A 72,089-nucleotide genomic window follows, 5' to 3' on the forward strand; every position below is an offset into this window, starting at 1 on the left:
TACCCCATTTGGGATATGGGGTTTGGCGCTCTACCATAGGGACTTGTGGGCTGTTCTCACAGTCCCTTCTGGTACTGTCTCCATTCGCTGCATCGGAACGAGGCCCCCTATTCCACCTCCGCAGATCGGGGAGGAACCTTTAAGGTGCTCCTCCCCTATCTGGTGCACGTTTGTACGTTATATTGGCCAGACGTAGGTGTTTCCTTTGGCCTCACGAACGTACACACGTGCTCTATGCGAGGACGTTGCACGTTCGTGTGTAACGTCGGTATCAACCGAACGCATCGTAGGAGACGTTGGTCGGGTAGATAAACGTCACTTCCGTCGATTGCGGATTGGCGTCACTACCGGGACGGATATAGATAAAAGGACACACGTGGCTGGTGTCCATGAACGGCGGCCATCTTCTACACACAAAAAACAATATGAGAGGGGTGAATGGGCCGATTAGTCTGCCTCTTTGATTCCCCCTTTACTTTCCTCCTTTACCCAGTGGGAATTTGATCCGTTTTTTGCAACTTGAGGTAATTGGTTTACACAACTTTATATATGCTTTTATTTGATATATTTTTTTCATCTCCTCTAAATCTATTATGGTGTAGGCACTATTAATAGCTTAGTTTTAGCACACACTGCACAATTCCTCCTTGCTGGCCCTCTTTCTCTCTTTGCTGTTTAAATAACTGATGTTTCACTTATATAGTGAGTTCATATATATATATTTTTTCTTATCCTTATGGATATATTTCTTTATATTCTTGGATATTATCTATATATTCTAAAAATCCCCACTTTTTTATGGTTCTTTTTTTTTTTTTTTTTTTATCTTCTAATTATACAGCTCAGGAGATACCAAAGAGTATCCATCACGGATTTATCTGTGTTCACTTACGCCTCAAGAATTTTTACTAAACACACTGAAGGTTTAATCTTTATGAGGTGAATACACCTTTATAGCGATTTCACTAAGTTCAAAAAATATATTTTTTTATTTAACTTTTGTTTATATACTTGCTCAACAATTGTTTTTCTTTTTTCTTCCTCTCCCCCTCTTCTCTCTTCTTTTTCTTGTTTCCCTCTGTGGAGAAAAGTTTTGTGTAATCAATCGTACCAATTTCCTCCTTTGGAAACGGTGATCTCCCTATTTAGGACACCCTTTTACGAAGGAATGTAAGTATCGAGTGGCTGATACTATATGGCATTAAATAGGAATGTTATACCCGCCCCCACATTGTGGTCTCAGGAAAAATCCCCCTCTCTTTCCCCCCCCCCTTTTTTTTTTTTTTTTTTTTTTTTTTTTTTTTTTTACACCTTAGTATTTTGATGGGTGATCTAACGAAATTTGTTGGATATATGTATGTTATTTATATGAATGTTTATAGATGTATGTTTTTTCTTTCTAGTATTTTATACATATATCTGTTTTCCTTTTACTCATTTATATTCTCTCCTTAGAATTCAGAACATTATTATCAGCTCCTGAAGAAGTGTCATTGTAGACACGAAACATGTAGAGCACCAAAAATATATGTAACCGTTGACTGTATGATTGATATCCTTGATCCCTCATTTGTATAGATATATACTTTGTTTTTTTCTTTTCCTTTTTTGGAAATTTGAAAAGGTTGTTATTATGCTTGATAGGATGTCAATTAGGTCTTAATTGTGCAATTTTAAGGAGGAAACTTTTTCCCTTTTTTTGTGTAAAAGGGAAATTGAACTTTTTCCTGTTCTTTTTAAATTGTCTTTTTTATTTTAAATAAATAGAAATAATTATTTTTCATACTGGTTGTGTTTACAACTTTCTTTATGCCTAAAAAGTCCAACTGAACCCACATTTTTTTGAGGTCTTTTTGTGTGAAGGTTCTTTCATTTCTTTTTTATTTTTTTCCCCTCATTTCCCCTTTTCCCTGTCAATATTTATATTCACAAAGTGATAATTAGGACGCGGCATTTTTTCTATCAGTGTATCCACAGACACCACCCTGTGATAGATACACAATTGTTCATTTTTCCAAAATCAATTGCTGGGCACAGTTAGCTGAATATGATGGGCACAGTTGGCTGCATATGATGGGCACAGTTGGCTGCATATGATGGGCACTGTTGGCTGCATATGATGGGCACAGTTGGCTGCATATGATGGGCATAGTTGGCTTCATTTGCTGGGCACAGTTAGCTGAATATGATGGGGACAGTTGGCTGCATATGAAAGGGACATTTGGCTGCATATGATGGGCACAGTTAGCTGCATATGATGGGCACAGTTGGCTACATATGATGGGCACAGTTGGCTGCATTTGCTGGGCACAGTTAGCTGAATATGATGGGGACAATTGGCTGCATATGATGGGCAGAGTGGCTGCATTTGCTGGGCACATTTAGCTGAATATGATGGGCACAATTGGCTGAATATGTTGGGCACAGTTGGCTACATATGATGGGCAGAGTTAGCTGAATATGATGGGCACAGTTGGCTGCATATGATGGGCACAGTGGCTGCATATGATGGGCAGAGTTAGCTGAATATGATGGGCACAGTGGCTGCATATGATGGGCACAGTGGCTGCATATGATGGGCACAGTTAGCTGAATAGGATGGGGACAATTGGCTGCATATGATGGGAAAGTGGCTGCATTTGATGGTCGCAGTTAGCTGAATATGATCGGCATAGTTGGCTGCATATGATGGGCACAGTGGCTGCATATGATGGGCACAGTCAGCTGCATATGATGGGCACAGTTACCTACATATGATGGGCACAGTTGGCTGCATTTGCTGGGGACAGTTTGCTGAATATGATGGGGACAGTTGGCTGCATATGATGGGCAGAGTGGCTGCATTTGCTGGGCACAGTTAGCTGAATGTAATGGGCACAGTTGGCTGCATATGATGGGCACAGTGGCTGCATTTACTGGGCACAGTTAGCTGAATATGATGAGCACAGTTGGCTGCATATGATGGGCACAGTTGGTTGAATATGATGGACACAGTGGCTGTAATTGCTGGGCACAGTTAGCTGAATATGATGGGCACAGTTGGCTGCATATGATGGGCACAGTTGGCTGCATATGATGGGCACTGTTGGCTGCATATGATGGGCACAGTTGGCTGCATATAATGGGCATAGTTGGCTTCATTTGCTGGGCACAGTTAGCTGAATATGATGGGGGCAGTTGGCTGCATATGAAAGGGACATTTGGCTGCATATGATGGGCACAGTTAGCTGCATATGATGGGCACAGTTGGCTACATATGATGGGCACAGTTGGCTGCATTTGCTGGGCACAGTTAGCTGAATATGATGGGAACAATTGGCTGCATATGATGGGCAGAGTGGCTGCATTTGCTGGGCACATTTAGCTGAATATGATGGGCACAATTGGCTGTATATGATGGGCACAGTTGGCTGAATATGTTGGGCACAGTTGGCTACATATGATGGGCAGAGTTAGCTGAATATGATGGGCACAGTTGGCTGCATATGATGGGCACAGTGGCTGCATATGATGGGCACAGTTGGCTACATATGATGGGCACAGTTAGCTGAATAGGATGGGGACAATTGGCTGCATATGATGGGCAAGTGGCTGCATTTGATGGGCACAGTTAGCTGAATATGATGGGCATAGTTGGCTGCATATGATGGGCACAGTGGCTGCATATGATGGGCACAGTGGCTGCATATGATAGGCACAGTCAGCTGCATATGATGGGCACAGTTGCCTACATATGATGGGCACAGTTGGCTGCATTTGCTTGGCACAGTTAGCTGAATATGATGGGGACAGTTGGCTGCATATGATGGGCAGAGTGGCTGCATTTTGCTGGGCACAGTTAGCTGAATGTGATGGGCACAGTTGGCTGCATATGATGGGCACAGTGGCTGCATTTGCTGGGCACAGTTAGCTGAATATGATGAGCACAGTTGGCTGCATATGATGGGCATTGGGCACAGTTGGTTGAATATGATGGACACAGTGGCTGTAATTGCTGGGCACAGTTAGCTGAATATGATGGGCACAGTTGGCTGCATATGATGGGCACTGTTGGCTGCATATGATGGGCATAGTTGGCTTCATTTGCTGGGCACAGTTAGCTGAATATGATGGGGACAGTTGGATGCATATGAAAGGGACATTTGGCTGCATATGATGGGCACAGTTAGCTGAATATGATGGGGACAATTGGCTGCATATGATGGGCAGAGTGACTGCATTTGCTGGGCACAGTTAGCTGTATATGATGGGCACAGTTAGCGGAATATGATGGGGACAATTGGCTGCATTTGATGGGCAGAGTGACTGCATTTGCTGGGCACAGTTAGCTGTATATGATGGGCACAGTTAGCTCAATATGATGGGCACAGTTGGCTGCATATGATGGGCACAGTTGGCTGCATATGATGGGCACAGTCGGCTGCATTTGCTGAGCACAGTGGCTGTATTTGCTGGGCACAGTTAACTGAATATGATGGGCACAGTTGGCTGCATATGATGGGCATAGTTGGCTTCATTTGCTGGGCACAGTTAGCTGAATATGATGGGGACAGTTGGCTGCATATGAAAGGGACATTTGGCTGCATATGATGGGCACAGTTAGCTGCATATGATGGGCACAGTTGGCTACATATGATGGGCACAGTTGGCTGCATTTGCTGGGCACAGTTAGCTGAATATGATGGGGACAATTGGCTGCATATGATGGGCAGAGTGGCTGCATTTGCTGGGCACATTTAGCTGAAAATGATGGGCACAATTGGCTGCATATGATGGGCACAGTTGGCTGAATATGTTGGGCACAGTTGGCTACATATGATGGGCAGAGTTAGCTGAATATGATGGGCACAGTTGGCTGCATATGATGGGCACAGTGGCTGCATATGATGGGCACAGTTGGCTACATATGATGGGCACAGTTAGCTGAATAGGATGGGGACAATTGGCTGCATATGATGGGCAAGTGGCTGCATTTGATGGGCACAGTTAGCTGAATATGATGGGCATAGTTGGCTGCATATGATGGGCACAGTGGCTGCATATGATGGGCACAGTGGCTGCATATGATGGGCACAGTCAGCTGCATATGATGGGCACAGTTGCCTACATATGATGGGCACAGTTGGCTGCATTTGCTTGGCACAGTTAGCTGAATATGATGGGGACAGTTGGCTGCATATGATGGGCAGAGTGGCTGCATTTGCTGGGCACAGTTAGCTGAATGTGATGGGCACAATTGGCTGCATATGATGGGCACAGTGGCTGCATTTGCTGGGCACAGTTAGCTGAATATGATGAGCACAGTTGGCTGCATATGATGGGCATTGGGCACAGTTGGTTGAATATGATGGACACAGTGGCTGTAATTTCTGGGCACAGTTAGCTGAATATGATGGGCACAGTTGGCTGCATATGATGGGCACAGTTGGCTGCATATAATGGGCACTGTTGGCTGCATATGATGGGCATAGTTGGCTTCATTTGCTGGGCACAGTTAGCTGAATATGATGGGGACAGTTGGCTGCATATGAAAGGGACATTTGGCTGCATATGATGGGCACAGTTAGCTGAATATGATGGGGACAATTGGCTGCATATGATGGGCAGAGTGACTGCATTTGCTGGGCACAGTTAGCTGTATATGATGGGCACAGTTAGCGGAATATGATGGGGACAATTGGCTGCATATGATGGGCAGAGTGACTGCATTTGCTGGGCACAGTTAGCTGTATATGATGGGCACAGTTAGCTCAATATGATGGGCACAGTTGGCTGCATATGATGGGCACAGTTGGCTGCATATGATGGGCACAGTCGGCTGCATTTGCTGAGCACAGTGGCTGTATTTGCTGGGCACAGTTAACTGAATATGATGGGCACAGTTAGCTGCATTCGTTGGGCACAGTTAGCTGAATATGATGGGTACAGTTGGCTGCATATAATGGGCACAGTGGCTGCAATCAATGTTTTTGTTTCAGTATTTTGCAGAATTATTTAGTTCATTTGTGCCCCCCAAACATTTTGCTCACCAGCCCCCACTGCTGCTGGGACTGAACCATGATTTGGTGATGTATGAAAGACAACAAAGATGACTGACGAAGACATTCGCCGTATTGTTCATTGAAGCACAGGAGCCTGCATTTTGCACGACGGTTCTCCAACGTCCATTTTACACCGATTGGACATTTCCTCGATCGTTTCGCCAATGTTGGAGCTTCTGACATATGGAATGTGGAAAGATTTTTAATAACTTCTTACACCAACTTTCCTCTTATCTTTGGTATAAATGAAAATATAAGAACGCATTTGGAGAAGAAAAGAGACTTTAATTGCAGGCTGTTCCCACTTACACATACAGAAGGTCATTTTTATTTCAACCAGAAAAAAATCTAAAACAAAGACTTAAAAGTGATTTAAAGATTTGTCTAAAATGATTCTTGATTATATTTATCATGCGTTACATCAAACGGTGACCACCCCCCATCCCCCGTGTCTCCTCGTTGGGTGGTGGGCCTCCACTGAGAAGGTCGGCTCTGTCCCTCCACTAGTGCCCTGTGTTCACATTGTTCACATTTATAACGTTGGTTGGTTGGGGTTGGTATGAGGGGACGGGGTACATGACGGTCTGCCCTGGCATCGTCACTGTGGTGGTCTGAGCCGTCATGATGGAAGCCGGTCGCTTGTATCTCTTGATCTCTCGAGCCATCTGGCACCAGGCACAGCACAAACACCAATACACCATACAGCAGTCATCGCAGATCGATCCCTGGGGGGAGAGAGAGAGAGCACAGGGGGAGAGGAGAGGGGGAGAGAGAGCACAGGGGGAGAGGAGAGGGGGGAGAAAGAGAGAGCACAGGGGGAGAGGTGAGGGGGAGAGAGAGAGCACAGGGGGATAGTAGAGGGGTGAGAGAGAGCACAGGGGGAAAGGAGAGGGGGTGAGAGAGAGCACAAGGGGAAAGGAGAGGGGGTGAGAGCGAGAGAGCACAGAGGGAAAGGAGAGGGGGGAGAGAGAGAGAGCACAGGGGGAGAGGAGAGGGGGAGAGAGAGCACAGGGGGAGAGGATAGGGGGGAGAAAGAGAGAGCACAGGGGGAGAGGTGAGGGGGAGAGAGAGAGCACAGGGGGATAGTAGAGGGGTGAGAGAGAGCACAGGGGGAAAGGAGAGGGGGTGAGAGAGAGCACAAGGGGAAAGGAGAGGGGGTGAGAGCGAGAGAGCACAGAGAGAAAGGAGAGGGGGGAGAGAGAGAGAGCACAGGGGGAGAGGAGAGGGGGGAGAGAGAAAGCACAGGGGGAAAGGAGAGGGGGTGAGAGAGAGCACAAGGGGAAAGGAGAGGGGTGAGAGAGAGAGAGCACAGGGGGAAAGGAGAGGGGGGAGAGGGAGAGAGCACAGGGGGAGAGGAGAGGGGGGAGAGAGAAAGCACAGGGGGAAAGGAGAGGGGGTGAGAGAGAGCACAAGGGGAAAGGAGAGGGGTGAGAGAGAGAGAGAGCACAGGGGGAAAGGAGAGGGATGAGAGAGAGAGAGCACAGGGGGGAAGGAGAGGGGGTGAGAGAGAGAGAGAGCACAGGGGGAAAGGAGAGGGGGGAGAGAGAAAGAGAGCACAAAGGGAAAGGAGAGGGGGCGAGAGAGAGCACAGGGGGAAAGGAGAGGGGGGAGAGAGAGCACAGGGGGAAAGGAGAGGGGGGAGAGAGAGAGCACAGGGGGAAAGGAGAGGAGGCAAGAAAGAGCACAGAGGGAAAGGAGAGGGGGTGAGAGAGAGAGCACAGGGGGAAATGAGAGGGGGGAGAGAGAAAGAGAGCACAAAGGGAAAGGAGAGGGGGCGTGAGAGAGCACAGGGGGAAAGGAGAGGGGGGCGTGAGAGAGCACAGGGGGAAAGGAGAGGGGGGAGAGAGAGAGCACAGGGGGAAAGGAGAGGGGGGAGAGAGAGAGCACAGGGGGAAAGGAGAGGAGGGAGAGAGAGAGCACAGGGGGAAAGGAGAGGAGGCAAGAAAGAGCACAGAGGGAAAGGAGAGGGGTGAGAGAGAGAGCACAGGGGGAAAGGAGAGGGGGGAGAGAGAAAGAGAGTACAAAGGGAAAGGAGAGGGGGCGAGAGAGAGCACAGGGGGAAAGGAGAAGGGGTAAGAGAGAGCACAGGGGGAAAGAAGAGGGGGGAGAGAGAACACAGGGTGAAGGGAGAGGGGGAGAGAAAGAGAGCGCAAGGGGAAAGAAGAGGGGGGTGAGAAAGAGCACAGGGGAAAAGAGAGGGGGAGTGAAAGAGAGCAGAGTGAGCGAGGTAGAGGAGAAGAGTTATTAGGTCTTTAGGCCTTCTTCTATTGAAGGACAATACAATATACATGTACCAGTGATAATAAATGAGTCTTTCCCTCCACTTCCAGAAGGGGGTGTATTTAGAAGAGGCGGAGTCTCTTGCGGAGCATACCATGTCATTTACCATTAGGTACAATCTGGCTATAGGATGACATTGACATGAACACAGTATAGCTATGTGGAGTCAGATGTAAAGGGAGCACTCTGTAGAGTCTGATGTAAATGGGAACTCTGCACAGTCTGATGTAAAGGGGAGCTATGTGGAGTCATATGTAAAGGGAGCACTCTGTGGAAACAGAGCTTCCCCTTTACATCAGATTCCACAGAGTGCTCCCTTTACATCTGACTCCACATAGCTCCCCTTTACATCAGACTGTGCAGAGTTCCCTTTTACATCAGACTCCACAGAGTTCCCCTATATATCAGACTCCACAGATTTCCCCTTTACATCAGATTCCACAGATTTTCCCTTTACATCATACTCTGCAGAGCTCCCCTTTACATCATACTCTGCAGAGTTCTCCTTTTACATAAGACTCCACAAAGTTCTCCCTTACATCAGACTCCACAGAGTTCCCCTTTACATCAGAGTTTCCCCTTTACATCAGATTCCACAGAGTCTGATGTAAAAGGGAACACTGGGGAGTCTGATGTAAAGGGGAACTCTGTGAACTCTGATGTAAGAGAGAACATTGTGGACTGCCATGTAAAGGGGAACTCTGTGGGCTCTGATGTAAGAGAGAACATTGTGGACTGTGGTGTAAAGGGAGAACTCTGTGGACTCTGATGTAAAACGGAACTCTGTGGAGTCTGATGTAAATGGGAACTCTGTGGAGTCTGATTTAAAGGGGGAACTCTGTGGAGTCTGATGTAAATGGGAACTCTGTGGAGTCTGATGTAAATGGGAACTCTGTGGAGTCTGATGTAAATGGGAACTCTGTGGAGTCTAGTGTAAAGGAAAACTCTGTGGAGTCTGATGTAAATGGGAACTCTGTGGAGTCTAGTGTAAAGGAAAACTCTGTGGAGTCTGATGTAAAAGGGAACTCTGGGGAGTCTGATGTAAGGGAGAACTCTGTGGAGTCTGATGTAAATTGGAACTCTGTGGAGTCTGATGTAAATTGGAACTCTGTGGAGTCTGATGTAAAGGAAAACTCTGTGGAGTCTGATGTAAAAGGGAACTCTGTGCAGTGTGATGTAGAGGAGAACTCTGTGGAGTCTGATGTAAAGGAGAACTCTGTGGAGTGTGATGTAGAGGAGAACTCTGTGGAGTCTGATGTAAAGGAGAACTCTGTGGAGTGTGATGTAAAGGAGAATTCTGTGGAGTGTGCTGTAAAGGAGAACTTTGGGGAGTCTGATGTAAAGAAGAACTCTCCGAAATCTTATGTAAGGGGGAACTCTGGGGACTGTTATTTAAATGGGGAGAGGGGGCTCTAGTGACCAAATACCCCCTTACATCAGACTTTCCCTTTACACCAGAATCCAACTTCTAATTTTATTGAAGCTCCTCTTGAAGGTTGGCTCAGTTAGTCAGTCTTTTTTGTCTGCATGAAGGCGTATGCACCGGAAATGTTTCATTTTTTAATACGATATTCTTTGTTCTGAGGTTTATTTGTGTCTGTGAGGCTGTCGGTTGTGGTACAGTAATTAGGAATAGTCTGTGGGTACAAGGACTGGTATATGTGTGCAGTGTGTGTATAGCAACTAGGCACAGATTCTGCTTAACGATACCCCTTTAAGCCCCTCCCACTCCCCTCCCAAATTCTGGCTATGCATAGTGATCACTTCATCCCGGGGGCTCCTCGGGTCTTTCATCATCCTCCTAGTCATACTTCATCCGCAGCCAGATACTTACAGGAATTTTGTACCGCTCCCGTACAGATGCCCGCATTGCCAGAGATATAGGGGGACAAGCTGGGGAAAAGCCTGCGCATCCTGTGTCCATCAGGGGGAGGCACAGACACTCGCCGTGCTCGCTGACCGTCGCGCACTGGAAGCAGGGGAAGAGCCAGTAGGCAAAACAACCTGAGAAGAGACGGGAGAAACTCTGTTATATCATGGAAAATCCTATCTAGCAGAGAATGAGATTTTAGTCAGTTGTACACAGGCTGCCTGCAAGCAGGCAGTCAGTGCTGGACTTTGTTATAGGAAAGCCGAGTATGTGTGCACACTGGGTATTGATGCCACTCGTTGTGATAAATATGTATCTGTAAGAGGTTCTATAAATTGATCAAACGGGCCATTATACTTCCTTTTAAAGTGCTTTTTGTATGCTAAGTCCCGCCCCTGAGGAACCAGAGACAAGTGTAGCATTGAGAATTAGGGCAAGATTTGCACCGCCTGCTCTGCCCAGGACTGGCGCAGCCTTACCCATCTACAGAGCTCCTCGCATGCTCTGCAATACAGTGCTTACTTGGCCACAAAGAATTATGGGATGGCTGTTATTCCCAAAACTTCAGTGGCCCTAGGCAGAGTGGTGAATACCGATTGCAGATCTGCTATGTGGTTCCGGGATGTTGCATGAAAGGTTTTCCTGAGCTCTCCACTTGCCTGGTGCTCCCCAGGAATGCTTCTTATTGCAAGTCATGCCTAGTTCAGTTTGAAACAGAGAAGTATAAAGAACTTGTTTTTTATGATAAGCCCCGCCCCTGCGGAACCAGAGACAATCAGGAACTAGGGGAAGGTTTGCATATCCCTCTATTTGAAAAGCCGTATGAACCCCACAGGTGGTGTGTGAATTCTCAGGGGAGAGTGACACTTACATGTGCCCATGTCTTCGCAGCAGTCGCAGATTCCGGAACTCCAGCCGTTTGGTGAGGCTTGTGTTATCGTTGTTGTGTGGGAGACCATCGAAGGTGGCTGTACTGCGATGGGATACATTGTCTGCAAGGGGACAACCAATAAAAAAAAAAACTTAATGACCCCATATGTCAATTGAATGAATTTTAAGGCACACAAACACAATACAATACCCGATTGTTTTTGTATAATATAAAAGATGATGTTATGCCGATTAAATAGATACCAAATATGTCATGTTTTAAAAAATGCGCATGCACGCTCGTGGAATGGTGACAGACTACTAAAAAAATACTCAACTTACTACTTAAAATTCTCCATAGGCTATGCTTTAAAAAAACCTTTACAGTTTACCAGTACAGAGCTACAAAGGAGGTCTAGTGCTAGAATTGCTGCTCTCACTCTGAGGTTCATGGTGATACTTTATATGTGTGGTGCGACCGCCGTTGACGTATGCCTTCTGCTCTCTCCCAAGCCCTGCCTTCCACTCTCTCCCGAGCGCTGCCTTCAGCTCTCTCCCGAGCGCTGCCTTCAGCTCTCTCCCAAGCCCTGCCTTCCGCACTCTCCCGAGCCCTGCCTTCCGCACTCTCCCGAGCCCTGCCTTCCGCACTCTCCCGAGCCCTGCCTTCCGCTCTCTCCCGAGCCCTGCCTTCCGCACTCTCCCGAGCCCTGCCTTCCGCTCTCTCCCGAGCGCTGCCTTCAGCTCTCTCCCGAGCGCTGCCTTCAGCTCTCTCCCGAGCGCTGCCTTCAGCTCTCTCCCGAGCGCTGCCTTCAGCTCTCTCCCGAGCGCTGCCTTCAGCTCTCTCCCGAGCGCTGCCTTCAGCTCTCTCCCGAGCCCTGCCTTCCGCACTCTCCCGAGCCCTGCCTTCCGTACTCTCCCGAGCGCTGCCTTCAGCTCTCTCCCGAGCGCTGCCTTCAGCTCTCTCCCGAGCGCTGCCTTCAGCTCTCTCCCGAGCGCTGCCTTCAGCTCTCTCCCGAGCCCTGCCTTCCGCACTCTCCCGAGCCCTGCCTTCCGCACTCTCCCGAGCCCAGCCTTCCGCACTCTCCCGAGCCCTGCCTTCCGCTCTCTCCCGAGCCCCGCCTTCTGCTCTCTCCCGAGCCCTGCCTTCAGCACTCTCCCGAGCCCTGCCTTCTGCTCTCTCCTGAGCCTAGCCTTCCGCACTCTCCCGAGCCCTGCCTTCCACTCTCTCCTGAGCCTTGCCTTCCTCACTCTCCCGAGCCCTGCCTTCCAATCTCTCCTGAGCCTTGCCTTCCTCACTCTCCCGAGCCCTGCCTTCCAATCTCTCCTGAGCCTTGCCTTCCTCACTCTCCCGAGCCCTGCCTTACACACTCTCCCGTGCCCCGCCTTCCGCTCTCTCCTGAGCCTTGCCTTCCGCACTCTACCGAGCCCTGCCTTCCTTACTCTCCCGAGCCCTGCCTTCCGCTCTCTCTCGAGCCCTGCCTTCCGCACTCTCCCGAGCCCTGCCTTCCTCACTCTCCCAAGCCCTGCCTTCTGCTCTCTCCCGAGCCCAGCCTTCCACACTCTCCCGAGCCCCGCCTTCCGCACTCTCCCGAGCCCCGCCTTCCGCACTCTCCCGAGCCCTGCCTTCCTCACTCTTGCGAGCCCTGCCTTCCGCTCTCTCCCGAGCCCCGCCTTCTGCTCTCTCCTGAGCCTTGCCTTCAGCACTCTCCCGAGCCCTGCCTTCTGCTCTCTCCTGAGCCTTGCCTTCAGCACTCTCCCGAGCCCTGCCTTCCGCTCTCTCCCGAGCCCTGCCTTCCACACTCTTGCGAGCCCTGCCTTCTGCTCTCTCCCGAGCCCAGCCTTCCACACTCTCCCGAGCCCCGCCTTCCGCACTCTCCCGAGCCCCGCCTTCCGCACTCTCCCGAGCCCTGCCTTCCTCACTCTTGCGAGCCCTGCCTTCCGCTCTCTCCCGAGCCCCGCCTTCTGCTCTCTCCTGAGCCTTGCCTTCAGCACTCTCCCGAGCCCTGCCTTCTGCTCTCTCCTGAGCCTTGCCTTCAGCACTCTCCCGAGCCCTGCCTTCCGCTCTCTCCCGAGCCCTGCCTTCCACACTCTTGCGAGCCCTGCCTTCTGCTCTCTCCCGAGCCCAGCCTTCCACACTCTCCCGAGCCCCGCCTTCCGCACTCTCCCGAGCCCCGCCTTCCGCACTCTCCCGAGCCCTGCCTTCCTCACTCTTGCGAGCCCTGCCTTCCGCTCTCTCCCGAGCCCCGCCTTCTGCTCTCTCCTGAGCCTTGCCTTCAGCACTCTCCCGAGCCCTGCCTTCTGCTCTCTCCTGAGCCTTGCCTTCAGCACTCTCCCGAGCCCTGCCTTCCGCTCTCTCCCGAGCCCTGCCTTCCGCTCTCTCCCGAGCCCTGCCTTCCACACTCTTGCGAGCCCTGCCTTCCGCTCTCTCCCGAGCCCCGCCTTCTGCTCTCTCCTGAGCCTTGCCTTCAGCACTCTCCCGAGCCCTGCCTTCCACACTCTCCCGGCCCCGCCTTCTGCTCTCTCCTGAGCCTTGCCTTCAGCACTCTCCCGAGCCCTGCCTTCCGCTCTCTCCCGAGCCCTGCCTTCCGCTCTCTCCCGAGCCCTGCCTTCCACACTCTCCCGAGCCCTGCCTTCTGCTCTCTCCTGAGCCTTGCCTTCCTCACTCTCCCGAGCCCTGCCTTACACACTCTCCCGAGCCCCGCCTTCCGCTATCTCCTGGGATGACAGCCATGGAGACCAATTTGATGCAGTGTGCTTCAAATATGGTCTGAGCACTGACAGGCTGACCCCCCCCCCCCCCCCACCCCTTCAACCACAGCACTCATACGTCTATTTCCCAAAGACAACCTCTGGATATGACGCTGAGCACGTGATCACAACTTCTTTGGTGGACCATGGTGAGGCCTGTTCTGAGTGGAACCAGTCCTGTTATACCGCTGTATGGTCTTGGCCACCATGCTGCAGCTCAGTTTCAGGGTCTTGGCAATCTTCTTATAGCCTAGGCCATCTTTGTGTAGAGCAACAATCCTTTTTTTTCAGATCCTCAGAGAGTTCTTTGCCATGAGGTGCCATGGTGAACATCCAGTGACCAGTATGAGAGAGTGAGAGCGATAACACCAAATTTAACACTCCTGCTCCCCATTCACACGTGAAACCTTGTAACACTAAAGAGTCACATGACACAGGGGAGGGAAAATGGCTAATTGTGCCCAATTTGGACATTTTCACTTAGGGGGTGTACTGACTTTTGTTGCCAGCGGTTTAGACATTAATGGCTGTGTGTTGAGTTATTTTGAGGGGACAGCAAATTGACACTGTTATACAAGCTGTACACTCACTACTTTACATTGTAGACAAGTGTCATTTCTTCAGTGTTGTCACATGAAAAGATTTTGTGAGATACTGTATATATATATATATATGTATATTTATATATTTTTTTTCAATTATTATAAATAAATATATATATATATTCTTCTTTTTTTTTCCTTTCTATCTCAATTGATATTTCTAGCTGAGTGGTCGGGCAGTTCTCGGCAGGCGGTTGGCTGTCATTGGCCGGGACGGTCAGAGTCTGGCACGCGGTAGTAAGAGGTGAATGCGCTGACACAGCATAGAGCGGTGACATCTGTCAATCACCGAGCGCCATTGTCTGTAGGTCACCTCTATACCGCCGTCTGAGCGGAGCCCGAGACCCACATCACCGGTCTATCTCCAGAGGAACAAACAATGGGGAATAATACACAGGGGGGGGAGGAGGACTCTTCTCCTTCCTCTGTAACTCTCCTCTCCTGAAATAGTCTGCAATGCTGGAGGACTCTTCTCCTTCCTCTATAACTCTCCTCTCCTGAAATATACTGCTCTGGTGGAGGACTCTGCTCCTTCCTCTATAACTCTCCTCTCCTGGAATACTCTGCACTGCTGGAGGACTCTGCTCCTCCCTCTATAACTCTCCTCTCCTGAAATACTCTGCACTGCTGGAGGACTCTGCTCTTTCCTCTATAACTTTCCTCTCCTGAAGTACTCTTCTCTGCTGGAGGACTCTGCTCCTTCCTCTATAACTCTCCTCTCCTGGAATACTCTGCACTGCTGGAGGACTCTGCTCTTTCCTCTATAACTCTCCTCTCCTGGAATACTCTGCACTGCTGGAGGACTCTGCTCTTTCCTCTATAACTCTCCTCTCCTGAAATACTCTGCTCTGCTGGAGAACTCTGCTCCTTCCTCTATAACTCTCCTCTCCTGGAATACTCTGCTCTGCTGGAGGACTCTGCTCCTCCCTCTATAACTCTCCTCTCCTGAAATACTCTGCTCTGCTGGAGGACTCTGCTCCTTCCTCTATAACTCTCCTCTCCTGAAATACTCTGCTCTGCTGGAGGACTCTGCTCCTTCCTCTATAACTCTCCTCTCCTGAAATACTCTGCACTGCTGGAGGACTCTGCTTCTTCCTCTATGACTCCCCTCTCCTGAAATACTCTGCACTGCTGGAGGACTCTGCTCCTCCCTCTACAACTTTCCTCTCCTATCTCCTCTCCTGAAATACTCTGCTCTGCTGGAGGACTCTGCTCCTTCCTCTATAACTCTCCTCTCCTGGAATACTCTGCTCTGCTGGAGGACTCTGCTCCTCCCTCTATAACTCTCCTCTCCTGAAATACTCTGCTCTGCTGGAGGACTCTGCTCCTTCCTCTATAACTCTCCTCTCCTGAAATACTCTGCTCTGCTGGAGGACTCTGCTCCTTCCTCTATAACTCTCCTCTCCTGAAATACTCTGCACTGCTGGAGGACTCTGCTTCTTCCTCTATGACTCCCCTCTCCTGAAATACTCTGCTCTGCTGGAGGACTCTGCTCTTTCCTCTATAACTCTCCTCTCCTATCTCCTCTCCTGAAATACTCTGCACTGCTAGAGGACTCTGCTCTTTCCTCTATAACTCTCCTCTCCTGAAATACTCTGCATTGCTGGAGGACTCTGCTCCTTCCTCTATAATTCTCCTCTCCTGAAATACTCTGCTCTGCTGGAGGACTCTGCTCCTTCTTATATAACTCTCCTCTCCTGAAATACTCTGCTCTGCTGGAGGACTCTGCTCCTTCCTCTATAACTCTCCTCTCCTATCTCCTCTCCTGAAATACTCTGCATTGCTGGAGGACTCTGCTCCTTCCTCTATAATTCTCCTCTCCTGAAATACTCTGCTCTGCTGGAGGACTCTGCTCCTTCTTATATAACTCTCCTCTCCTGAAATACTCTGCTCTGCTGGAGGACTCTGCTCCTCCCTCTATAACTCTCCTCTCCTGAAATACTCTGCAATGCTGGAGGACTCTTCTCCTTCCTCTATAACTCTCCTCTCCTGAAATATTCTGCACCGCTGGAGGAGTCTTCTCCTTCCTCTGTGACTCTCCTCTCCTGAAATACTCTGCATTGCTGGAGGACTCTGCTCCTTCCTCTATAATTCTCCTCTCCTGAAATACTCTGCTCTGCTGGAGGACTCTGCTCCTTCTTATATAACTCTCCTCTCCTGAAATACTCTGCACTGCTGGAGGACTCTGCTCCTCCCTCTATAACTCTCTTCTCCTGAAATACTCTGCACTGCTGGAGGACTCTGCTCCTTCCTCTATAACTCTCCTCTCCTGAAATACTCTGCACTGCTGGAGGACTCTGCTCCTTCCTCTATGACTCCCCTCTCCTGAAATACTCTGCTCTGCTGGAGGACTCTGCTCCTTCCTCTATGACTCCCCTCTCCTGAAATACTCTGCACTGCTGGAGGACTCTGCTCTTTCCTCTATAACTCTCCTCTCCTATCTCCTCTCCTGAAATACTCTGCATTGCTGGAGGACTCTGCTCCTTCCTCTATAATTCTCCTCTCCTGAAATACTCTGCTCTGCTGGAGGACTCTGCTCCTTCTTATATAACTCTCCTCTCCTGAAATACTCTGCTCTGCTGGAGGACTCTGCTCCTCCCTCTATAACTCTCCTCTCCTGAAATACTCTGCAATGCTGGAGGACTCTTCTCCTTCCTCTATAACTCTCCTCTCCTGAAATATTCTGCACCGCTGGAGGAGTCTTCTCCTTCCTCTGTGACTCTCCTCTCCTGAAATATTCTGCACCGCTGAAGGAGTCTTCTCCTTCCTCTATAAATCTCCTCTCCTGAAATATTCTGCACCGCTGGAGGAGTCTTCTCCTTCCTCTGTGACTCTCCTCTCCTGAAATACTCTGCACTGCTGGAGGACTCTGCTCCTCCCTCTACAACTTTCCTCTCCTGAAATACTCTGCACTGCCGGAGGACTCTGCTCCTTCCTCTATAACTCTCCTCTCCTGAAATACTCTGCACTGCTGGAGGACTCTGCTCTTTCCTCTATAACTCTCCTCTCCTGAAATACTCTGCTCTGCTGGAGGACTCTGCTCCTCCCTCTATAACTCTCCTCTCCTGAAATACTCTGCATTGCTGGAGGACTCTGCTCCTTCCTCTATAATTCTCCTCTCCTGAAATACTCTGCTCTGCTGGAGGACTCTGCTCCTTCTTATATAACTCTCCTCTCCTGAAATACTCTGCACTGCTGGAGGACTCTGCTCCTCCCTCTATAACTCTCTTCTCCTGAAATACTCTGCACTGCTGGAGGACTCTGCTCCTTCCTCTATAACTCTCCTCTCCTGAAATACTCTGCACTGCTGGAGGACTCTGCTCCTTCCTCTATGACTCCCCTCTCCTGAAATACTCTGCTCTGCTGGAGGACTCTGCTCCTTCCTCTATGACTCCCCTCTCCTGAAATACTCTGCACTGCTGGAGGACTCTGCTCTTTCCTCTATAACTCTCCTCTCCTATCTCCTCTCCTGAAATACTCTGCATTGCTGGAGGACTCTGCTCCTTCCTCTATAATTCTCCTCTCCTGAAATACTCTGCTCTGCTGGAGGACTCTGCTCCTTCTTATATAACTCTCCTCTCCTGAAATACTCTGCTCTGCTGGAGGACTCTGCTCCTCCCTCTATAACTCTCCTCTCCTGAAATACTCTGCAATGCTGGAGGACTCTTCTCCTTCCTCTATAACTCTCCTCTCCTGAAATATTCTGCACCGCTGGAGGAGTCTTCTCCTTCCTCTGTGACTCTCCTCTCCTGAAATATTCTGCACCGCTGAAGGAGTCTTCTCCTTCCTCTATAAATCTCCTCTCCTGAAATATTCTGCACCGCTGGAGGAGTCTTCTCCTTCCTCTGTGACTCTCCTCTCCTGAAATACTCTGCACTGCTGGAGGACTCTGCTCCTCCCTCTACAACTTTCCTCTCCTGAAATACTCTGCACTGCCGGAGGACTCTGCTCCTTCCTCTATAACTCTCCTCTCCTGAAATACTCTGCACTGCTGGAGGACTCTGCTCTTTCCTCTATAACTCTCCTCTCCTGAAATACTCTGCTCTGCTGGAGGACTCTGCTCCTTCCTCTATAACTCTCCTCTCCTGGAATACTCTGCACTGCTGGAGGACTCTGCTCCTCCCTCTACAACTTTCCTCTCCTGAAATACTCTGCACTGCCGGAGGACTCTGCTCCTTCCTCTATAACTCTCCTCTCCTGAAATACTCTGCACTGCTGGAGGACTCTGCTCTTTCCTCTATAACTCTCCTCTCCTGAAATACTCTGCACTGCTGGAGGACTCTGCTCCTCCCTCTACAACTTTCCTCTCCTGAAATACTCTGCACTGCCGGAGGACTCTGCTCCTTCCTCTATAACTCTCCTCTCCTGGAATACTCTGCACTGCTGGAGGACTCTGCTCCTCCCTCTACAACTTTCCTCTCCTGAAATACTCTGCACTGCCGGAGGACTCTGCTCCTTCCTCTATAACTCTCCTCTCCTGAAATACTCTGCACTGCTGGAGGACTCTGCTCTTTCCTCTATAACTCTCCTCTCCTGAAATACTCTGCACTGCTGGAGGACTCTGCTCCTCCCTCTACAACTTTCCTCTCCTGAAATACTCTGCACTGCCGGAGGACTCTGCTCCTTCCTCTATAACTCTCCTCTCCTGAAATACTCTGCTCTGCTGGAGGACTCTGCTCCTTCCTCTATAACTCTCCTCTCCTGGCAAAGCATGGCAATGAAGTAGGTGGCACTAATGTCGGGCTTTATAGTTATCTTTGGTATCTTCTTCTTCTCTGGGTCACTTCCTCTTCTCCTCCTAATCTATAAAGTGATCATATGAGAGATTGCAGTAAAAAAAAAAAAAAAGGGAACTCATCGCCAACAATCGGCCACTGTATTTTCCTTCATGCGTCACTGCTCACCGGCTCCGCAGACATCCAGTATAACCAGTTCTCCTCGCCCGCCCCGTATACCCCCCATTCACCTGAGCACAGTGTTTACCTTTCTGCTATGGGACTGTTTATTCAGAAATTATTTCTCAATTGTCTGAGATAAAAGAGTATTTCCTATATGACAAAAAACACGGCTTACTTGTCCAGAGATTGTCTCGCCATTATTTTTATTTTTTTATTTTTTTTATGCAATCTTTACATCAAAAACTAAAAAAAAAAAAAAAAAAAAAAACTAAAAAAAAAAAAAAAAAAAAAATTAAACTAAAAAATATATATATTTTTGTGGTTTTATTATTATTAGTTTAAGAAAAAATAAAAAGCACTGTAGAAATCATAATCAATTGCTATTTAAAAAAAAATGACACTAAAATCAAGATTCTGAAATTAAGTGTGTCAAAAAATTAAATAAAGTTTTTTTATTTTTTTTATTTTTTTATTTTTTAGTTTAGCCCCTTTTTTAATGAAACATAAAAAAAAAATAAAAAAAAATAAACGTGAAAAAAGTTTGATTACTAATGTTGAAAAATAGAAAAATAAATTAAAAAAAATCAGGGAAATAATAGGGAGAGGGGAAAGAAGGGGTTAATTAGGGCTTAGTAAGGTAAACCAATTAGAGGTTAAAAGGGAACACAATTTATTTTAAAAAAAAAGCAAGGAAAGAATTATTATTTTTTTTATTTTTTTTTATTTCCATGTCATTTTGCTTTAATTGACATCAACCCTTCCGTCTGCAGAGGACTTTCCTGTGAAATCAAAATCTTTTTATTATTTTTTTGGTCTTCAAAAATATGTTATCTTCAATTTCTTATATCGATATCAACAATAAAGATTTTTTCAGTGGTTTTTGTTATTTGGGTGGCCTCTCTCTTGTGGAGGACACAATGGAATGCTCAATGTTACTTTGTATCTCTCTATCTCCCGTCTGATCAATGTTTATAAACAATGTTACTTTGTATCTCTCTATCTCCCGTCTGATCGATGTTTATAAACAATGTTACTTTGTATCTCTCTATCTCCCGTCTGATTAATGTTTATAAACAATGTTACTTTGTATCTCTCTATCTCCCGTCTGATCAATGTTTATAAACAATGTTACTTTGTATCTCTCTATCTCCCGTCTGATCGATGTTTATAAACAATGTTATTCTGTATCTCTCTATCTCCGGTCTGATCAATGTTTATAAACGCTGTTACTTTGTATCTCTCTATCTCCCGTCTGATCGATGTTTATAAACAATGTTACTTTGTATCTCTCTATCTCCCGTCTGATCAATGTTTATAAACAATGTTACTTTGTATCTCTCTATCTCCCGTCTGATCGATGTTTATAAACAATGTTACTTTGTATCTCTCTATCTCCCGTCTGATTAATGTTTATAAACAATGTTACTTTGTATCTCTCTATCTCCCGTCTGATCAATGTTTATAAACAATGTTACTTTGTATCTCTCTATCTCCCGTCTGATCGATGTTTATAAACAATGTTATTCTGTATCTCTCTATCTCCGGTCTGATCAATGTTTATAAACGCTGTTACTTTGTATCTCTCTATCTCCCGTCTGATCGATGTTTATAAACAATGTTACTTTGTATCTCTCTATCTCCCGTCTGATCAATGTTTATAAACAATGTTACTTTGTATCTCTCTATCTCCCGTCTGATCAATGTTTATAAACAATGTTACTTTGTATCTCTCTATCTCCCGTCTGATCAATGTTTATAAACAATGTTACTTTGTATCTCTCTATCTCCCGTCTGATTAATGTTTATAAACAATGTTACTTTGTATCTCTCTATCTCCCGTCTGATCAATGTTTATAAACAATGTTACTTTGTATCTCTCTATCTCCCGTCTGATCGATGTTTATAAACAATGTTATTCTGTATCTCTCTATCTCCGGTCTGATCAATGTTTATAAACGCTGTTACTTTGTATCTCTCTATCTCCCGTCTGATCGATGTTTATAAACAATGTTACTTTGTATCTCTCTTTCTCCCGTCTGATTAATGTTTATAAACAATGTTACTTTGTATCTCTCTATCTCCCGTCTGATCAATGTTTATAAACAATGTTACTTTGTATCTCTCTATCTCCCGTCTGATCGATGTTTATAAACAATGTTATTCTGTATCTCTCTATCTCCGGTCTGATCAATGTTTATAAACGCTGTTACTTTGTATCTCTCTATCTCCCGTCTGATCGATGTTTATAAACAATGTTACTTTGTATCTCTCTATCTCCCGTCTGATCAATGTTTATAAACAATGTTACTTTGTATCTCTCTATCTCCCGTCTGATCAATGTTTATAAACAATGTTACTTTGTATCTCTCTATCTCCCGTCTGATCAATGTTTATAAACAATGTTACTTTGTATCTCTCTATCTCCCGTCTGATTAATGTTTATAAACAATGTTACTTTGTATCTCTCTATCTCCCGTCTGATCAATGTTTATAAACAATGTTACTTTGTATCTCTCTATCTCCCGTCTGATCGATGTTTATAAACAATGTTATTCTGTATCTCTCTATCCCCAGTCTGATCAATGTTTATAAACAATGTTACTTTGTATCTCTCTATCCCCAGTCTGATCGATGTTTATAAACACTGTTACTTTGTATCTCTCTATCTCCCGTCTGATCAATGTTTATAAACAATGTTATTCTGTATCTCTCTATCTCCCGTCTGATCAATGTTTATAAACAATGTTACTTTGTATCTCTCTATCCCCAGTTTGATCAATGTTTATAAACGATGTTACTTTGTATCTCTCTATCTCCCGTCTGATCAATGTTTATAAACTATGTTACTTTGTATCTCTCTATCTCCCGTCTGATCAATGTTTATAAATGATGTTACTTTGTATCTCTTTATCCCCAGTCTGATCAATGTTTATAAACAATGTTACTTTGTATCTCTCTATCCCCAGTCTGATCACTGTTTATAAACGATGTTACTTTGTATCTCTCTATCTCCCATCTGATCAATGTTTATAAACGATGTTACTTTGTATCGCTCTATCTCCCGTCTGATCAATGTTTATAAACGATGTTACTTTGTATCTCTTTATCCCCAGTCTGATCAATGTTTATAAACAATGTTACTTTGTATCTCTCTATCTCCCATCTGATCAATGTTTATAAACACTGTTACTTTGTATCTCTCTATCTCCCGTCTGATCAATGTATATAAACAATGTTACTTTGTATCTCTCTATCCCCAGTCTGATCAATGTTTATAAACAATGTTACTTTGTATCTATCTATCTCCCGTCTGATCGATGTTTATAAACAATGTTATTCTGTATCTCTCTATCTCCGGTCTGATCAATGTTTATAAACGCTGTTACTTTGTATCTCTCTATCTCCCGTCTGATCGATGTTTATAAACAATGTTACTTTGTATCTCTCTATCTCCCGTCTGATTAATGTTTATAAACAATGTTACTTTGTATCTCTCTATCCCCAGTCTGATCAATGTTTATAAACGCTGTTACTTTGTATCTCTCTATCTCCCGTCTGATCGATGTTTATAAACACTGTTACTTTGTATCTCTCTATCTCCCGTCTGATCAATGTTTATAAACAATGTTATTCTGTATCTCTTTATCTCCCGTCTGATCAATGTTTATAAACAATGTTACTTTGTATCTCTCTATCCCCAGTTTGATCAATGTTTATAAACAATGTTACTTTGTATCTCTCTATCTCCCGTCTGATCAATGTTTATAAACTATGTTACTTTGTATTGCTCTATCTCCCGTCTGATCAATGTTTATAAACGATGTTACTTTGTATCTCTTTATCCCCAGTCTGATCAATGTTTATAAACAATGTTACTTTGTATCTCTCTATCCCCAGTCTGATCAATGTTTATAAACACTGTTACTTTGTATCTCTCTATCTCCCGTCTGATCAATGTATATAAACAATGTTACTTTGTATCTCTCTATCCCCAGTCTGATCAATGTTTATAAACAATGTTACTTTGTATCTATCTATCTCCCGTCTGATCGATGTTTATAAACAATGTTATTCTGTATCTCTCTATCTCCGGTCTGATCAATGTTTATAAACGCTGTTACTTTGTATCTCTCTATCTCCCGTCTGATCGATGTTTATAAACAATGTTACTTTGTATCTCTCTATCTCCCGTCTGATTAATGTTTATAAACAATGTTACTTTGTATCTCTCTATCCCCAGTCTGATCAATGTTTATAAACGCTGTTACTTTGTATCTCTCTATCTCCCGTCTGATCGATGTTTATAAACACTGTTACTTTGTATCTCTCTATCTCCCGTCTGATCAATGTTTATAAACAATGTTATTCTGTATCTCTTTATCTCCCGTCTGATCAATGTTTATAAACAATGTTACTTTGTATCTCTCTATCCCCAGTTTGATCAATGTTTATAAACAATGTTACTTTGTATCTCTCTATCTCCCGTCTGATCGATGTTTATAAACAATGTTATTCTGTATCTCTCTATCTCCGGTCTGATCAATGTTTATAAACGCTGTTACTTTGTATCTCTCTATCTCCCGTCTGATCGATGTTTATAAACAATGTTACTTTGTATCTCTCTATCTCCCGTCTGATCAATGTTTATAAACAATGTTACTTTGTATCTCTCTATCTCCCGTCTGATCAATGTTTATAAACAATGTTACTTTGTATCTCTCTATCTCCCGTCTGATCAATGTTTATAAACAATGTTACTTTGTATCTCTCTATCTCCCGTCTGATTAATGTTTATAAACAATGTTACTTTGTATCTCTCTATCTCCCGTCTGATCAATGTTTATAAACAATGTTACTTTGTATCTCTCTATCTCCCGTCTGATCGATGTTTATAAACAATGTTATTCTGTATCTCTCTATCTCCGGTCTGATCAATGTTTATAAACGCTGTTACTTTGTATCTCTCTATCTCCCGTCTGATCGATGTTTATAAACAATGTTACTTTGTATCTCTCTTTCTCCCGTCTGATTAATGTTTATAAACAATGTTACTTTGTATCTCTCTATCTCCCGTCTGATCAATGTTTATAAACAATGTTACTTTGTATCTCTCTATCTCCCGTCTGATCGATGTTTATAAACAATGTTATTCTGTATCTCTCTATCTCCGGTCTGATCAATGTTTATAAACGCTGTTACTTTGTATCTCTCTATCTCCCGTCTGATCGATGTTTATAAACAATGTTACTTTGTATCTCTCTATCTCCCGTCTGATTAATCTTTATAAACAATGTTACTTTGTATCTCTCTATCTCCCGTCTGATCAATGTTTATAAACAATGTTACTTTGTATCTCTCTATCTCCCGTCTGATCGATGTTTATAAACAATGTTATTCTGTATCTCTCTATCTCCGGTCTGATCAATGTTTATAAACGCTGTTACTTTGTATCTCTCTATCTCCCGTCTGATCGATGTTTATAAACAATGTTACTTTGTATCTCTCTATCTCCCGTCTGATTAATGTTTATAAACAATGTTACTTTGTATCTCTCTATCCCCAGTCTGATCAATGTTTATAAACAATGTTACTTTGTATCTCTCTATCCCCAGTCTGATCGATGTTTATAAACACTGTTACTTTGTATCTCTCTATCTCCCGTCTGATCAATGTTTATAAACAATGTTATTCTGTATCTCTCTATCTCCCGTCTGATCAATGTTTATAAACAATGTTACTTTGTATCTCTCTATCCCCAGTTTGATCAATGTTTATAAACGATGTTACTTTGTATCTCTCTATCTCCCGTCTGATCAATGTTTATAAACTATGTTACTTTGTATTGCTCTATCTCCCGTCTGATCAATGTTTATAAATGATGTTACTTTGTATCTCTTTATCCCCAGTCTGATCAATGTTTATAAACAATGTTACTTTGTATCTCTCTATCCCCAGTCTGATCACTGTTTATAAACGATGTTACTTTGTATCTCTCTATCTCCCATCTGATCAATGTTTATAAACGATGTTACTTTGTATCGCTCTATCTCCCGTCTGATCAATGTTTATAAACGATGTTACTTTGTATCTCTTTATCCCCAGTCTGATCAATGTTTATAAACAATGTTACTTTGTATCTCTCTATCTCCCATCTGATCAATGTTTATAAACACTGTTACTTTGTATCTCTCTATCTCCCGTCTGATCAATGTATATAAACAATGTTACTTTGTATCTCTCTATCCCCAGTCTGATCAATGTTTATAAACAATGTTACTTTGTATCTATCTATCTCCCGTCTGATCGATGTTTATAAACAATGTTATTCTGTATCTCTCTATCTCCGGTCTGATCAATGTTTATAAACGCTGTTACTTTGTATCTCTCTATCTCCCGTCTGATCGATGTTTATAAACAATGTTACTTTGTATCTCTCTATCTCCCGTCTGATTAATGTTTATAAACAATGTTACTTTGTATCTCTCTATCCCCAGTCTGATCAATGTTTATAAACGCTGTTACTTTGTATCTCTCTATCTCCCGTCTGATCGATGTTTATAAACACTGTTACTTTGTATCTCTCTATCTCCCGTCTGATCAATGTTTATAAACAATGTTATTCTGTATCTCTTTATCTCCCGTCTGATCAATGTTTATAAACAATGTTACTTTGTATCTCTCTATCCCCAGTTTGATCAATGTTTATAAACAATGTTACTTTGTATCTCTCTATCTCCCGTCTGATCAATGTTTATAAACTATGTTACTTTGTATTGCTCTATCTCCCGTCTGATCAATGTTTATAAACGATGTTACTTTGTATCTCTTTATCCCCAGTCTGATCAATGTTTATAAACAATGTTACTTTGTATCTCTCTATCCCCAGTCTGATCAATGTTTATAAACACTGTTACTTTGTATCTCTCTATCTCCCGTCTGATCAATGTATATAAACAATGTTACTTTGTATCTCTCTATCCCCAGTCTGATCAATGTTTATAAACAATGTTACTTTGTATCTATCTATCTCCCGTCTGATCGATGTTTATAAACAATGTTATTCTGTATCTCTCTATCTCCGGTCTGATCAATGTTTATAAACGCTGTTACTTTGTATCTCTCTATCTCCCGTCTGATCGATGTTTATAAACAATGTTACTTTGTATCTCTCTATCTCCCGTCTGATTAATGTTTATAAACAATGTTACTTTGTATCTCTCTATCCCCAGTCTGATCAATGTTTATAAACGCTGTTACTTTGTATCTCTCTATCTCCCGTCTGATCGATGTTTATAAACACTGTTACTTTGTATCTCTCTATCTCCCGTCTGATCAATGTTTATAAACAATGTTATTCTGTATCTCTTTATCTCCCGTCTGATCAATGTTTATAAACAATGTTACTTTGTATCTCTCTATCCCCAGTTTGATCAATGTTTATAAACAATGTTACTTTGTATCTCTCTATCTCCCGTCTGATCAATGTTTATAAACTATGTTACTTTGTATTGCTCTATCTCCCGTCTGATCAATGTTTATAAACGATGTTACTTTGTATCTCTTTATCCCCAGTCTGATCAATGTTTATAAACAATGTTACTTTGTATCTCTCTATCCCCAGTCTGATCACTGTTTATAAACGATGTTACTTTGTATCTCTCTATCTCCCATCTGATCAATGTTTATAAACACTGTTACTTTGTATCTCTCTATCTCCCGTCTGATCAATGTATATAAACAATGTTACTTTGTATCTCTCTATCCCCAGTCTGATCAATGTTTATAAACAATGTTACTTTGTATCTCTCTATCTCCCATCTGATCAATGTTTATAAACAATGTTACTCTGTATCTCCCGTCTGATCAATGTTTATAAACAATGTTACTTTGTATCTCTCCATCTCCCATCTGATCAATGTTTATAAACAATGTTACTTTGTATCGCTCTATCTCCCGTCTGATCAATGTTTATAAACAATGTTACTTTGTATCTCTCCATCTCCCGTCTGATCAATGTTTATAAACAATGTTACTTTGTATCTCTCTATCCCCAGTCTGATCAATGTTTATAAACAATGTTACTTTGTATCTCTCTATCCCCAGTCTGATCAATGTTTATAAACAATGTTACTTTGTATCTCCTGTGTAAATAACATTTATAAACAATGTTTACAATGGGAGGGGCTGTCCGGGTGTTTATCATAGCTTCCTAAAAACATCTCTTCCCCAGAGCTCTGAGCCTTGATGTAAGCAGTGGGCCGGCTCTTGGGAGGAGTTATGCAAATATCTAAATATCTTGATGGGTGGAATGTGGGATTGGAGGAAAGGGCCTTCCTAAGCCTTCCATTTTGGGAGACATTTCAGGTTCAGCAACAATGCCCCATCCCTGAGGACAATATTCCTTTTCCGGAAATAATGCTCAATCCACAAGGGCAATATTCTATCCCAGGGAACATCGCTCCATCTCAGAAGACAACGCTCCATCCTAGGGGGCAATAATTCATCTCAGGGAGATTATTCCCAGGGCAGTAATCCATCTTTGGGGGTAATACTCAATCCTAAGGGCAATATTCAATACTCGTGGTGGACAATGCTCTTCCCCGGGAGATAATGTTCATTCCCAGGGAACAATGCTCTTTCTAATTCCGCGTACACACCACCGGACTTTTCCAGGGACTAGGTCCGACGGACTTTCGGTGGAGTTCCGACAGACTTTCCGAATGAATGGACTTGGCCACACACAATCACACCAAAGTCCGACGGATTCATCCCGGGGAGCAATGCTATATCCCAGAGGGCAATATTCCTCTTCAAGGGAGACGATGTTCCATTCCAGATGGCGATATTCCATCCTAGTGAACAATATTCCATTTCAGAGGACAATATTCCACCCAGGAGACAATTCTCCATTTCAGACGACAATATTCCACCCAGGAGACAATTCTCCATTTCAGAGGACAATATTCCACCCAGGAGACAATTCTCCATTTCAGAGGACAATATTCCACCCAGGAGACAATTCTCCATTTCAGAGGACAATATTCCACCCAGGAGACAATTCTCCATTTCAGACGACAATATTCCACCCAGGAGACAATTCTCCATTTCAGAGGACAATATTCCACCCAGGAGACAATTCTCCATTTCAGACGACAATATTCCACCCAGGAGACAATTCTCCATTTCAGAGGACAATATTCCACCCAGGAGACAATTCTCCATTTCAGAGGACAATATTCCACCCAGGAGACAATTCTCCATTTCAGAGGACAATATTCTATCCCCGGTAACAATGCTCCATTTCAAAGGGCAATATTCCATCCCGGGGAACAATGCTCTATCTCAGGTGGCAATATTCCACCCTATGGGAGAATACTCTGTCATTGAGGGCAATTATACATTTCAGAGAACCTATTTCCAGGGCAGTGATCAAACTTTGGGGGTAATACTCAATCTCAATTGAGTACTGCTCTACCCAGAGGGCAATATTCCACCCCAGGGGACACCGCTCCATCTCAGTAGTTAATAATGCATCCCGGGAGGCAATATTCTATCTCAGGAGACAACGTTTCATGATCGGGAATAAAACCTCATCAAAAGGGACAATAGTCTGTCCCAGGGAACAATTCTTTGTTTCAGGGAGCAATATTCCATCTCAGAGGACAACATTTTAAGCTTGGGGGCAATTCCTCACCCCAGGGAGCCATGCTATATCCCAGAGGGCAATATTCCACTTCAAGGGAGACAATGTTCCATTTCAGAGGACAATATTCCACCCAGGAGACAATTCTCCATTTCAAAGGGCAATATTCCATCCCGGGGGAACAACGTTCTACCCCAGGTGACAATATTCCACCCTATGGGAGAATACTCATAGAGGGAAATTATACATTTCAGAGAACCTGTTTCCAGGGCAGTAATCAAACTTCGGGGGTAATGCTCAATCTCATTGAGTACTGCTCTACCCAGAGGGCAATATTCCACCCCGGGGGACACCGCTGCAACTCAGTAGTTAATAATGCATCCCGGGAGGCAATATTCTATCTCAGGAGACAACGTTTCATGATCGGGAACAAAACCTCATCAAAAGGGACAATAGTCTGTCCCAGGGAACAATTCTTTGTTTCAGGGAGCAATATTCCATCTCAGAGGACAACATTTTAAGCTTGGGGACAATACCTCATCCCAGGGAGCAATGATATATCCCAGAGGGCAATATTCCACTTCAAGGGAGACAATGTTCCATTCCAGATGGGGATATTCCATCTTAGTGAACAATGTTCCATTTCAGAGGACAATATTCCACCCAGGAGACAATTCTCCATTTCAGAGGACAATATTCTATCCCCGGTAACAATGCTCCATTTCAAAGGACAATATTCTATCCCAGGGAACAATGCTCCATTTCAAAGGGCAATATTCCATCCCGGGGAACAATGCTCTATCTCAGGTGGCAATATTCCACCCTATGGGAGAATACTCTATCATTGAGGGCAATTATACATTTCAGAGAACCTATTTCCAGGGCAGTGATCAAACTTTGGGGGTAATTCTCAATCTCTGTGAGTAGTGCACTGCCCAAGAGGGCTATATACCACCCCAGGGGACACTGCTCCATCTTAGTGGTTAATAATCAACCCAGGAGGCAATATTCCATCTCAGGAGAAAACATTTCATGCTTGGGAACAATATCTCATCACAGGGACAATATCCTATCCCATGGAACAATGCTACATCCTAGAGGACTATATTCTATTACAGGGGACAATGTTCCATCTCAGTATTTAATAATGCATCCCAGAAAGCAATATCCCAACTCAGAGAACAACATTTCACAGTTGGGGACAATACCTCAACCCAGGGGACAATATTCCATCCTAGGAAGCTATGCTAAATCTCAAAGGACAATATTCAATCCCAGGAAGCTATGCTAAATCCCAAAGGGCAATAACCCATCCCAGGGGGTAATTCTTCATCCCAGGGCACAATATTCTATTCCAGGTGATAATTATCCATTCCAGAGGACAGTATTCCACCCCTTGAGACTAAAATCTATCCAAGGGGACAATAACCCATCTCAGATTACCTATTGCTAGGGTAGTAAACTCTCTTTAGGGGTAATGTTAAATCTGATTGAGTAATGTCCCACTCTAAAGGGCAATATGGTGTCCCCAGGAACAATGTTTCATCTCAGGAGACAACATTTCAAGATTGGCGACAATGCCTCATCCCAGGGGACAATATTCCATCTCAGGGAACAATGCTCCATCTCAGAGGACAACGTTCTCTCCTAGGAGGCAATAATTCATCTCAGATGACTTATTCCTAGGGTGGTAATCACTCTTTAGGGGTAATGTTCAATCCCATTGAGTAATGCTCCACCCTAAAGGGCAATATGGTGTCCCCAGGAACAATGTTTCACCTCAGAAGACAACACACTATCCTAGGGGGCAATAACCCATCTCAGATGACCTATTCCTAGGGTAGTAATCCCTCTTTAGGGGTAATGTTCAATCTTATTGAGTAATGCTCCACCCTAAAGGGCAATATGGTATCCCCAGGAACAATGTTTCATCTCAGGAGACAACATTTCGTGTTTGGCGACAATGCCTCATCCCAGGGGACAATATTCCATCTCAGGGAACAATGCTCCATCTCAGAGGACAACACTCTATCCTAGGGGGCAATATCCCATCTCAGATGACCTATTCCTAGGGTAGTAATCCCTCTTTAGAGGTAATGTTCAATCTCATTGAGTAATGCCCCACCCTAAAGGGCAATATCGTGTCCCCAGGAACAATGTTTCACCTCAGAAGACAACACACTATCCTAGGGGGCAATAACCCATCTCAGATGACCTATTCCTAGGGTAGTAATCCCTCTTTAGGGGTAATGTTCAATCTCATTGAGTAATGCTCCACCCTAAAGGGCAATATGATGTCCCCAGGAGCAATGTTTCATCTCAGGAGACAACATTTCAAGATTGGCGACAATGCCTCATCCCAGGGGATAATATTCCATCTCAGGGAACAATGCTCCATCTCAGAGGACAACACTCTATCCTAGGGGGCAATAACCCATCTCAGAAGACCTATTCCTAGGGTAGTAATCCCTCTTTAGGGTAAAATATTCAATCCCATTGAGTAATGCTCCACCCTAAAGGGCAATATGGTGTCCCCAGGAACAATGTTTCATCTCAGGAGACAACATTTCAAGTTTGGCAACAATGCCTCATCCCAGGGGACAATATTCCATGTCAGGGAACAATGCTCCATCTCAGAAGAAAACGCTCTATCCTAGGGGGCAATAATTCATCTCAGATGACCTATTCCTAGGGTAGTAATCCCTCTTTAGGGGTAATGTTCAATCTCATTGAGTAATGCCCCACCATAAAGGGCAATATGATGTCCCCAGGAACAATGTTTCATCTCAGGAGACAACATTTCAAGATTGGTGACAATGCCTCATCCCAGGGGACAATATTCCATCTCAGAGGACAACACTCTATCCTAGGGGGCAATAACCCATCTCAGATGACCTATTCCTAGGGTAGTAATCTCTCTTTAGGGGTAATGTTCAATCTCATTGAGTAATGCCCCACCATAAAGGGCAATATGGTGTCCCCAGGAACAATGTTTCATCTCAGGAGACAACATTTCAAGTTTGGCAACAATGCCTCATCCCAGGGGACAATATTCCATCTCAGGGAACAATGCTCCATCTCAGAGGACAACGCTCTATCCTAGGGGGCAATAATTCATCACCGAGAGCTTATTTCCAGGGCAGTAATCCATCTTTGAATATAATTCAATACCTGTGGGGAATGCTCTACCCCAGGAGATAATATTCAACCCCAGGGAACAATGCTTTTTTTTCTAAATGGTTGATCATCAATCCCAAAAGGCCATATTCCATCGTAGGGGACATTGCTCTATCCCGGTGGTCAGCGGTCTATGCGAAGAAGCAATACTTTATCCCAGGGGACAACACTTTATCCCAGGGGACAACACTTTATGCCTGGGGACAATGATCCACATCTGCACAGTTGTCTCAAATACACATACAATTTGACAAATCCCAGAGAAAAAAAAGTAGAAGATTGGAATGAAGAATTAGGATATCGCTGTCCCCAGTAACTGGTTCTAACATTGTCAGATCATCACTCACCTCTGTCTTTGCCGCTGTCCTCGCTGAATGTCACCTGCAGGAGTCAAATCTTCTGTGAACCTCACCCAACCAGTTCTGCCCAATATATACAGAATGTCCTTACACTCAATCCGAGAGCCTCCCCGGGAACACCCCTAACCTGTGTATAGACTTAACCGCAATTGATGCATTTTATTATTACATTTCTTTTATTCCGATATAGGCACCGACTGTGAAAGGCCACTTCTCTTGTTCTGTATGGTGGGTGTAATTCTCAGTATTTGTTCTTGTTCGTTTTATTCCAAAAGCATTATATTCACAATCTAATCATTACAAATATAGGTGTGCGCAGGCTGCTGCATTAGGGTGTGCACCCCAAAGCTCAAACACGCACGCCTTTCTCTGCAGCCTCAGCTACACTGGACAGGGAATGAATGGGAAGTGCTCTGTGCCGAGCGGCTTCCTGTTCATTCACAGACCGAAGCGTAGTAAACATGGTTTACTATGCTTCGGTTGTGATTGAACACAGTGAGTAAGTTTGTTAGCCAGTGGCGAACTGTTCATTAGGGGTGCACGGGTGCTGCCCCCCCTCCCATTCATGTGTCCGCCCCCCTTGTTCTACATATAGGGCACTGGACTATGGATTCCAATGGAGGAGGGGTGTTTTTCTGAAGCATGTGATTAGAGCCAGAGGCTCTAATAGGCTTCAAAAAAGGGTGGCCTTGGGGCGCAGAGCACCGTGCTCCAAGCCCATCCAGTTGTTCGACAATAGTGAATGAATATTCGCAATTTTCACACTAAACATCCTCCCCGGCAATCAGGAAGCGGGTCGTGAGACCCATTTCCCGAATGACCAAAATATTGGGTGAGCCTATTGGACGCCTAGCACCTAAGAGTAGGAGAGAGGAGATGCACGGCTGAAGGTGCCATGCTGGAGGAGAAGACACAGGAGCAACTGCCCCCAGCCCACCGCCCGCCTGAAGGAGAGGACACCAGAACCGCTTGCCACCACTCGCTATCTAGGTGGGGGTCCGCTGTGCTGGAGGAGAGGAAACTGGAGCCGCTGCCCGCCACCCACCACCTAGATGGGGTGTGTTGTGCTGAAGGAGAGGACACCAGAGCCGCTGCCCGCCACCTGCCACCTAGGTGGAGTCCGCCATGCTGGAGGAGAGGACAGCAGAGCTGCTGCCCAATACCTTCCACCTAGATGGGGTCCGCTGTGCTGGAGGAGAAGACACTGAAGACACTGCCCGCTACCTAGATGGGGTCTGCCGTACTGGAGCAGAGGACACAGGAGCCGCTGCCCGCCAGATGCCACCTAGATGGGATCTGCTGTGCTGGAGGGGAGGACAACGGAGTCACTGCCCGCCACTTAGATAGGTTCCACCTTGCTGGAGGAGAGGACACTGGAACCCCTGCCCACTAGTTGCCACCTATAATGGGGTCTGCCGTGCTGGAAGAGAGGACACCAGAGCCGCTGCCCACCACCCGCCACCTAGATGGGATCCGTTGTGCTGGAGGAGAGGACACCGGAGCCATTGCCCGCCACCTAGGTGGGGTCCACCATGCTGGAGGAGAGGGCACTGGAGCTGCTGCTTGCAACCCGCCACCTAGATGGGGTCCGCTGTGCTGGAGGAGAGGACACCAGAGCTGCTGCCTGCAGCCCGCCACCTAGATGAGGTCCACTGTGCCAGAGGAAAGGACACTGGAGCCGCCGCCTGCAGCCCGCCACCTAAATGGGGTCCATTGTGCTGGAGGAGAGGACACCCGGAGCCGCTGCCCGCTGCCCGCCACCCGCCACCTAGATGGGGTTCATTGTGCTGGAGGAGAGGACACCGGAGTCACTGCCCACCACCTAGATGGGGTCTGCTGTGCTGAAGGAGAGGACACCAGAGCCGCTGCCTGCCACTCACCCCCTAGGTGGGGTCCGTCTTGCTGGAGGATAGGACACCGGAGCTACTGCCTGCCAACCCAACACCTAGATTGGGTCCACTGTGCTGGAGGAGAGGACACTGAAGCCACTGCTGCCATCCGCCACCTAGATGGGGTCCATTGTGCTGGAGGAGAGGACACCTGGAGTTGCTGCCTGCCACCCACCACTTAGATGGGGTTCATTGTGCTGGAGCAGAGGACAACGGAGTCACTGCCCACCACCTAGATGGAATCCGTTGTGCTTGAGGAGAGGACACCGCAGCCATTGCCCGCCACCAAATGGGGTCCTTTGTGCTGGAGGAGAGGACACTGGAGCTGCTGCCCACCACCTGCCACCTAGATGGGGTCTGCCGTGCTGGGGGTGAGGAAACCGGAGCCGCTGGCTGCCACCTGCCACCTATATGGGGTCTGTCGTGCTGGAGGAGAGGAAACCGGAGCCACTGCCCGCCACCCGCCACCTAGATGGGATCCGTTGTGCTGGAGGAGAGGACACCACATCCATTGCCCGTCAAAAAATGGGGTCCGTTGTGCTGGAGGAGAAGACACTGGAGCTGCTGCCCACCACCTGCCACCTATATGGGGTCTGTCGTGCTGGAGGAGAGGAAACCGGAGCCGCTGCCCGCCACCCGGCACCTAGATGGGATCCGTTGTGCTGGAGGAGAGGACACCACAGCCATTGCCCGCCACCAAATGGGGTCCGTTGTGCTGGAGGAGAAGACACTGGAGCTGCTGCCCACCACCTGCCACCTAGATGGGGTCTGCCGTGCTGGAGGAGAGGAAACCAGAGCCGCTGGCTGCCACCCGCCACCTAGATGGGGTCCATTGTGCTGGAGGAGAGGACACCGGAGCCGCTGCCTGCAGCTAGCTGCCTAGATAGGGTCCACCCAGGGCCGCTGTTAGAAATCACGGGGCCCCCTACAACCTACCTGACAGGGCCCCGGGGAAATCAAATCGCTAAAATGCCATGGTCACAATGGTATGCTTTGCAGCCATTGCAGAAATAAGAGCCTTGCTACTGCTGCCTCATGACACCTGTTGTTTTTATTTTACATTTTACATTGTGAGACCGCATTGCAGCTGTAAGCCAAGTATTTGGCTTCAAGGTGCAGAGCAGCCCCATTGAACTCAATGGGAAGTTTGACAGGTGGTGCTGCCTGTCAAATTCTGCCGCCTGCAGTACAAATGCCTCAGCTCTGAAGTAAAGCATTGCAGCCATGGCATGTATACAGCCCGGTATGACAGCTGGCTTATGTCGAAGGGGCTTGATCAAAAAAGGGCTGCTGACCATCTCCCTGACCGGAGTGTTCTGGTGGGGCGTCCCCTTGTCAGAGCACAATAGAATAGCAGGGGAGATCACTGTACTAACAATAGATTGTTAGTACAGAGGCTCTGACCTGAGGTGTCAGGGTTTTTTTTTCGTTCAGCCTGTGGGGTTTAGCAAAAGTAAACTAGCAGTGTATATGAGACATTAGGTCACATTCACGTTGGAGGTTATCTGCATGTGTGACAAGTGCACAAGTAATGGGCAATTTGCAGTGCATTTTGGAAATGCGCTGCACATGCGCATAGAACTTGTGGTGCACAATAATTGTTAATGTCACCCCAAATGCAATGAGAAGACATGCGTTTTGTCATGTGGCAACGCTGCATGCCTTAAAAGTTTCTGAAGCCTCTATGCGTTTGTCACATATATGGCAGCCCATTCAAGTGAATGGGTTACCCTATGTGTGAAAAACAAGAAAAAAAGAAAATGTGAGCAGGAATGTTTGTTACTGCTATATGAAGTATAAAGGGACCTTAGGGATGGTATATAGAAATGGCTGGGCAGAGATGCCTGGCAGCTGGAGAGAGAGAGATGTGTCCACTGGCTTCTTGCTCAGCACTGCATTGACAGTTATCTGCAGTTCTAGGCTGGCTTCATATTCACCCTCTCTCCAAAATCCTAAAGTTTTGTGACTTTGTTCCAGCAGCAACCCCCCTACTCACCCCCCCCCCCCCCACTCACCCCCTCCAGCAGAAGCACTGCTCCATCCAAACCCTGGAGTTCAGTGAGCACAGAGCAGTGAGAGCAGATCTGGAGGGGGATGAGAGGTCAGCACTCAGGGAGGTGGTGAAGCAATTGTCCTGCTCATGCTGACCAGAGATAACATTGATGAGGGGGAGTTTCGGGACCCGGTGTCTTGTCTAATAACGTCCTCCATCGGATAGTGTCCGCTGTGTACTGCGCATGCGCAGTACACAGCAACACAGATTCCGAAAATAGCCGAGGATGAACGGCGCCTGCACACTGAGTCCAGGTTGGTTCTATCCCCACTATCCAAGTGGACATAGAGTAGGAATAAAAAAGAGCTGAGTGCAGCAAGGCCGAGCCCGAAGCGTGGCAAGCGAAGCTGGCCCGCGAGGGGCCCTTTAACCACTTGCCGCCCGCCCTATTACAAATTGACGGCGGCAAAGTGGTTTCATAATCCTAACCGGACGTCATATGACGTGATTAGGATTATGAGCCGCTGCGCGCCCCCGGGGGCCCGCATCGCGCCGATCGTTGTTGCGGGGTGTCAGTCTGACACCCGGCAACTACGATCTCGGTAAAGAGTCTCCGACGGAGACTCTTTACCATGTGATCAGCCGTGTCCAATCACGGCTGATCACAGTGTAAATGGGAAGAGCCGGTGATCGGCTTTCCCTCACTCGCGTCTGTCAGACGCGAGTAGAGGAGAGCCGATCGGCTGCTCCTCTGACAGGGGGGGTCTGTGCTGATCGATTATCAGCACAGCCCCCCCGAGGATGCCCACACTGGACCACCAAGGACACCACTAGACCACCAGGGAAAAGGTAATAAAAATGCATAATCCTCCCTAGACCACCAGGGTGCCAGTCAGCACAATGGGTGCCAATCAGTGCCCATAATGGATGCCAATCAGTGGCCACAATGGGCATCACTGATTGGCATGCATTATTGTTTGGCACTGATTGGCATCCATTACTATAACACCGATGCCGCCTATGAGTGCCCACCTGTGCCGCCTATGAATGCCCACCTGTGCCGCCTGAGTGCCCACCTGTGCCGCCTGAGTGCCCACCTGTGCCGCCTATGAGTGCCCACCTGTGCCGCCTATCCATGCCCACCTGTGCCGCCTATCTATGCCCACCTGTGCCGCCTATCCATGCCCACCTGTGCCGCCTATCCATGCCCATCCGTGCCGCCCATCCGTGCCGCCCATCTGTGCCAGCTATCAGTGCCAATTTGTGCCACCTATCAGTGTCCGTCCGTGTCGCCCATCCGTGTCGCCCATCAGTGCCGCCTATCAGTGCCACTTCATTGGTGCCACATTGGTGCCCATCAGTGCCACCTTATCAGTGCCCATCAGTGTAGCCCCATCAGTGCCCATCAGTGAAGGAGAAAACGTACTTATTTACAAAGTTTTGAAACTGAAACAAAAAAAAACATTTTTTTTTTTTTAATTTTCGGTATTTTTTTATTTGTAGCGCAAAAAATAAAAACCGTAGAGGTGATCAAATACCACCAAAAGAAAGCTCTATTTGTGGGAAAAAAATGATAAAAATTTCATTTGGGTACAGTGTAGCATGACTGCGCAATTGTCATTCAAAGTGCGACAGCGCTGAAAGCTCAAAATTGGTCTGGGCAGGAAGGTGTTTAAGTGCCCGGTATTGAAGTGGTTAATACTCACAACCCTATGTCCGCTTGGATGGTGGGGCTACCACCTCCACTCACGGCGCAGGCGCCGTTCAGCTTCGGAAATTTTCCGAAGCTTCGTCTGCTCCGTACTGCGCATGCGCAGTACGGGGCGGACACTATTTCATGGCCGGACACTATACGGCAGAACACCGGCAGAGACACAGGCAGACTGAGACTTCAGCTGTCTTCTGCTCCAGATCGGGACACTTTACCAATTGCCAGTATGAAGAACTGAGATGCCGGAGGGAGAAAGCTGGCAGTGCTGCAAGGAGATCCACAAATGTCAGAAGGCAGTTCGGCTAGCTCTCCTGCTCTGCAGGTTCCCAGGCTCCTCTTCTGAAGTGGCAGAGCTCAGGCCCCCTACAGGAAGGCTGGCTGTACTGCCCTATCAGTGGCCCTGGGTCCACCCATCTAGGATTAGCGAGTGACTGAGCGGGGAGGTTGTGCTTGTTTGCCTCCCCCCCCCCCAAAAAAAAATTCCAGCCGCACTTGTGTTCACTGTGTTCATTTAGAAAAGGAAGGGGCCTTGTAAATGATACATTGATTATCCCTTTCCCCACTCTCCATCCTGAAACATCCCCCCACAGCAGCCGGAGGGAGAGTAGGAAAGCCAGCGGCACTGCAGTGGAGGCACAATGCGGGGAGCTGGGGAAGCCCGGGCAGTAGGGGGCATCGGCACTGCACATGCACAGAGTGATTAGGGTGAGCCCAGGCACACCTGTCACACCCCCTGCCCACACCTATGATTACAAAGAATTTAAAATACAGGATTTCCAAGGCTTTTATGGGGTTGTACTGGGAGCAGCTCTGTGGGCAACTGGTAGGATACATGTTTTTGAACCGGCACACTTATAAATATTTAAAAAAAAAAACTTTCTTCGATTTCTGAGAAATCTCCTTGTCTTGTAGGACTTCCTGACATTATCTGTGCGTTGAGCTGACTCAGAATTTTCATTGTTTTTGTTGCGTGTCACCGAGAGAAGCAATTCGCAGATCCCGGTCCAGGGAGATGGAAAACATTGTATTGGGCCAACTACTGCATTATCTGTATGTGAGAATGGATCACTTAGGGGGGGTCTATCCAAAAAAAAAAAAAAGAATCTGTACAGCCTTTCATCGAGTGAATGTGAATGTCGACTCATTCTGTGCGAATATGGAAAAAAAAAACTGACTTTCATTGGCCGATGTATAAAGAATTAACAGCGAGAGACAGAAGAACAACCAAAATATCCAGAAAAATGCATTTCAAAAAAAGTTATAAAATGATTTGCATTTTAACGAATGGAATAAGTATTTGATCCCCTATCAATCGGCAAGATTTCTGGCTCCCAGGTGTCTTCTATGCAGGTAACGAGCTGAGATTAGGAGCACTCTCTTAAAAAGGAGTGCTCCTAATCTCAGCTTGTTACCTGTATAAAAGGCCCCCCTGTCCACAAAAGCAATCAGTCAAGTTTCCAATCTCTCCACCATGGTCAAGACCAAAGAGCTGCCCATGGATGTCGGGGACAAGATTGTAGACCTACACAAGGCTGGAATGGGCTACAAGACCAGCTTGGTGAGAGGGCGACTACAAATGGAAGAAACACAGTATAATGGTCAATCTCCCTCCTGGTCTGTGGGTTCCATGCAAGATCTCACCTGGTGGAGTTTCAATGATCATGAGAACGGTGAGGAACCAGCCCAAATCTACACGGGAGGATCTTGTCAATGATCTCAAGGAAGCTGGGACCATAGTCACCAAGGAAACAATTGGTAACACACTACACCATGAAATCCTTCAGTGCCTGCAAGGTCCCGCTGCTCAAGAAAGCCCATGTACAGGCCAAATGGAAGAAATGGTACAAATGGAAGTAACACAATATAACGGTCAATCTCCCTCGGTCGGGGGGTTCCATGGAAGATCTCACCTGGTGGAGTTTCAATGATCATGAGAAAGGTGAGGAACCAGCCCAGATCTACACGGGAGGATCTTGTCAATGATCTCAAGGCAGCTGGGACCATAGTCACCAAGAAAACAATTGGTAACACACTACGTCATGTAGGACTGAAATCCTGCAGAACCCGCAAGGTCCCCCTGCTCAAGAAAACCCATGTACAGGCCCGTCTGAGGTCTGCCAATGAATGATTCAGAGGAGGACTGGGTAAAAGTGTTGTGGGCAGATCAGACCAAAATCAAGCTCTTTGGCATCAACTCAACTTGCCGTGTTTGGCGAAGGAATACTGCCTATGACCCCCAAGAACACCATCCCCATCGTCAAACATGGAGGTGGAAACATTATGCTTTCGGGAGGTTTTTCTGCTAAGGGGACAGGACAACTTCACCGCATCTAAGGGGACGATGGACGGGGTCCACATACTGTCAAATCTTGGGTGAGAACCTCCTTCCCTCAGCCAGGGCATTGAAAATGGGTTGTGGATGGGTATCCCAGCATGACAATGACCCAAAACACATGGCCAAGGCAACAAAGGAGTGGCTCAAGAAGAAGCACATTAAAGGGGTTGTAAAGGTTTGTTTTTTATTTTCTACATAGGTTCCTCTAAGCTACTGCATTGTTGGTTCACTTACCTTTTCCTTCGATTTCCCTTCTAAATGTTTTTTTTCTTTGTCTGAATATCTCACTTCCTGTTTCTCCTCAGTAAACTTCTCACCATCATCCGAGCGGTGGTTAGTCAGCCAGAACAGCTTACTAAACAGCTTAGTGAGGAGGAACAGGAAGTGAGAAATTCAGACAAAGAAAACAAAGAAAAAAAAACATTTAGAAGGCAAATCGAATGAAAATAATTAATTATAATAGACCGACCATTAAAATTATAGACTGATCATTTCTTTGTCAGTGGGGCAAACGTACAAAATCAGCAGCCGATCAAATACTTTTTTTCCCCCTCACTCTACTCATTGTGTGCAGTCTATAGAACAGGAAATTCGGAAATTCAGAAATCCAAAAATTTGAAATTTTCACATTTCCGAATTTTCAAATTTCCAAATTTCGTATTTCTGAATTTTTGAATTTCCGAATTAAAATAAGAAAAAGTGAGAGGTTCCCCTTCCAAATCCATACCGGACCTTTATCCAAGCAAGCCAATTATTGAAGTGTTAGTGGTTGTTACATTTCCCCGGCTAAAAGCAATTTAGGAGAATATTTCACACGTATTACAAACATTACCGGAATTCTTTGTTATGCCTGAATAAATGTTGATATTTTTATTTTTTATTGCATTTTAGTGTAAATATGAGATGTGAGGTCTTTTTGACCCCCCAGATCTCACATTGAAGAGGTCCTGTCATGCTTTTTTTTCTATTACAAGGGATGTGTTTACATTTCTTGTAATAGGAATAAAAGTGACACAATTTATTTTTATTTTTTTAAAGAAGGACAGTGTAAAAAAAAAAAAGTAAAATAAATAAGAAAAAAAATAAAAATTAAGCGCACCGTCCCGCCGAGCTCGCGCGCAGAAGCGAACGCATACGTAAGTCGCGCCCCGCATATTAAAACGGTGTTCAAACCACACATGTGAAGTATCGCCACGATCGGTAGAGCGAGAGCAATAATTCTAGACCTCCTCTGTAACTGTAAACATGCAACCTGTACAAAACTCTAACCGTCACCTATGGGGATTTTTACTTTCAATAGTTTTTTTATTGAGAGTTTATAAAGATACAAAAAGACGTTGTCACAGTGCACAATTATACCATTTAACAAAGTAGAGTACAGTGTTGGCAGAACATAAACCCTGAGGCCTAATGAACAATGCTAAACTCAGAAATCCAGCCGGTTAATACCAGTAAATCCTAAAGTTATATAATGTAAGCAATACAGCGTCTTATTAGCACTAACTCTCTAGGTCCCGAAAATCCCACATATGAACTGGTAGGTCAAGCCTCCTGGGCCAAGCACCCCGACTGGGAACTTGCTGTGCCGAACACCCGGAGACCCCACCCATCCCAAGATCGAATACTTATTGTAAAAAACATCAACAGGACCAAGTATTGTAAAGCAAATGTCCCGTAGCGAAGTACCTTAAGGTTCCTTGAACAATATATAACCAAACTGATTGATCAAAAAAAAAAGACTATGAGCAATCCACTAACAGAAATGAGGCTTGAGGTTTATAATCTTATAGAGAGCACCAGGCATGTACTGGCCATAGGGACTATAGGGAGTTTCCCGGTGGGCCGATGGCTCAGTGGGCCGGTTTCAGTGACAGCCAGTGGCATCGTTGGGGGGGACTTTTGGGGCTATAGCCCCCGAATCTGGGGCCCATAGCCCCAAGTCAGTCCAGGAGTCCCCAACCACAGGGTCCCGGCCCACTACCTGCCCTCTTTCTGGTGACCCTGATGTAAGGAGGGGCTCTCTGGGGACCCTGATGTAAGCCAGGGGCTCTCTGGGGAACCTGATATAAGAGAGAGGCTCTCTGTGGACCCCGGATGTAAGGGGGGGCTCTGTGGGGACCCGGATGTAAGGGGTTGGCTCTCTAGGGACCCTGATGTAAGGCGGATGATCTCTGGGGACTCTGATGTAAGAGGGGCTCTCAGGGGACCCTGATGTAAGGGGAAGGCTATATGGGGACCCTGATGTAAGGGGAGGCTCTCTGGGGACCCCGATGTAAGTGGGGGGCTCTCTGGGGACCTAAATGCAAGAAGGGGCTCTCTGGGGACCCTGATGTAAGGGGGGTTCTCTAGGGGCTTTTTTGCGCAATTGCATACAGTTTATATACTGTTTTTTGCATGTTTGCAAAATTAAAGTGGGCCAGTCTGGATGAAGTCCAGGGCCAAATTTTTGTCCCAGTCCAGCCCTGGAGAGCACCAACCTTATGTTGTACCTACAATAAGCCTGATAAGAGGCACTAAATACAAGGTAAGATGTATTCAGAGATAGTAAGAATGAAGGGAAAGAAAAGAAAAAAAAAAGGAGAAGAAAAGGGATAAGAGAATAGATAGCTACGTTTGAAGTGGAACTCTCTCACCGTACCTCAACGTGGGGTCCCAGGTAAATGTAGACACTTAGAGGTGTATCTGATCCAAGGATCACATATCGCCGTGTGTTTGTCCACCGCATCGAGGAAGATGCTCACTGTTTTTTCCTGGACCATGATCCAAGAAATTTTCCTTTTAACCATTCTTAGCCCTTGTACACACGGTCGGACATTCTGCCAACCAAATCCGTCGGATTTTGCCTGTCGGATCTTATCCGAAACTGTTGCATACACACAGTCGGACCAAGTTGTCGGAAAAATCCGATCATTCAGAACGTGATGACGTTATTTAGTTACAATGGGACTACGGTCACGCTAGTAGCCACTAGCTTTGGTCTAGGAATTTGATCTGAGCATGCGTGGCACTTGGTCCGATCTGAATTCTCTACACATGATCGGAGTATGTCCGATCGGACCAGTTGGTCGGAAAATATTTCCAACATGTTGGAAAACTGGGCCCGATGGATATTCCGACCAAAACAGTCCGATGCATACCACACACAGTTGGATTATCCGACAACACGGTCCGATAGGACACATTCCGACGGATTCTCCGAACGTGTGTACAAGGGCTTAAGGAGACCGAAGGTTTTTTCCAGGCCTTAGCAATAGTGAGTTTAGTTCCGACTAGAATAAATCTAATGAGTTGTTGAGTTAATTTGGGGACTCCCAGCAAGGGGAAATTGAGTAAAGCTAAGTGTGGTGTTTTGTGGATGGGGATGGTTGTGATCTTCCGTATAATGTGGAAAACCTTATTCCATACATTCCTGATTTTCGGACACTCCCACCAGATATGTAACATAGAACCTACAGGACCACAATTACGGAAACAAAGGGGAAGAGGTATTCGGGTAGATTTTAGCCAGTCTGAGAGGAACCATGTACCATCTCATGAGAATCTTTAAGTTAGCTTCAATGAGAGTTGCATTCAAAAAGCCTTTGAAGGCCGTAATAGACGCCTTATGCCATTCCCCTAAGGACCATTGTTGTTGTAGATCTGTTTCCCATTCTCGCATGAACAGTGTTTTAGCTTCTGCTTGGGTAACAGCACGATAGATCACCGATATCCCCCCCCCCCCTTCTGCTCCATGGCTTGACCGCACCAAAGTTCATATTCAGTGATAGAAAGAGGGGGGTCAGCCGAAAGACCCAAAGACTTTAGAAAATAAGCATAGATTGGAAAAACTGAGCCTGCCCTTTGTTTGGAGCATAGTACGAGACAAGAGAGTAGATTTGTTCATCTGGATCTCTAAATTCGGAAACCAGAGAAAATTGAACCCTACCTGAAAAAAAAAGACCTACCCCCTTGGTTTTGTTGTCAGAATTAGCTAAGTAAAATTTGGGGAATTTGGCGTGAATGAAAGAGGGCTGATAAGATTTCGGGAAACGTATAGTGACTCAAAGAGAAAGGACCCGAGGGCGAGATAAAGTGGCCAATCCTCTATAACCCTCTGTCTAGCCACCAACGGAAGGCCAAAATATCCTGACCTGGAGGGAAGAGAGGATTCCTGAATATGTGGGAAAGTGGTTTCCAGTGGGAGCTAAGAAAACGATTCGTTTTCAAAGAGTCCCAAAGGGCGATGGAGTTGGAGAGAGTAGGTGCCATAACGGCTGGTCTGGACTTAGGCGCGCTCCATAAAAGGTAATCCAAAGTATGGCTGGGGACCGCCTGTCTCTCCATCTGAACCCAATCTGGTTGGGATATTTTAAGGTATATAGTAGATAGTTGGAAGAGTTGCGCCGCCTGGTAATAATAAAGGATGTTTGGGAACCCTAGACCCCCTTGATTTTTGTTGCGGAAAAGAGCTTCTATAGAGATTCTGTGACCCTTAGATCCCCAAATAAATTTCATGATTCTGGACTGAAAACTACGAATACGGTCCCTAGGGACATGGATGGGTAGAGACCGAAAGAGATATAAAATACGTGGGAGAAGCGTCATTTTAACCGAGTTTACTCTGCCTAGCCAGGATAAATTAAGGGTATCCCAGAAGGCCAGATCGTCCTCCAGCTTGCGGAATGTCGAGGGGAAGTTGGCTGAGTACAATTTGTCAATGGAAGCTGTCAGGTGTATCCCTAGATAAGGAAGGATCGAGTCTGACCAATCAAAATGGAAGTTATGTTTAAGTTGTGAGACAAGTATAGACGGAAGATTAACGTTTAACACTAATGATTTGGCATAATTGACCCTAAGCCCAGAGATTCTGCCAAAGTCTTCGAGGAGCTTGCATATTACTGGGAGCGAGGTGGTCGGAGAGGAAATAAAAAGCAGTACATCGTCTGCAAATAGGGCACACTTGTGTATCTTCGATCCACATCTTATACCCTTAATGTCAGGGTTCGCTCTAATTGATATAGCAAGTGTTTCAATGACCATGGCGAAAATCAACGAAGATAAGGGACACCCCTGCCTTGTGCCCCTGAGGATTGAGAAGGGGTTCGAATAATATCCCTGCATCTTTATTTGTGCCTCTGGATTTGAGTAAAGTGCATGAATGACGTTCACGAAGGATTGCCCAAATCCCCACTTTTCCAGTGTGGGGAACAGGAAAGACCAGGATACTGAATCGAATGCCTTCATTAGATCCAGGGAGAGGAGACACCCCTGTTGAGGAGGACCCCCGTCCCACCTGGACTGTAACAGTGAAACAATGTCTACTGCCCTCCTTATTTGATCCGGGCCTTGTCTCCCCGGGATAAAGCCCACCTGGTCAGCATGAACATATAGGCTAATGAAGTTAGATAGTCGATTAACCAGAAGTTTAGTCAAGATTTTAAGATCATTATTGATCAAAGATATAGGTCTATAGTTAGACACACAACTGGGGTCCTTCCCAGGTTTGGGAATAACCGTAACGAAAGCTGAATTCAAGGCTTTATCCAAGGGAGATCCAGATCTGAGGTGAGTAAAGAAGCGTGCCAGATATGGGGCTAGAGTTTGCGAAAAGTGTTTGTAGTAAGGTACCGAGAATCCATCGGGCCCCGGTGCCGAATGTGACTTAAGATTCTTAATGACCCCTTCTATTTCCTCAGCTGAAATTGGAGCTTCCAATTCATCCCTATGGTGGTCTTTTAGTGTGGGGATTTGAGTAGACTGTAGGAAGGAGTGAAAAGCGTCGGGGGATGAGCTACTATCTTTATTGCCATAGAGGGAGAGATAAAAGTCATGAAATGCATCCAAAATTTTTTGGGGAGTTTGAGATAGGGAACCATCTTTCATTTTGATTTTGGAAAGCGAAAATAGTTTGGTTTTAGGGGTGAGACGTCTCGCAAGTCGGGTACCGATTCCATTGTTGTGTTGATAGAAGCGTCCCCCCTCCCATCTGAGGTCTTTTTCTGCAACAGCTGTAAGTGCAAGATTTAAAGCGTTGCGGGCCACATCTAGTTTTTCTGCTGAGAGTTGTGTGGGGTTAGCTTTACGTTTGCTTAGGGAAGAAAATTCCCTTTCAAGCTTGTTTATATCTGCCTTACGAGCCTTTACGTAATCTGGAAGAGAGTTGGATGAGGACTCCTCTGATGGTGGCCTTATGAGACGCCCATAACGATGAGGGGGAAATGTCCTCGACATCATTTAGGCGGAAGTAGTCCTGGATATGTTTTTCTATTTCCTTAACGTGTACAGGGTTGCTGAGAATGGAGGCGTTTAGGCGCCAGTGAAACCCTGAACGAGGGATCATGCCCCCCTGAATGTAGAGAAGGACAAGGGAATGGTCCGAACAAGCAGAGTCCCTAATGATCGAACGGTGAACTAATGGGATATGTTGTTGGAGGATAAAAAAGTGATCAATTCTTGCAAATGTTTGGTGAGGACTAGAGTAGTGAGTATAATCTCGAACTCTGGGATTAAGTTCCCTCCAGGCATCAATCAAGCCATAGTGAAATAATTGTCTTGCTACCTTAAGGCTCTGCTTAGTCGGACGGACCCTGTTCCTTCCTGGGGGCCGTGACTTGTCCACTCCAGAATCAAAAGCCAAATTAGAATCTCCACCGTATATTACTATTCCTTCCGTTAGCAGAGACAGGGTACTAAACATAGATTGGAAAAACTGAGCCTGCCCTTTGTTTGGAGCATAGTATGAGATAAGAGAGTAGATTTGTTCATCCATAATAATTTTAATGAGAATAAATCTACCCCCTGGATCTCTAAATTCGGAAACCAGAGAAAATTGAACCCTACCTGAAAAAAAAAAGACCTACCCCCTTGGTTTTGTTGTCAGAATTAGCTAAGTAAAATTTTGGGAATTTGGCGTGAATGAAAGAGGGCTGATAAGATTTCGGGAAATGTGTTTCTTGAAGAAAGAGTATATCAATTTTAAGGGCATGATAATGCTGAAAGATCTTTTTACGTTTGATTGGGGAATTAAGACCTTGCACATTGTGGGAGGCTAGGCGCATAATTGGTTTGTGGTGGGGTGTGTTAGCCATGGAGCAGGGAGGCATAGAAGATAGGGATACCGTGAGGACCTACCTTCTCGCTAGTTACCAGCTGCAGACTGCGGAACACCAGTAAGGACTTCCAAGCTTCATCACGGGCTTCAAAGGTGAGAGAGACCACTTCATGAGCTATAATCAGGAAAGAGAAAAGGGAGAGAAAGGAAATGAAACAGAGAGAAGAGAAATGTAAAAAGGAAGAACGTTCCCAAGGCGGGGGATCAGAACTAATCCACACACCAAAGGAGACCAACATTATCATCCTCCCAAAAGGAGGAGTCGTCCCGACTAGATGAGACAGGCCCCTCAGGGACTATCTCACCCAGAGAGGAGAGAGTGCTCAGGAGGTTCGTCCCAGCCCCTGCAGCACCAACCTAAATGCAAACAGTTATAACAAAAAAAAAAAAAACTGAACACCTATAGCACGTCGTAACCAATGGCTAAGATGAAAGGACGGCAAAAAAAAAGCCATGTCAAAATATTCCGTATAAGAGCATGCAAAAAAAAAAAAAAGGGGGGGGCAGGGGGGTATAAGTGGAGTAATTTATAAGATAAGATTTGCAAATGGCCCTGAGGCTGAAGAACCTAAAAGGTCCAGACCTAAAAAATGAGTCCCACTGAGAAAATTAAATTTTGAACCAGAGGTAGGACCGTCTCAGTTTCAAGGAGGAAGACCATCTTTAGCTTTCTTGTGCCTGGGGGAGATCCATAGTGAGGTGAGAGGGCTGGATGGTGGCGGACGTTTGGACATCCCAGATGAAGAAGTCTGCATGGGGGATGGTGGAACCGTGGGGATGTTGCCAAGCTTGCGAAGTAACAGTTCTCCTTCATGGAGTGAGGTGAAGCGGTAAGGTTTACCATTGAAATCAAATTTCAGGCCAAAAGGGAACAACCACCAGTACTTAATATTCTTCTGAGTCAGGATCGACAGCAAAGGCTTGAGAGATCGCCTTTTTTGAATGGTGAAGGGAGAAATGTCTGCGTATAGTTGTATCTGGTGGCCCATAATTTGAAGTTGGGGTGACGACCGAGCTCTCTTCATTACCTCTTCCTTGACGCTGAAGTAATGTGGTTTAACCACTATGTCGCGTGGAAGGCCATCTTGGCGGGGGGGACCCAGAGCTCTTTGAGCGCGATCCAGCTCCATTCTGTGGGATCTGATGTCAGGGATGAGGGTCTTTATTAGTGAATGGACTGCTTCATGGACATCTGTTACTGATTCAGGAAGACCCCTGATGCGGAAATTGAGTCTGCGGGATCTATTTTCCAAATCGTCGATTGTGGCGTATGCTTCTTCAAGTTGATCGTGCAGTTCCTGAAAACGATCGGAATTCTGATTCACACAATCAATCGTGGCATCCATCTTAAGTTCAATACTTTCAATGCGGGAGCCCAGCATATGGAGATCAGATTTAATGTCAGAAGTAATTCTAGATGCAGTCTGTGCTTGCCCCCTGTCTAGCATTTCAGCAAATTTGGTGAACAATAGCGACATGTCCTGTGGCTGAGGGGAAAGGGATGGCTGAGGGATGAGCTGTGCAGCTTCCTTGAAAGCAATAGCATGCTGAGAAAGGTGATCCCCTTCAGGGGATAGGCCCTGGATATCCTCCAATGTTTGATTTATCAAGGATACTGTGGTGGCAGGGGACAGGGGTCCTCCCTGGGATAGTGGGGAGCGACCCCCTCCACATACCTCTTCGTGGAGTCTGTCTCGCCAGGGAGAAGATCCTGCTGAGCCAGCTAGGGCCTCGTGAGGCGGCCGCTCCGCCGCCATCTTAGAAGATTCGGCCGCTCCGGGAAGACCTGCTAAACGGGTGCCAAGCCTGGCCGTCCTTCCGAGCACCTGCAAGTGCCCCTGTGTCAGCGGGCACCTCCGCTATTCGTATTGTTTCTTCGTTCGAAGGTGTTCAGCCGCTAAGTGAGCAGTATGGCTGGGATGATGCGGAGCCCTGTGTTCAGGCGACCATCACAGGGCGCCACGCATGCGCACTTGCCTATGGGAATTTTTAAGGGTCAGACAGAGGACAGTGCCCTGGGACCAGTGGAAAGGGCCCCGGGACAGATAGAAAAAATAAAAACCGCAGGGGTGATCAAATACCACCAAAAGAAAGCTCTATTTGTGGGAAAAAAACGTGCAATTGTCAGTTAAAGCGACGCAGTGCCGAATCGCAAAAAGTGGTCTGGTCTTTGACCAGCAAAATGGTCCGGTCTGCAAGTGGTTAAACTGGGGTCCAGCCCTACACCAATAACTCATTTCTAAGTGCAGGAACCACTCGCAGTCCCAACCTGAAGTACAGGAACTTTGTATTTTTTCTTGAGCTCTGCTCCACAAATGTCAGTAGATGGAATCAAGAAAACAAAAGGAAAACACCGCGCTAATTCAAACAAAAACAAGTGAAAGGAAAAGTGATAAAACTACAAAATTTCTGTGAAATTCCGCCTATGGCGGAATTGCTCAAATATGGAGGACTATCGGTCACAATCAATGGTTCTGAGACAGAAGTTCCTAGAAAAAGGTTATAAACCAGAAACTCTTGATAGGGATATTGTAGCCGTACAACAAGTGGACAGAAAATCATTGCTGGTTCCCAAACAAAAAATTAGAGAAGCAGACCATTGGAAATGGTCCTTTTTTACTTCCTTTTCTGTCCAGTATCGAGAAATTACCAAAATATTGAATAGACATTGGAAGGTCTTACATAACGATAAAATATTAGGACCATCTTTACCAGAATGAGCTGCAGTTATTTTTAGGGGAGCACGTTCAGTGAGGGGGGAATTGGCTCCTAATGTCATTGACCCTCCTAGGAAGCCTGTTTTCTTTCCGGAGTGTAAGGGTCCTTTCACACGGTCCTTTCACACATCAGTTCTGATCCGCCCCGTGGATATCCGTTTGCTCAGCGGGGATCACTCCGCCGATCCCCGCTGAGCAGGGAAATGACAGTTCCGTCTCTGCACACTGCGCAGGGACGGACCTGTCACAGCGCCGCTCTCCCCTATGGGAGATCGGATGACGACGGACCGCAGTGCCCGTCGTCACCCGATCCGATCCACAGACGGATGGAAAAATAGCTTTTTCCTCCGTTACACTTTTTCGGATCGGAGCGGGTCGGATGTCAGCGGACATGTCACCGCTGACATCCGACGCTCCATAGAGCTCTATGGAGCACCCGTTCAGGTCCGCCTGAAAAACTGACAGGCGGGCCTGAACGGGACGTCAGTGTGAAAGAGGCCTAAGGGATATTTTCCGTGTAGAAGGTGCAATGTGTGCTCACACAATGTTTTGAAATCGGATTCTTTTATGTCCAGCACCACATCACGTGTGTATAACATGAGACATTTTGCTACCTGTGCCACGAAATATGTGGTGTATTTAATTACTTGCCCGTGTAAAATGCAGTATGTTGGTCGCACTAAGAGAGAGATTCGGTTCGCATTAATGAACACATTGCGAAGATTAAGAAAGGATGCGACAAACATACTGTACCCCATCATTTTCTGGAGCATCATCAGAAAGACCCTAAAGGGACTATGTTCCAGATAATTGCCAAGTTCACCCCCAATTGGAGAGGAGAACAACGGGTTAGTGGTATATCCCGTCTTGAGACCTACTGGATACATGAGTTGAGGTGCTACTCACCTCATGGTATGAACGTCGAATGGGACATTAATTGTTTCATCGACCGGGGGGGAGTGGCACCTCATTAGTCTCTATTTAGTTATCTTTGTATTTTTGTTTTCATCTTTATTTTTATTTTTACTTTAATTTTATTCTATTTTCACCATTTTATTTTTCATTTTCTCTTTATTTTCATTTACATATATTTAGATTTTTATTGATTTTTTATTATCATTTTCATTGTTATTTTCATTTTTATTATTTTCATTTTTATTATTTACATTATTATTTTTTTTTTTTTTACATTCTTCTTTATTCTCATTCTTATATTTTCATATTTATTTTCATATTTATTCACAATTTTATTTATATTTATTTTCATTTTTATTTTATTTTCAATTTTATTTTATTTTTATTTTCAGTTCCATTTTTATTTCTATTTTTATTTTTATTTTTATTTTTACATTCTTCTTTATTCTCATTCTTATATTTTCATATTTATTTTCATATTTATTCACAATTTTATTTATATTTATTTTCATTTTTATTTTATTTTCAATTCCATTTTTATTTCTATTTTTATTTTTATTTTTATTTTCATTGATTTTTTCATTTATTTTTCATTTGTATATTGATTTATATTTATTTTTATTTATATTTTTATTCATATTCTTATTTTATTTTCCTTTCAATTTCTATTTACACTCCTTATCACTCTCCATTCTCATTTCATTTCAATCTATTCTATTTACCCATTGATTCATTTGATTTCATATTGTAATGGTTCTCCACGGAGAGTGGACGTCCATTGTTTATTATCAGACGTCACTTCCTCCTTTCCTTAGGCATCAGGATGAGGCTTGGGGCACGGTGGGGATATGGCGTCGCTGATTTGTCGGCCGCTCATTTCCGCCGACGAGATTTACACTAGAAGTCCCTGCGGATGTGACGTCGCTGGTTTTGTTTACCAGCGACGCCGTTTCCGCTCTGGAGATGGTAAAACGTCATTTCCGGGAACCGGACGCGAGGCTTGGAACGCAAGCCAGCGTTCCGGCCCCGTTAATAAGGATGCCCCCGGTATACGGGGATGACTGCCTTCAGACATAAAAAGTTTTTTGGGGTGAGACGGGTACAGATGTCCGTCCAGAGCCACCCGAGGGATATGATGGCGCCGGTTAATTGATACACCGGCGTCATCACACAGATATACCAACACACTTCCTGCTTCCGGTTTCAGTTGGAACGCAGGAAGTACGATAATTTAAATCTATCTGAGCCTATAGTTGGTTACGTATGAGTGCTATACCAACGACAGGTACTGTGTGTCGTGCTGTGACTGTGGGCACGGAATTTGAGTATGCTGAGAAGCGTTCAGAGTCCTGTGTGTTCGCGTTCTTAACATGGTGTGAGCATACATGGGGTTAACTTTGGGGGTGGAGTTTTCCCATGAGCCTTTGTTTTTCTAATTGAATATTCAGTCTATATATTGCAGCAATGTGGGGGAGTCAGGCTATGCCCCTGTTGAAGACTTTGAGGTTGAAACGCGTAGGGCTAGCAGTTGTCTGCTCCCCACATTGCTATTTTTTATGTATCACGTGATTTTATAATTTTAGTTTTGTTCATCGAATTTTTTTTTTTATAAACCATCATTGGTTGTATTTCACCATGCGAAGCGTATTCTATGCTCTATTTCCTTTATGGTGAACTTTTGCGGGACGTCTGGCATCAAGTTCGATCGCAGCGTTTGGCACGGAAATCCCACTCACCTTTCCTATCCGCAGACCGCGAGGAACACTCAGAGGAAAATATATCGGGTCGGTGTACTGCGGTGAGTGGCCGGAGCCCCCCCATAAGCTCGCAAGACACACTACTATAAGGTGGATGTGTCCAACCCATCTGGTAAGGGTACTTATTTTTTCTACTTGCTTATAATTGAGTTCCAAGAGTCGCCAAGGGCGGAGAACTTAGCAGGATAATTCACCCTGAATGCCATCTGCGGACTTGTAATTCAGCTTGAGACGCACCAGAGTGAATAATTTTTTGGGACTGTTCTCAAATACTTCATGAACTTTTGTATTCACTTGCTTGTATTGTCAGTTATACGCATTATTTACTTCTTTCACCTATTTAAATAGGTGCCTTCAAGCGCAGCACTTATTGTATTGATGGAATCAAGAAGACATTTTTCTGAAAAATACCATGAGATCAGTGAAGCAAACAAACTGAAGAATGGCATCCAGAGCCATGGTACAGAGGAACTTGTAACTCACAACAAAAAAAGACAAGAATGTCATGAAGGAACCACGTGGGTCATGGGATATGGCGAACTGTTTTTTTTTTTTTAGGTCTATAAATAGAATAGGGAAATAAAAATAGAATAGAATAAGGGAAAAAAATAGACCAAATCCTTTTAGATGTTTATTGATACCTTTGACCCCACAGAAAATAAAGTGAATAAGGGTTCGATTCTCTTAGCTGTGTGTTGATGGGAACAGAGAAGGTGACCACCCCCCACTGTCCTTCTCAGTGTCTCCTCGTTGGGTGGTGGACCTCCACTGAGAAGGTTGGTTTCATCCCTCCACTGAGAAGGTTGGTTTCATCCCTCCACTGAGAAGGTTGGTTTCATCCCTCCACTGAGAAGGTTGGTTTCATCCCTCCACTGAGAAGGTTGGTTTCACCCCTCCACTGAGAAGGTTGGTTTCATCCCTCCACTGAGAAGGTGGGTTTCATCCCTCCATTGAGAAGGTTGGTTTCATCCCTCCACTGAGAAGGTTGGTTTCATCACTCCACTGAGAAGGTTGGTTTCATCCCTCCATTGAGAAGGTTGGTTTCACCCCTCCACTGAGAAGATTGGTTTCATCCCTCTACTGAGAAGGTTGGTTTCATCACTCCACTGAGAAGGTTGGTTTCATCCCTCCACTGAGGCCGCGTACACACGGGCGGATTGTCTGCCCAACTAAGTTCGTCAGACAATCCGACAGACAGTCCGTTCAACTTTTGAATGAACGGACTTGACCACACACGATGAACAGACAGTCCGCTGAAAACGTGCGCGATGACGTGTACAGCACGTACGACGGGACTAGAAAAACGACGTCCAATACACTGCAATGCAACCTTCGGCCGTGTAAACCCTTTCTGAGCATGCGCCATACTTAGTCTGTCCAACTTGCCTACACACGAGCGGACTGTCCGCTGAAACCAAGTTTGGACGGACAAAACCAAGTTTCAGCTGAAAAAGTCCGCTGAAGCCCACACACGAGCGGATTGTCCGCTGAAACACGGTTCAGCGGACTAAGTTGGACAGACAATCCGCCCGTGTGTACATGGCCTGAGAAGGTTGGTTTCATCCCTCCCTGAGAATGTTGGTTTCACCCCTCCACTGAGAAGGTTGGTTTCATCCCTCCACTTAGAAGGTTGGTTTCATCCCTCCCTGAGAATGTTGGTTTCATCCCTCCACTGAGAAGGTTGGTTTCATCCCTCCACTGAGAAGGTTGGTTTCACCCCTCCACTGAGAAGGTTGGTTTCATCCCTCCACTGAGAAGGTTGGTTTCACCCCTCCACTGAGAAGGTTGGTTTCATCCCTCCACTGAGAAGGTTGGTTTCATCCCTCCCTGAGAATGTTGGTTTCATCCCTCCACTGAGAAGGTTGGTTTCATCCCTCCACTGAGAAGGTTGGTTTCATCCCTCCATTGAGAAGGTTGGTTTCATCCCTCCACTGAGAAGGTTGGTTTCACCCCTCCACTGAGAAGGTTGGTTTCATCCCTCCACTGAGAAGGTTGGTTTCATCCCTCCACTGAGAAGGTTGGTTTCATCACTCCACTGAGAAGGTTGGTTTCATCCCTCCATTGAGAAGGTTGGTTTCATCCCTCCACTGAGAAGGTTGGTTTCATCCCTCCACTGAGAAGGTTGGTTTCACCCCTCCACTGAGAAGGTTGGTTTCATCCCTCCACTGAGAAGGTTGGTTTCATCCCTCCACTGAGAAGGTTGGTTTCACCCCTCCACTGAGAAGGTTGGTTTCATCCCTCCACTGAGAAGGTTGGTTTCATCCCTCCACTGAGAAGGTTGGTTTCAACCCTCCACTGAGAAGGTTGATTTCAACCCTTCACTGAGAAGGTTGGTTTCAACCCTCCACTGAGAATGTTGGTTTCATCCCTCCACTGAGAAGGTTGGTTTCATCCCTCCACTGAGAAGGTTGGTTTCATCCCTCCACTGAGAAGGTTGGTTTTATCCCTCCACTGAGAAGGTTGGTTTCATCCCTCCCTGAGAAGGTTGGTTTCATCCCTCCACTTAGAAGGTTGGTTTCATCCCTCCCTGAGAATGTTGGTTTCATCCCTCCACTGAGAAGGTTGGTTTCAACCCTCCACTGAGAAGGTTGGTTTCATCCCTCCACTGAGAAGGTTGGTTTCAACCCTCCACTGAGAATGTTGGTTTCATCCCTCCACTGAGAAGGTTGGTTTCATCCCTCCACTGAGAAGGTTGGTTTCAACCCTCCACTGAGAAGGTTGGTTTCATCCCTCCACTGAGAAGGTTGGTTTCAACCCTCCACTGAGAATGTTGGTTTCATCCCTCCACTGAGAAGGTTGGTTTCATCCCTCCACTTAGAATGTTGGTTTCATCCCTCCACTGAGAAGGTTGGTTTCATCCCTCCACTGAGAAGGTTGGTTTCATCCCTCCATTGAGAAGGTTGGTTTCATCCCTCCACTGAGAAGGTTGGTTTCACCCCTCCACTGAGAAGGTTGGTTTCATCCCTCCACTGAGAAGGTTGGTTTCATCCCTCCACTGAGAAGGTTGGTTTCATCACTCCACTGAGAAGGTTGGTTTCATCCCTCCACTGAGAAGGTTGGTTTCATCCCTCCACTGAGATGGTTGGTTTCACCCCTCCACTGAGAAGGTTGGTTTCATCCCTCCACTGAGAAGGTTGGTTTCATCCCTCCACTTAGAAGGTTGGTTTCATCCCTCCCTGAGAATGTTGGTTTCATCCCTCCACTGAGAAGGTTGGTTTCATCCCTCCACTTAGAAGGTTGGTTTCATCCCTCCACTGAGAAGGTTGGTTTCATCCCTCCACTGAGAAGGTTGGTTTCACCCCTCCACTGAGAAGGTTGGTTTCACCCCTCCACTGAGAAGGTTGGTTTCACCCTTCCACTGAGAAGGTTGGTTTCATCCCTCCACTGAGAAGGTTGGTTTCAACCCTCCACTGAGAATGTTGGTTTCATCCCTCCACTGAGAAGGTTGGTTTCATCCCTCCACTGAGAAGGTTGGTTTCATCCCTCCACTGAGAAGGTTGGTTTCATCCCTCCATTGAGAAGGTTGGTTTCATCCCTCCATTGAGAAGGTTGGTTTCATCCCTCCACTGAGAAGGTTGGTTTCATCCCTCCACTGAGAAGGTTGGTTTCATCCCTCCACTGAGAAGGTTGGTTTCATCCCTCCACTGAGAAGGTTGGATTCATCCCTCCACTGAGAAGGTTGGTTTCATCCCTCCACTGAGAAGGTTGGTTTCACCCCTCCACTGAGAAGGTTGGTTTCATCCCTCCACTGAGAAGGTTGGTTTCACCCCTCCACTGAGAAGGTTGGTTTCATCCCTCCACTGAGAAGGTTGGTTTCATCCCTCCACTGAGAAGGTTGGTTTCATCCCTCCACTGAGAAGGTTGGTTTCATCCCTCCACTGAGAAGGTTGGATTCATCCCTCCACTGAGAAGGTTGGTTTCACCCCTCCACTGAGAAGGTTGGTTTCATCCCTCCACTGAGAAGGTTGGTTTCATCCCTCCACTGAGAAGGTTGGTTTCATCACTCCACTGAGAAGGTTGGTTTCATCCCTCCACTGAGAAGGTTGGTTTCATCCCTCCACTGAGAAGGTTGGTTTCATCCCTCCACTGAGAAGGTTGGTTTCATCCCTCCACTGAGAAGGTTGGTTTTACCCCTCCACTGAGAAGGTTGGTTTCACCCCTCCACTGAGAAGGTTGGTTTCACCCCTCCACTGAGAAGGTTGGTTTCATCCCTCCACTGAGAAGGTTGGTTTCATCCCTCCACTGAGAAGGTTGGATTCATCCCTCCACTGAGAAGGTTGGTTTCATCCCTCCACTGAGAAGGTTGGTTTCATCCCTCCACTTAGAAGGTTGGTTTCATCCCTCCCTGAGAATGTTGGTTTCATCCCTCCACTGAGAAGGTTGATTTTATCCCTCCACTGAGAAGGTTGGTTTCATCCCTCCACTGAGAAGGTTGGTTTCATCCCTCCACTGAGAAGGTTGGTTTCACCCCTCCACCGAGAAGGTTGGAGAAGGTTGGTTTCATCCCTCCACTGAGAAGGTTGGTTTCATCCCTCCACTGAGAAGGTTGGTTTCATCCCTCCACTGAGAAGGTTGGTTTCATCCCTCCACTGAGAAGGTTGGATTCATCCCTCCACTGAGAAGGTTGGTTTCATCCCTCCACTGAGAAGGTTGGTTTCATCCCTCCACTTAGAAGGTTGGTTTCATCCCTCCCTGAGAATGTTGGTTTCATCCCTCCACTGAGAAGGTTGATTTTATCCCTCCACTGAGAAGGTTGGTTTCATCCCTCCACTGAGAAGGTTGGTTTCATCCCTCCACTGAGAAGGTTGGTTTCATCCCTCCACTGAGAAGGTTGGTTTCACCCCTCCACCGAGAAGGTTGGAGAAGGTTGGTTTCATCCCTCCACCGAGAAGTTTGGTTTCATCCCTCCACTAGTAGTGCCCTGTGTTCACATTGTTGACATTCACAATGTTTGTTGGTTGGGGTTGGTATGAGGGGACGGGGTACATGATGGTCTGCCCTGGTATTGTCACCGTGGTGGTCTGAGCCATTACAATGGAAGCCGGTCACTTGTATCTCTTGATCTTCTCGAGCCATCTGGCACCAGGAACAGAATAAACACCAATACAACATGGAACAGTCATTGTAGATCGACACCCGGGGGGGGGTGTAGAGTAGAGGGGGTATGGCGATATAGGGGGGAGGGGAAATAAGAGAGGGGTGGGGGAGAAAGGGAGAAGGAGGGGGGGGGGGCAGAGAGGTGGGGGAGGTGGATAAAATTAAGGGGAGGTGGCGAAAGGGAGAGATCAGATTAAGAAGGAGAGAGTGGGGGGGGGGGGTTGAGAGGAGAGAGAGGAGGATACAAAGCAGGGCAGGAAAGAAGAGAGGGGAAGAGGGTGTATAGAGAGTAGTGAGTGGGGGGGAGAGAGAGGAGAAATAGTGCGAGGGAAGAAAGAGGGGGTATAAAAAGTAGATAGGAAGAGGAGAGAGAAATCTGGAGTACAGGAAAAAAAGAAGGGGGGGGGGGGGGTGCGGCAAAGGAAGGTGAAGGAGGAAAGAAAAGAGGATATAGGAGAAAATGGAAACATAAAGAGAGAGGTAGAGAGGGAAGAAAGAAAGAGAATGGGGGAGAGGTGAGAGAGAAGATATACAAAGCAAAGGGAGGGGGAGAGAGTGGAGCAAGAAAGGAGAGAGAAAAGAAAGGAGAAAAAGTATGATTGAAGAGAGAAAGAGAGATAGAGAAAGTAGACAGAGGGAGAGTAGAGAGTGTAATGTGGGGTACAGGAGAGAAAGGAGAGGGGAGAAAGAACGAGAGCAGAGGATAGGAGAGAAAGAAGGAGAGAAAGAAGGAGAGGGGAGAAAGAAGGAGAGGAGAGAAGAAGGAAATGAGAGGAAGAAGGTGAGGAGAGGAGAGAAGAAGGAGAGGAGAGGAGAGAAAGAAGGAGCAAAGGAAGGAGAGCAGAGTAAGAAGGAGAGGAGAGGATAGGAGAGAAAGGAGAGGAGAGTAGAAGGGGAGAAGAATAAGAGGGGAGAAAGAAGGAAAGGGGAGAGGAGAGAAAGAATGAGAGGAGGATGGGGGAGAGGAAAGGAGAGGAGAGAGAGAGAGAGTGGAGAGTGTGAAGGGGAGGAGGAGGAGAGAACGAAGAAGAGGAGAAGATATAGGAGAGGAGAGAAGAGGAAAGGAGAGGAGAGAGAGAAGGAGAGGAGAGAAGAAGGAGAGAAGAGGAGAGGAGAGATAGAAGGAGAAGGTGAGTGAATGAATAATAGGGGAAGAGATGGGAGGGAAGGATGAAGGATATGAGTAGGGATGAGCCGAACACCCCCCGGTTCGGTTCGCACCAGAACTTGCGAACGACCCCCGCGTTCGGTACGAACGTTAGAACCCCATTGAAGTCTATGGGACTCGAACGTTCGAATTGGAAAGTGCTAATTTTAACGGCTAATATGCAAGATAGTGTCCTAAAAAGGGTTTGGGGACCTGCCTCCTGCCTCAGGGGACATGGGTCACTGCAAAAAAAAGTTTTAAAAACTACCGTTTTGGCGGGAGCACTGATTTTAATGACGATTAAAGTGAAAAAAAAAAAGTGAAATATTCCTTTAAATATGGTGCCTGGGGGGTGTCTGTAGTATGCCTGTGAAGTGCCACGTGTTTCCCGTGTTTAGAACAGTCCCTGCACAAAATGACATTAAACGGAAATAACACCATTTAAAACTGCTTGCGGTTTTAATGTTATATCTGGTTCCTGCAATATGGTTGAAAATCATTGAGAAACATGGCATGAGTAGCCCTCCCTGCCCATTATCAGCCTATTTGGGTCTTGTACGCATATTAAGGGGAACCCCGTACCCATATTAAAAAAAGGAAATGCGTGTGGCCCCCAGGCCCTATATACTCAGAACAGCAGTATACAGGCGGTGCAAACAAGACAGGGACTGTGTAGGTTTGTTGTGTTAAGTTGAATCTGTTTGTCATTTTCAACCGGTACATTTTTAAAGTGTAGCTCCAGTCAAAAAAACTATCTTTAAGCTTTTTGGAAAACATAGTGAAGGGTTATCACCCCTGTATAATTTGTTTTGTCGTCCATCTTTTTTCATCTCACTTGCTGCTGTCTCCTTGCGTTTGCAAGTAGGAGATGTTTGTAAGTTGGATGTTTGAAAGTAGGGGCCTGCCCTATATTATAGCGGTATGTACTGGGTACAGAGCACGCAGACAGCACGCACTATCTCCTAACAATACTGACTGCAAGCTCTATTATTAACCACTTGTTAGCTCAATGTTTGCATAAAGTGAAAGATGAAGTTATGCTGAGTAAATAGATATCAAACATGTCACTCTTCAAAATTGCACATGCCCGTGGAATGGCGCCAAACGTCGCTACTTAAAAAATCCCCATAGGCGACGCTTTAAATATTTTTTTACTGGTTACATGTTTTGAGTTGCAGAGGAGGTCTAGGACTAGAATTATTGCTCTCGCTCTAACATTCTCGGCGATACCTCACATGTGTGGCACATGCGAGCACATGGGGACATGGGCGCTTTAATTTTTATTTTATTTTTTTATTGTTCATTTTACTTTATTTATTTTAGTTTGACATTTTTTTTCCCAAAAATATATTTTTGATCACTTTTATTCCTATTACAAGAAATGTAAACATCCCTTGTAATAGGAATATGGGATGACAGGTCCTCTTTACAGTGAAATCTGGGGGGTCAATATGACCCCACATCTCACCTCTAGGCTGGGAAGCCTGAAATAAAAAATAAAAAAAAGATTCTGGCTTTGATCGTACTGGCGAGTTGGTAGAAGCACCGGAGGGCGGTGAGGGGTGGGGGGCGTCTATGGCTGGGTATTTCAGGGTATCACCGAGTATGGCTGGGTATCTCTGAGTATGGCTGGGTATGGCAATTTATGGCAGGGTATTACAGAGTATTGGCGGGGTATTGGCGGGGTACTACAGAGTAATAGCAGGGTACTGCACTGCAGAGTAATGGCAGGGTACTGCACTGCAGAGTAATGGCGGGGTACTGCACTGCAGAGTAATGGCGGGGTACTGCACTGCAGAGTAATGGCGGGGTACTGCACTGCAGAGTAATGGCGGGGTACTGCACTGCAGAGTAATGGCGGGGTACTGCACTGCAGAGTAATGGCGGGGTACTGCAGAGTAATGGCAGGGTACTGCAGAGTAATGGCAGGGTACTGCAGAGTATGCACTGGTATTGCAGAGTATTGGCAGGGAATTGAGGGGTTAAATTCGGTGAGCAGCGATGTGGGCACTGCAGATGCAGCCCACATCGCTGCTGACACCGATCTCTTTCCCCTCCGCTATACCGATCGGTACAGAAAGGGGAGGTAGGAACAGGCGTCATAACATGATGCCGGTTTGTTTCCAAGTGATCACTCCGTCATTTGACGGAGCAATCACGTGGTAAACGGCCGCTATGAGCGGCCGTTTACCGTGATGCGCCGGGTCCTATGGACCCGGCGGTCACGGATGCTCTCGAGTGCGCACACCTCGGGGCACGCGAGAGCAGAATTCTGGGAGGCCGTTAATTAACGGCCTCTCTGAGTTAAACAACCGCCCTGAAGCCGTTAATCGGCAATGGGCAGTTGTTAAGTGGTTAAAGCTAGATCACTAGCTATATAGGTGAGGTGAATATAGTGGTGTATACTGCAGTCAGGGCACAGACAACAACCACTACACAGCAGCAAGATAGTAAATCAGCCAAAAACGATTGGTGTGTACTGTGTTGAAGGTACACAGAACACCCACTGCTTCAGATGCAAAGTAACACACTACAGGAGGCCGCCTTAAAGGCGGCCTTATATAGTGTGGGGCGTGCACTACACAGCCTGAGCTATGATTGGCCACAGGCAGGATGCCTGTGGCCAATCATGGCTCTCCTCGCTGCCGGCGCTGCGATTGGCCAAGCATGCGGGGTCACAGTGCATGCTTGGCCAATCATCGGGCAGCAATGCACTGCGCCAACGCAGTGCATTGTGGTCCGCGCGCGCGTCACTCGAATTTTGACGCGAACGGCCAAAACGTTCGGAATTCGCCGAACGGCCGAACGGCCAATGTTCGAGTCGAACGTGCGTTCGACTCGAACACGAAGCTCATCCCTAGATATGAGAGAAGAAAGAGAAGAAGAAAGGAGAGGAGAGAGGGAAGGAGAGGAGAGGAGAGAAGCGGAGAGGAGAAAGAGGGAAGAGAGTGAAGGAGAGCAGGAGGAGAGAATGAAGAAGAGGAGAAGAGATGGAAGGAGAGGATGAAGGATATGAGAGAAGAAAGAGAGAAGAGGAGTATAGGAGAGAAAGAATGAGAGGAGAGAAAGAAGGAGTGGAGGAAGGAGAAGAGAGTAAGATGGGGAGAATAGGAGAGAAAGGAGAGGAGAGAAAGAAGGATATGAGAGAAAGAAGGGGAGGAGAGAAAGAAGGAGAGGATAGGAGAGGAGATAAAGAAGGAGAGGAGAAAAGAGAAAGAAAGAGAGCAGAGAAAGAAGAGGAGAGAAAAAAGGAGAGGATAGGAGAGAAAGAAGGAGAGGAGATAAGAGAAGGAAGGAGAGGAGAGAGGAGAAATAAGGAGAGGTGAGAAGAGTAAGAAGGAGAGGAGAGAAAGAAGAGGAGAGAGGCTAGAGCCTAGAGCCTAGAGGCGATTCAGTTCGCATTGTGCGCTATACAAGTATTTCATTCATTCATTCAGAAAGAAGGAGAGGAGAGAAAGGAGGAGAGGAGAGAAAGAAGGAGAGGAGATAAGAGCAAGAAGGAGAGGAGAGAAGAGAAAGAAGGAGAGGAGGAATGAAGGAGATGAGAGAAGAGAAAGGAGAGGAGAGGAGTAGGAGAGGAAAGAAAGAAGGAAAGGGAGAAGAGATGGGAGGAGAGGATGAAGGAGAGGAGAGAAGAAAGAGAGGAGAGGAGAGGGGAGAGAGAAGGAGAGGAGAGTTAATCAGCCTCCAGGCCTTGAACAGAAATTCTTTCATTGAAGTAGAATAATAAATGAGTTACGGGTTTCATTCCAGAAGGGGGTGTATGGAGAAGAGGCGGAGTCTCATATCCTGTATTGGATTTATGATGATTTTTAGCTTTCCTTTCCAGGTAAATAATACTATTGCATCGCTCCCAACTGTCCCCGATTTGGAGCAATGTCCCTCTGTCCCTCATTCCTCCTCATTTGTCCCTCATGTTGGTCTGATCTCTATAGTTGTATATAAAATGCACTTTTTATCTTTCAAAAAGTGTTTCCCGGCGCTAAACCTTTCATCCAACTTCTAAATTGCTGCATTTGTAAATTTTAAAAGCCAATATAAAGGAAAAGTAGTAAAAAAAAGTCTCGAAGGAGACCGGGCGGCACAACCTTACCCCTTCTGTAGCCCCGCAACAACCTCTTTACCAACATATACATCTCCAACCTCCGAGAACTGAAACCAACATGCCAAGCCGGCCATTTTTTGACCCAACTTAGAAATCGAGGCCCCGTCCTCCACATTCCTGCCTATGAACTACAGTAACAAACACAAGCGATCGTCATCACCACAACAAGCGCCTACCTCATTCACCAGGACCTGCCATTCCCCCTAAGCTTTTTCGTGGGCGCTCCAAGTGGCCGGGGCGCACCGAATTCCAAGGTAGCCCAGCTACCGCTCCAAGGCAACGTCCCACAAGTGGTCCGGGCAAAGGCACCCCATGCCGCTCCACTTCCGGTGCCACTGCAAGCGAGACAATGCATCAGCCACATTGTTGTTCACACCCGGCACATGCACCGCACAGATATAACAATTCAGACACAAACATTGAAGCACCAGGTGTCTAAGGGAAACGCACCACCGGTGGAGAAGAACCGGAAAACTTGGGGGCACCACCCCCAAGTTGTCACAATGAAAACGAACCCTCTTGTTCTTGAATTCCTGAATTCTCTACCGCCAGTACTACTGGAAACAATTCCAATAGAACCGGGTTGCCCAGCAAATCTGCCTTCGCGCTATGACTCCATTGACCACCAAAAAATGCCCTGTGTGCCACCGCACATGATGCATCCATAAACAAATCCAAATCCCAGTGAGAAACCATTGCCTCCATCCACAAGGACCGCTCCTTTGTACTTTTCCAGGAACAGCTGCCACACCCATAAATGGGCCTTGTGGCTGCAGTCAACTGAACAGAATGGTGGGGCGACCTCATACCCGCTGTAGCCAACCTCCTGAGGGTTTAGACATGCGAAATTCAGCTTGCCCAGAAGCGACTGCAGGGAATGCAACTGAATCTTTTTGCTGCCAAGGGCAACAGACGCAACAGACCGCGGGTCATCCATTTTCTCAAGTCGGAGCCATCATTCCATCACCTCTGTGCCAATCACCATACCCAGAAATGTCAATGAATACCCAGAAATGCCAATGAGGTGACCGGCCCTTCCGTCTTCTCAGCTGCCAAAGGCACTCCGAAAAACTCAAATACATGTTGCAGGGTGCCAACAGAGTATGACACTCGAGGGGCCAATCACCAAAAAGTCATCCAGGTAGTGGATTATGGTCCACAAGCCCAACACGTCCCTCACCACCCATTCCAAGAATGAGCTGAAAGCCTCGAACAAGGAACTCTAAAGCGGTCAGCTCCCCCTCTGATCTGTCCTCCTCCACAGGCAGGCTGTGGGATCGCTGTTCCAGCGCTCAGTGATGATGTCACTGGCAGCCACCACTCCGTCTCCCCGATCACTCCTCATCCTGCACTTCACTCCCTGCCTGGAAGGCCTGGCAGAAGCAGTCCACCAGTCCTGAGCAGGTGTAGACACGCCAGCGTACCCCCCCCCCCCCCCCACACCCGACGCTAGTCTGTAACGAGGATTCCTCCAAGCCCCACCAGCCGACAGAGCAGGTGTTCTTTTAGCGGTGGAGGCTGAAGGGTCCATGATTGGGCTCCCAACGAGGCGACAACCCCTCAGGGTCAAGTCAAGGCTCAAGCGCATGGGAGGCCCGTGACCTTCTAGCGCATGGAAGCTCCGGGGCGGGTGCAGCAGTCACCTGCATCGACCCTGGCAGCAAGCCAGAAACCTGGTCGCATAGCCACTGCGGCCCATTTGTGACCGCAGACGAGCGAATGTTGACCAGCATGCTCTCAAGACCCTCCATTACTGGTGCAGCAATTCCAAACTCAGCAGGCAGTAAAACTCCTGTCTGGCGCTGTCCCCTGTGCCATCTGAAGCTTGACGGGTCGCCTCCCACCAAGGAACACTTAGGACCCCACTCTGCCCCACCCTAACCTCCACCAATTGACTGTAAAGTGTAATGTGAAGAGCCTTAAAAAGATCTCTGCTCCTTTCTCTATAACTCTCCTCTCCTGAAATACTCTGCACTGCTGGATGACTCTGCTCCTCCCTCTGTAACGCTCCTCTCCTGTAATACTCTGCTCTGCTAAAGGACTCTGCTCCTTCCTCTATAACTCTCCTCTCCTGAAATACTCAGCTCTGCTGGAGGACTCTGCCCCTTCCTCTATAACTCTCCTCTCCTGAAATACTCTGCTCTGCTGGTGGACTCTGCTCCTCCCTCTATAACTCTCCTCTCCTGAAATACTATGCTCTGCTGGAGGACTCTGCACCTCCCTCTATAACTCTCCTCTCCTGAAATACTCTGCTCTGCTGGTGGACTCTGCTCCTCCCTCTATAACTCTCCTCTCCTGAAATACTCTGCTCTGCTGGTGGACTCTGGTCCTCCCTCTATAACTCTCCTCTCCTGAAATACTCTGCTCTGCTGGTGGACTCTGCTCCTCCCTCTATAACTCTCCTGAAATACTCTGCTCTGCTGGAGGACTCTGCACCTTCCTCTATAACTCTCCTTTCCTGAAATACTCTGCACTGCTGGAGGATGCAGCTCCTTCCTCTATCACTCTCCTCTCCTGAAATAATCTTCTCTGCTGGAGAACTCTGCTCCTTCTTATAAAACGCTCTTCTCCTGAAATACTCTGCTCTGCTGGAGGACTCTGTTGCTTTCTCTATAACTCTGCTCTCCTGAAATACTCTGCACTACTGGTCCCTGCCTGTAATGGGCTCAGGGTCCCTGCCTGTAATGGGCTCTGGGTCCCTGCCTATAATGGGCTCGGGGTCCCTGCCTGTAATGGGCTCGGGGTCCCTGCCTGTAATGGGCTCAGGGTCCCTGCCTGTAATGGGTTCTGGGTCCCTGCCTATAATGGGCTTGGGGTCCCTGCTTGTAATGAGCTCAGGGTCCCTGCCTGTAATGGGCTCGGGGTCCCTGCCTGTAATGGGCTCAGGGTACCTGCCTGTAATTGGCTCGGGGTCCCTCTCTGTAATGGGCTCCGGTTCCCTGCCTGTAATGGGCTCGGGGTCCCTGCCTGTAATGGGCTCAGGGTCCCTGCCTGTAATGGTCAAGTGCTGTGTCAGATTAACTATCAGTGTGCCAGTTGGAGTTCTGCGAGCAAGCTAGTGCTGGAGGAAGAGAAGAGTGTATACAGACCAGATAGAGGAAAGTTGTCCCTGAAGATGTTTAAAGTCAAGAGGTTATCTTATAATAGCCCCTACACCCCATCCAAGTCCAATACACTCACTAAAACAAAACAAAAAAACAACAACGTACTGGCCTATTTTCTAACTCTGAAAGACTGTGAAAATTCAATGTGCCTGGCTGCGCAGGGTGGGGGGATCCCATTCTACTTGCATGTCCTTAGGGGGGCGCCATACAGGATAAAGCACTGTGGTACATAACACAGCTCCTGACAAGAGCCTCCAGGTCTAATGAATCAGTCTTCATTTTTAGAAGGTGTGATTTGCTTTTCTACCACTAGATGGGGGTGGTGCTTTCATTTTCCAGCATTAACCAACTTCCCGTCTGGATTTTTTTTCTTTTCATTTTCCGCACACGCTAAAATTTGGCATTTATTTTGAAATCTGATTTTATCTTGAAAACACAGAGGCTCTGTGGGTATAAAGGGATTGCAGTTGCGTTCTTTTTTATTTTATTTTATGGGTGACGTGTGCATTTATTTTTTATTTGAATTTTTTATTATTATTTTTATTTTAATAATTACACTATATTCTCAAAAGTATTGAGACACCTGCCTTTATACCCACATGAACTTTAATGGCATCCCAGTCTTAGTCCGTAGGGTTCAATATTGAGTTGGCCCCCGCCCTTTGCAGCTATAACAGCTTCAACTCTTCTGGGAAGGCCGTCCACAAGGTTTAGGAGTGTGTCTATGGGAATGTTTGACCATTCTTCCAGAAGAGCATTTGTGAGGTCAGGCAAGGATGTTGGACATGGAGACTTGGCTCACAGTCTCCACTCTAATTCATCCCAAAGTTGTTCTATCGGGGTTGAGGTCAGCAGGACTTGGTGTAGGCCAGTCAAGTTCCTCCACCCCAAACTTGCTCATCCGTGTCTTTATGGACCTTGCTTTGCGCACTGGTCCAAACCATTTGGTGGAGGGGGGATTATGGCGTGAGGGGAAGGGGGATTATGGTGTGGGGGGTTGGGTTTCAGGGGATGGGTTGGCCCCTTGGTCGTAGTGAAGGCAACTCTGAAGGCTTCAGCATACCACGACATTTTGGACAATATCATACTCCCAAATTTGGGGGAACAGTTTGGGGGACGGCCCCTTCCTCTTCCAACATGACTGCCCACCAGTGCACAAAGCAAGGTCCATAAAGACATGGATGAACGAGTTTGGGGTGGAGGAACTTGACTGGTCTGCTGACCTCAACCCGATAGAACACCTTTGGGATGAATTGGAGTGGAGACTGCGAGCCAGGTCTTCTCGTCCAACGACAGTGCCCTGACCTCACAAATGCTCTTCTGGAAGAATGGTCAAACATCCCCATAGACACACTCCTAAACCTTGTGGACGGCCTTCCCAGAAGAGGTGAAGCTGTTATAGCTGCAAAGGGTGGGCCAACTCAATGTTGAACCCTACGGACTAAGGCTGGGATGCCATTACCGTTCATGTGCATCACCTTCTAGTCACGAGGCTGTAGTTCACATTTCATAGTGAATTTCCCCCTAGCTCCTGTAGCACCCTCCAGGTTAGGCTGCTGGGTCTGGTAAAGCAAATTTAGTTGTTTGTGGCTCTCTTATAAACAGTTGAGCCTTGTGTGATTGCTTTGGGCTTCTCTGGGTTCTACAGGCTTCAGATTTGATTGCCTCCCCCTTGTGTTCTGGAGTCTTCTAGAACCTAGTGGGTTGGAGGGTGAAACAGACAGCCTGAATATTTATGCAGCTCCAGCCAATCGCTGGGGAGGTGTGCCCAGAAGGTGGTTGGAGGATCCATAAATAGTCTAGAACCACAGAGAGGGGATATTTTCCGTGCAAGAGAGGTCCCCAGCCAGAAGGGCTGCCAACCCTTCCTGGCCATCTTTCTGAAGGTCTAACCTGTTCATCAGCCATGCTCAACAGGAGGGGGGTGGGGGTGTCTACCCAACCACAAGCCCTTTAGGTGCCAAAGAGAAGTGCCGCTGAGAATCTGCCCTGGAGGTTTCACAGAGGAGTCTACCTGCTGCAGTCTGATGGAGACATTCCAAGCCTTGGTGGACACCAAGTGAGTACAGACCTAAGGAAGAAAGATCTCTGTGACTGTTGTGGCAGTTAAACCCTGCTGCACAGAATATAAGGTTTGCATGGCCTGCAACATTGCTTCAGGAGCCCCATCAGTGGCGGGTGTGCCCATAAGGGCACACTAAGGGCGCTACCTTCAAATTGCAACACAATTAAGTGAAAAATAAGTGCACAGAAATCAATACAATACAATCCTTAGTCTGCTTGTCTTCAGGAAACTGTTTGCAGGTTTTCTTGTACATCATCTTTAGAAGAGGCTTCCTTCTGGGATGACAGCCATGCAGACCAATTTGATGCAGTGTGCGGCGTATGGTCTGAGCACTGACAGGCTGACCCCCCACCCCTACAACCTCTGCAGCAATTCTGGCAGCACTCATATGTCTATTTCCCAAAGACAACCTCTGGATATGACGCTGAGCACGTGACCTCAACTTCTTTGGTGGACCATGGCGAGGCCTGTTCTGAGTGGAACCTGTCCTGTTATACCGCTGTATGGTCTTGGCCACCGTGCTGCAGCTCAGTTTCAGGGTCTTGGCAATCTTCTTATAGCCTAGGCCATCTTTATGTAGAACAACAATTCTTTTTTTTTTTTTTTTTCAGATCCTCAGAGAGTTCTTTGCCATGAGGTGCCATGTTGAACTTCTAGTGACCAGTATGAGAGTGAGAGCGATAACACTAATGAGTCACATGACACCAGGGAGGGAAAATGGCTAATTGGGCCCAATTTGGACATTTTCACTTAGGGGTGCACTCACTTTTGTTGCCAGCGGTTTAGACATTAATGGTTTGCCAATGTTTGTCACTGTTAAAGGAGCAGCAACCTAGTTTTACATATTTTAGTTTTTATGGGGAGGGGACAGAGGGAAAGAAGAAAGGGGGTATAGATAGAGAAAGAAGAGGACATGAAGATACAGAGAGTTATTTAGTCTCCAGGCCTTGAACAGAAGTATAATACAATATACATGTATCTCAGTAATAATAAATGGGTCTTTGCTTAATTCCAGAACAAGTTTTATTCAGAAGAGGTGATGGATTTAAAATTGTTTCAGCTTTCTTTTCCAGGTAAAAAATACTACTGAAGGTTGAAATCAAAAGGAAACAGTAAAGAGCAATCTGAAGTAATCTTGTAATTAAGATACATAGTAGGTGAGGTTGAAAAAAAGACACAAGTCCATCAAGTCCAACCTATGTGTGTGATTATATGTCAGTATTACATTGTGTATCATCAATGCCCCCCAATGAGACCACCGCCTGTGGAAGGGAATTCCACATCCTTGCCGCTCTTACAGTAAAGAAGCCTCTACGTAGTTTAAGGTTAAACCTCTTTTCTTCTAATTGGCCACGAGTCTTGTTAAACTCCCTTCTGCGAAAAAGTTTTCTCCCACTACTACTACTACTACTACTACTACTAATAATAATAATAATAATAATAATAAGTATTATAATTATTAGCATTATTAATTTATTTTGATTTATTTAACCCATTTGATGGCCTGAAATGGCATTTATCTGAGGTTCCTGAATATTGATTATCTATCGAATGTTATCTGGCATTCATTTTTATACTTACAATACTCTTGGCTATTGGGTATTTGGTTTCAAATATTGACCCCCCCAAGGACGGGAAGTTGCATTGATATCTGATTGATATGGAGATGTCCTTATGGTTTTTGTAGCCCCGATGAAGGGGGTACTCTTTGAACCTCTGAAATGCATTGGCTACTTTTTGGATTGTCCCCCCAGACTTTTATTGGAGTAAAGTTGTATCTGGACCTATCAGCAGTGGTGTGGTGCTTCAATTTCCGTTTTTGTTACATTACACAACAAGCCAAGGAGACCGTTGGGGATCCTCTGGTGTGTTGAAGTTCCCCGACCTGCAACCAGATCATTTACATCAATAATAATACTCAATGTAGCAATACCAGTTAGATAAGCCTATGGGTCCAGTACTATTTTTCCACTTTCCTCAACATACCCAAATCCATATCTCCAAGCTAAAGACTCGTTCCTCTTATTCTACATGGACAACATGGATGGTGACTGCTACGGTCCATCTCCACTCTCCATCAAAGATATGGAAAAGTATATTATCCGCACTCCAAACTTAGCTCCTCTTGTTGCCTACAACAAGGTCTCCACCCAAAAACCAAGCTTCCTCCATGTGTTTTACCATTACTGCCATGCCCACAAGGATAGGGCAAGCCAGGCGTGGTGAAACCCATCAAGAAAGGTTGTTGTTTTTTTTGGATGGAGAGAATGTATGGAAACATTTTGCCGAAGATCAATTAAGTACGGCAAGAGGAGCTTAGTTTGGAGTGCAGTTTTATACTTTGTTCTATCTCTGATGAAGAGTGGAGACCGACCATAGCAGCCAGCATTCATATTGTCCATGTATAATAAGAGGAACAAGTCTTGAGAGGAGCTATGTTTTTGAATATATTCTTGTTCATGTTTTTTATTTATTTTTTCCCAGACGTATGGCTAGCAATCACTTAGTATGTATCCTTCATGTTAAGCGTTAGGCCTCAGGCTTGGAATGTTGCAAGCAGGCGTCTGGGTCCAATGATGAGTCCAAGATGGTGGTTACAAAGGCATGTAGGTGGGTGCTCTATCCAAGAAGAAGCAGGATGACGAGACTGGCTCAACTTGGTGCCAACCTCTGCCCATTCCAAGTCCCCTACAACCCATTGGGGGACAACCCTACAAAAGGAACTTACACCCCATTACACTCTTGGTAGGGTGTGCATCATTGTTCTCGGTGTTGGCTAGCTCCACATATAGTTGTCTATTATCATTCAGTTAGTATTCAGTTAGAATGTATCTGTTAGGTGTTCCAAATGCTGTCAACCACCCAGAAAATGAGGAAATAACACCAAAACCTCCCCAACCCTTCCCATTCTCCGGATGCTGACTGTTCTCCCTGTAAATGGCAGGTCTTCATTGAAGGAGCTTGTTACCTGATCCTGCCAGTCAGGGCCAGATCCAGGGCTGTGCCCCATACAACCTACCTGACCCGCTCTCCATCCTTAAGATCCCCAGTAGCAGCCAGCAAGAGGGAGAGGAGAATTAGCCATTAGCACTTCGGGAGGAGCATCCGGGGGGGGGGGGGGGGGTGCCCAGCAACAGGGGGAAGATGTTTATTTACAGGAGAGATGATCGATGTGGTAGGGGGCATTTACGAAAAACACATCCCCTGTAGTTCCCCTCTGCAGCTGCTTAAAGCTGGTGGGAGGGGGAGGAGATGAATCCAGCCTTCCTGTAATCCCCCCGCCCTCCCGCCTGTGCTGCACCGGTCACCCCCTCCTCTCCATGATATGACTCCTGCTGTTGCTGGGCCCCCCTACTGAACTATCAGCGGCCCTGCTCAGATTGGTATGTCTACAGGCCTTTATCCTTATGCCTTAGTTCCCATGAGGAGTCGGCCATATTGGATTTTGTTGGCATTGTTGTGAGTCCTTATTGTCTCTGTATATCAGATTAGATGTGCCTTCAGCTGCTGCAAACAGAGCCATACGAGGGATCGGTTCCTGTAAGCCCCCCTGCACCCCCTGCACCGGTTACCCCGTCCTGTATATGATCCCATTTATGCTGCTGCCCAGACCCCCCTGCTGAACTGATGTGGTCTGGGCCCCATACAGGAGGACCGGTGGTACCCCCTATCAGTG

General features: G+C 46.2%; 1 protein-coding gene across 1 annotated transcript; it reads right to left on the minus strand.

The window, feature by feature from the left end:
- Positions 1–6,305: 6,305 nt before the first annotated feature.
- Positions 6,306–32,506, minus strand: LOC143962529 (cornifelin homolog B-like; the record flags this gene model as incomplete). Its single annotated transcript, XM_077471802.1, has 4 exons — positions 6,306–6,766; positions 10,156–10,325; positions 11,063–11,183; positions 32,477–32,506. Coding segments are annotated over 4 exons (543 nt in total), but the record flags the coding sequence as incomplete, so codon positions are not given.
- Positions 32,507–72,089: the final 39,583 nt, after the last annotated feature.

The sequence above is a fragment of the Lithobates pipiens genome, unplaced genomic scaffold (assembly GCF_037356315.1).
Source record: "Lithobates pipiens isolate NorthernLeopardFrog02 unplaced genomic scaffold, aLitPip1_a1.2 Scaffold_8, whole genome shotgun sequence".
NCBI lineage: Eukaryota > Metazoa > Chordata > Amphibia > Anura > Ranidae > Lithobates > Lithobates pipiens.